Source organism: Rutidosis leptorrhynchoides, chromosome 9 (assembly GCF_046630445.1).
Source record: "Rutidosis leptorrhynchoides isolate AG116_Rl617_1_P2 chromosome 9, CSIRO_AGI_Rlap_v1, whole genome shotgun sequence".
Lineage (NCBI taxonomy): Eukaryota > Viridiplantae > Streptophyta > Magnoliopsida > Asterales > Asteraceae > Rutidosis > Rutidosis leptorrhynchoides.
The window spans coordinates 101,073,951-101,146,039 of NC_092341.1; positions in this window are offsets into that span (position 1 = coordinate 101,073,951).

Genomic DNA, 72,089 nt, shown 5'->3' on the forward strand with positions numbered 1-72,089 from the left:
TTATAAAATATAACACAATATAATAATTTAAAACTTATAAACAATTATATATAAATTATCCAAATAATTTATCTCAAGTGATAACATTTTAGAAAACCGATTTTTCTAAAATCCAAGTGTCGCGTATTTACTTAATGATTTAATCGTTAAGCTTGAATACGTTTAGGGTGTCGGTAAGATTGTTATTGGGTATGACCCGACTTGGATCATAACATATTAGCCACATTAAATTAATATGCCTCTCGGGCATACGAAAAACCTTCAAAGTGGGGGATAGACAGATTACGGGTCCGGAGATTATACAAGAAACTACCGAGAAGATCATCCAAATTCAACAACGGTTGAAAACCGCCCAAAGTCGACAAAAGAGCTACGCTGACATTAAAAGAAAAGATATAGAATTTGAAATTGGAGAGATGGTCATGCTTAAAGTTGCACCTTGGAAAGGCGTTGTTCGATTTGGTAAACGAGGGAAATTAAATCCAAGGTATATTGGACCATTCAAGATTATTGATCGTGTCGGACCAGTAGCTTACCGACTTGAGTTACCTCAACAACTCGTGGCTGTACATAACACTTTCCACGTCTCGAATTTGAAGAAATGTTTTGCTAAAGAAGATCTCACTATTCCGTTAGATGAAATCCAAATCAACGAAAAACTTCAATTCATCGAAGAACCCGTCGAAATAATGGATCGTGAGGTTAAAAGACTTAAGCAAAACAAGATACCAATTGTTAAGGTTTGATGGAATGCTCGTAGAGGACCCGAGTTCACCTGGGAGCGTGAAGATCAGATGAAGAAGAAATACCCGCATCTATTTCCAGAAGATTCGTCAACACCTTCAACAGCTTAAAATTTCGGGACGAAATTTATTTAACGGGTAGGTACTGTAGTGACCCAAACTTTTCCATGTTTATATATATTAATTGAGATTGATATTTACATGATTAAATGTTTCCAACATGTTAAGCAATCAAACTTGTTAAGACTTGATTAATTGAAATATGTTTCATATAGACAATTGACCACCCAAGTTGACCGGTGATTCACGAACGTTAAAACTTGTAAAAACTATATGATGACATATATATGGATATATATATATATATATATATATATATATATATATATATATAGTTAAAATGATACTATGATAAGTAAACATATCATTAAGTATATTAACAATGAACTACATATGTAAAAACAAGACTACTAACTTAATGATTTTTAAACGAGACATATATGTAACGATTATCGTTGTAAAGACATTTAATGTATATATATCATATTAAGAGATATTCATACATGATAATATCATGATAATATAATAATTTAAAATCTCATTTGATATTATAAACATTGGGTTAACAACATTTAACAAGATCGTTAACCTAAAGGTTTCAAAACAACACTTACATGTAACGACTAACGATGACTTAACGACTCAGTTAAAATGTATATACATGTAGTGTTTTAATATGTATTTATACACTTTTGAAAGACTTCAATACACTTATCAAAATACTTCTACTTAACAAAAATGCTTACAATTACATCCTCGTTCAGTTTCATCAACAATTCTACTCGTATGCACCCGTATTCGTACTCGTACAATACACAGCTTTTAGATGTATGTACTATTGGTATATTGTGACGACCCGGAAATTTCTGACCAAATTTAAACTTTAATCTTTATATTATTCCGACACGATAAGCAAAGTTTGTTAAGTTAAATCTATAGAATTTTAAACTGTGTTCATACATTCATTATAACCTCGACCAAATTCCGACGATTCACGAACCGTTATATATAAATAGATATGTATATGTATATATATATATTATAACTTGAGAATATTAATAAAGTATTAAACGTATAATACTTTACACGAACGTATTTGTTTCAATATGATTTTTGACGAAATTAAAAAAATATATATTAAATGATTGAATTATCAGAAACATTGAATTATGATTTAAAGTCTCTGTTGAGAGGTCCACTATGATTTGAGAAAAGCTATTCCTCTTAACGATATTCAGAATAATTTGTAAAGCTATTTACGAAAGTTAGACAAAAGTTAGTGGAGAATTGGTTTCCATAATATTCTATTAATCTATTTTCAAACGTACAAAGACGTTTTCAGTTTAAAAAGAACTTTATTATTAAAACGTATATAACTTTTATAAATATCTAAAATCACTTTTGACAACTCATCACTTAACCAGTATAATAAATATAACGATATTTATATTTTATTTCATTAAATATATATAACGATTTAAATTAATATTATATATATTTATACGCGTATTATATATACATAGTTTCTATACTTTTACTTTACCTTTACTTTACTTTTACTTTACTTTAACTTTAATAATTTACTTTAATAATTCATACTTTAATAATTCACTTTAATAATTCATACTTTAACAATTCACTTTAATAATTCATACTTTAATAATTCACTTTAATAATTCATACTTTAATAATTCACTTTAATAATTCACTTTAATAATTCACTTTAATAATTTATACTTTAATAATTCACTTTAATAATTCATACTTTAATAATTCACTTTAATAATTCATACTTTAATAATTTACTTTAATAATTCATACTTTAATAATTCACTTTAATAATTCAAAAATATATTATAAATAGAATTCAATAGGTTTCATTATTTCATAAAAACTTGAAAATATATTTCTCTAAACTCTCTCAATCGATTTATATATATATATATATATATATATATATATATATATATATATATATATATATATATTTGCTCTGTATTATTTCAAGATATTATTAGTATACATAAAATATTACGACGGAGTGCTGTCCGAGTGATTTCAAAATAGTTTTTTTGAATGAGTCGAAGCTAAGGAAATTATGGGTTATAGCTATGGAGGTGATGGGTATGGTTCATGGGTATGCTCGTGAGGTCAATCTAGTGTTTATCATCTCCGTTGCGTCTACGTACTTTCCTGCAATATTGAATCTCAATATTGATACGTTCGTGAATCCGAGGCCAACCTTACACTTGTTAAATGACGTTATATGTATTTTTACTACGAAATACAGTATGGTGAGTTTCATTTGCTCCCTTTTATATATATTTTTGGGACTGAGAATACATGCGCTGTTTTTATAAATGTTTTACGAAATAGGCACAAGTACTAAAACTAATTCTACGTGGGTTTAAACCAGAAATATACCCTTAGCTTGGTAACATTAAACTACTTGTCTATGTACGGTAGGCGCGAATCCTAAAGATATATCTATTGGGCCTGACAAACCCCATCCTGACTATGGGATGCTTTAGTACTTCGAGGTTATTTTAAACACACCTGATCTGGTGTACTTCAGAGGGTAAACCATGAACGTTAAGGCTTGTTACCGGGTGCCTACAACTTATAGAATACTTTTATACACTTGCGAGTGTACATATATTTATAAACGGAAATCTTGTGGTCTATTAATATATTGAAATAATTGTTATGATAAACCTATGAACTCACCAACCTTTTGGTTGACACTTTAAAGCATGTTTATTCTCAGGTATTAAAGAAATCTTCCGCTGTGCATTAGCTCATTTTAAGGATAATACTTGGAGTCATTCATGGCATATTTTGAAAGACTTTGCATTCGAGTCATTGAGTTCATCAAGATTATTATTAAGCCAATTATAGTTGGATGTATTATGAAATGGTGTGCATGCCGTCAACTTTCGTTGTAAAGAAAGTTTGTCTTTTAAAAACGAATGCAATGTTTGTAAAATGTATCATATAGAGATCAAATACCTCGCGATGTAATCAACTATTGTGAATCATTTATAATGTATATGAACGGGTCCTTTCAGTTGGTATCAGAGCGGTGGTCTTAGCGAACCAGGCCTGCATTAGTGTGTCTAACTGATAGTCGTTAGGATGCATTAGTGAGTCTGGACTTCGACCGTGTCTGCATGTCAAAAGTTTTGCTCATCATTTTTGTCGGAAATTACCTGCTTATCATTCTTAGTCTAGACACATATTATTGCATTGATTGCATGAATAGTGTATAGACAAAATTCATATCTTAGCGTATCTGCTAATTCATATCTTAGCGTATCTGTTACTGTAAACTTTGTCTGACATATTCCGTAAATTCCTCCGTAATCTACGAAACCTTTTGCTCTATATAATTAGAATACCACCCGATAGCCGAAAAATCATTTCATATCGAAAAATTCTTTATTCAATCGTACGAAATGGAATTCGTCATTAGTTCAAGTCCCTCTGATTCCGAAATGGAATCCCACTCAAGTTCCGAAAGCAGTGTGACCGGAATGGATCAACAAATTAGTCATCATCTATTCTGGATGAATTGGGGATGGGTTCGTAGCCTCCTTAATCATTGGAGACAAGAAGAAGGTGATCCCTTCCATCCACCACATTGCCCTCTTAGCAAAGAACCTGAAGCACTTACCGGCGAACCTATCCGAAACACCATTTTCTCTCTTATTTCTAGAGTATCTCGTCACGATTACATACTACACTAAATTCTAGATTTTATTTATCCGCTCGTCCGAACCGACAATCACCCCGGTGTAATAGAAGAAGTCAACGAGCTTCGCGCTCGGGTAGTGGCTTTGGAGAATATGGTGCAAAGGTTACAAACACCAGCAGCAGCACCAACAGCATAAACAGTACCACCATCAGCAACACCAACAGTACCATCACCACCACCAACAACAACATCCACATCCCACACCACAACATCACAATCTGTATCTCAAACATCAACGTCATACGCCCTGTAAATATCCAGGAATATCAACAACAACAAACGATGAAGTATTAATTCATAAACTTCATTGAAGAGATATCTCTGAGGCAGTTATGTAATCTCCAAAATCTTAGAGATTATTTAATTCTGACAGTAAATCGGATGAGTGAACGGAGATGTAGAGTAGAAACTTTGATCGAAAATGGTGTACGATTTACAAGCTAGAATTGTTTTACCAACAGCATCAACATGACCGTAGCATCATCAACACAGTCAGTGCCGTCAGTATCGTCAGAATCAACAGCACCTGTAACATCACAAACTCTGTCAGTTCAAGAATCATTGTGGATATCATTACGAATCAACAACAAATATATTGTATCAATGAGTTATGAAGTATTAACTCATTTCCAATCGAAAGATTTATATGTATATTTTATATGTATAAATTTTTAAACCATAATAAATCTTCCCGTACTAAGCTATTATGTGTGAATCTTAACTACTCAGTTAATTCATATTACAAATATGCAATGATGTACGTCCTTCGTCCGCAACTTAACCATCGTTAATTACAATCTCTGTCTCAATTCAATAAAATTCCAATTCATAATAAACCAAGTGTATTATTCGAATATATGTTTGATTTTACACTTTCATCATCGATGTACTCGAAACTTTTCAAATAACATCATTCGTACCTTGCGAAGTTCACAAGAATTTCACGAAAACCAACAAATAACAAAGTAATGATTCATAATTTTAATATTATTGAAGAAATACTTATGCAATTTATAAAGTTTTAGGGATTACTCAATTCTAGTTCCAACCATAAAACAAATGAGTTTAATTTAATATTAACTCATTAAATTTATATTACATCTAAAGAAAATATACACATATATTTTCATAAAGACTGTAATAAACTTCTTTTGTACAAAATATTAATTGTGAAAAAAAAATTTAACGGGTAGGTAATACCCGAGAGATATATAAATTCACCATTAATATATTACATTTTTTGAAACTGATTCAGCAATCATCAACTATACTCCCTACTTTCACAACAATATCCATTCTTTCATATAAATCAAAACAATCATACTCATTCAAATTCAATTACATATTTTGATTTTGAAATCGCATAATTCAATTCAAAACATAACCAGTATCATCACTCTTAGATTCCTATATCTTTCAAAGCTATACTTTGACTTCAAAACTGTGTTAGAACATCATATGTATTAACGATTACAATATGTGCTCAAACCCTTCGAAATTCCTGAAGACACTTCAACTAAGGAACAATCGAGATGATGATCCAACCACATGTTACCCACAGTTATACACCTGAAAAACTCTCAAAACCCAAGTCATAGTTCGATACATATCCGTGTTAGACCCTTTGGCATTTACTAGCTAAAATAACTTTTCAATTCCATTTCAAAATAGACAGTTTTGTCACAGCTCCAGCAAGTCAACTTCGACTTCTCAATCAAAACAGTCTTATTATAACCTCGATAGATACGTTTCCCTTTCGCCAAAGTTACCGGGGAATCGTTTATATTCACCACATTAGCAATAAACTTACCAACAACTTCACTGATCTTTGACTTTCCAAAAAAAAATTCATTATAATTATCGAAACCCTATCATATATTCATTCGTACCTTATAACAAGAATTGCCATACCAATTATTGAGAATCAGCAATCAGTATTTTAAAACCTCGCAGCATGTGTACATCAACAATTACATATACACACAACGTCTACCTACAAGACTTACATTCTTTGAATGAGAAATTTCTGAAAAACACCCTAAACTGCGAACCAGTTCTCGAAATTTTGAAAAATGCTGATGAAGCAACAAAAACTGTAAACGACCTTAACAGTAAAAAGTTGGATGATAAAGGATAGTATATTGACAAAGCTCAGAAAAAGAGAAGCTTTAGAACTAGAAAACGGATTGAGTAAAGTACGAAGGAGGCTGTGGACAAATCACAAAGGCTGAACCTGCCTTCAAAGAATCCAAATGATTCAGTACTTGCTGAAGTCATTAACGAATATCTTGCTCCTAACTCTAAACCCCTGCGGACAATATCCTTCATCATCCTCTGATATTAGACATTCTAAGATATCATCGTATCTTTCATTATAAATATCATCCATACTTCTGAAGATATTTTTATAATTATTCTTATCTGAAATCATTTACCTCTTCGCGCTATCTTTATTATATCATAAAAGAAACTATTTTAGTTTCTAAATTCTGAAACGTTCGAGTTTAAAATAGGAATATTCTTGAAGAAGTGTTGGGAGCTGAATCATGAGTTAGTATAATATAATGACACTTGATCAACGTGATTATATTACAGTAATTCATGCTGAGTTTCTAAATAGAACATGATGATTCACAGATCATAACGTCATCATGTGCTATGTTACACGACTCTTGTATTCTCTTTGATCTCTAAATATCAAGAAAATATTTCTTGATGATTCGGCATTTTCCGAGGTATTCTGGTAATTTGACAAGTCTAGATCGTGCCATTACAATTTCCTTCCTAGAACATTAACAATGTTCATTCCGAAATTTATATCTGCGAATTCTGGACCATTACAAGCGGTGTTTAATCGCAAGAAGAAGAAACGAAAGTCCAAAGCTCCGAACTAGAAATGGGAGTATAAATCATATCAAATAGAAGAGAGCATTAACTGTGGATAACAATGATTATAGAAGAAGCAAGGACTTTGAAATATAAGGGAAGATATAAAACCCAACAACAACCCAGAAATCACAAACCGTATATATCAATGCATATAGCAATATAAAGACACGGGAGAACTAAAAACACTATAAAACCAAGAGTATAGTAGAAGTAAATAGATTCTTTCAGAGGCAGATAAAAAAGAAGAGCTACAAATATGAAAGTGAGGAGTATATCAAGAATCAGCTCTGGATGAAGCATATTGACAAATACTTTAAAATATGAGTTGAGAAGGTGTGAGTTGTAAGAAAACAAAGGAGGTGGATTTATAGTGAAATATCCGACAGAGAAATCAAAATGGATTATCGCATTAATTCGAAGGGGATCATCATTTTCTTAATCGCCGAATAATCAAATCCAATATAGATTACAAAGATTTTCTTTTCGGAGATCAATCATGATGACGTCAAAAGATACGACGAATCACTATTATCTTATTTCATTCATTTACGATAACTTCACTCACACGCTTCTAGTAATTTTATTATTTTATCCATGCTTCTTGAACATGATAAAACTCTATAATCGTTATAATAACATTCTCATTGTTAGTCATGACGACCTCTATCAAATTTCGGGGACGAAATTTCTTTAACGGGTAGGTACTGTGACGACCCGGAAATTTCCGACCAAATTTAAACTTTAATCTTTATATTATTCCGACACAATAAGCAAAGTTTGTTAAGTTAAATCTATAGAATTTTAAACTGTGTTCATACATTCATTATAACCTCGACCAAATTCCGACGATTCACGAACCGTTATATATAAATAGATATGTATATGTATATATATATTATAACTTGAGAATATTAATAAAGTATTAAACGTATAATACTTTACACGAACGTATTTGTTTCAATATGATTTTTAACGAAATTAAAAAAATATATATTAAATGATTGAATTATCAGAAACATTGAATTATGATTACAAGTCTCTGTTGAGAGGTCCACTATGATTTGAGAAAAGCTATTCCTCTTAATGATATTCAGAATAATTTGTAAAGCTATTTACGAAAGTTAGACAAAAGTTAGTGGAGAATTGGTTTCCATAATATTCTATTAATCTATTTTCAAACGTACAAAGACGTTTTCAGTTTAAAAAGAACTTTATTATTAAAACGTATATAACTTTTATAAATATCTAAAATCACTTTTGACAACTCATCACTTAACCAGTATAATAAATATAACGATATTTATATTTTATTTCATTAAATATATATAACGATTTAAATTAATATTATATATATTTATATGCGTATTATATATACATAGTTTTTATACTTTTACTATACTTTAACTTAACTTTACTTTACTTTTACTTTACTTTAACTTTAATAATTCACTTTAATAATTCACTTTAATAATTCATACTTTAATAATTCACTTTAATAATTCATACTTTAATAATTCACTTTAATAATTCATACTTTAATAATTCACTTTAATAATTCATACTTTAATAATTCACTTTAATAATTCACTTTAATAATTCATACTTTAATAATTTACTTTAATAATTTATACTTTAATAATTCACTTTAATAATTCATACTTTAATAATTCATTTTAATAATTCATACTTTAATAATTCACTTTAATAATTTATACTTTAATAATTCACTTTAATAATTCAAAAATCTATTATAAATAGAATTCAATAGGTTTCATTATTTCATAAAAACTTGAAAATATATTTCTCTAAACTTTCTCAATCGATTTATATATATATATATATATATATATATATATATATATATATATATATATATTATTTCAAGATATTATTAGTATACATAAAATATTACGACGGAGTGCTGTCCGAGTGATTTCAAAATAGTTTTTTTGAATGAGTCGAAGCTAAGGAAATTATGGGTTATAGCTATGGAGGTGATGGGTATGGTTCATGGGTATGCTCGTGAGGTCAATCTAGTGTTTATCATCTCCGTTGCGTCTACGTACTTTCCTGCAATATTGTATCTCAATATTGATACGTTCGTGAATCCGAGGCCAACCTTACACTTGTTAAATGACGTTATATGTATTTTTACTACGAAATACAGTATGGTGAGTTTCATTTGCTCCCTTTTATATATATTTTTGGGACTGAGAATACATGCGCTGTTTTTATAAATGTTTTACGAAATAGGCACAAGTACTAAAACTAATTCTACGTGGGTTTAAACCAGAAATATACCCTTAGCTTGGTAACATTAAACTACTTGTCTATGTACGGTAGGCGCGAATCCTAAAGATATATCTATTGGGCCTGACAAACCCCATCCTGACTATGGGATGCTTTAGTACTTCGAGGTTATTTTAAACACACCTGATCTGGTGTACTTCAGAGGGTAAACCATGAACGTTAAGGCTTGTTACCGGGTGCCTACAACTTATAGAATACTTTTATACACTTGCGAGTGTACATATATTTATAAAAGGAAATCTTGTGGTCTATTAATATATTGAAATAATTGTTATGATAAACCTATGAACTCACCAACCTTTTGGTTGACACTTTAAAGCATGTTTATTCTCAGGTATTAAAGAAATCTTCTTCTGTGCATTAGCTCATTTTAAGGATAATACTTGGAGTCATTCATGGCATATTTTGAAAGACGTTGCATTCGAGTCATTGAGTTCATCAAGATTATTATTAAGCCAATTATAGTTGAATGTATTATGAAATGGTGTGCATGCCGTCAACTTTCGTTGTAAAGAAAGTTTGTCTTTTAAAAACGAATGCAATGTGTAGTGACCCGAACTTTTCCATGTTTATATATATTAATTGAGATTGATGTTTACATGATTAAATGTTTCCAACATGTTAAGCAATCAAACTTGTTAAGACTTGATTAATTGAAATAGGTTTCATATAGACAATTGACCACCCAAGTTGACCGGTGATTCACGAACGTTAAAACTTGTAAAAAAACTATATGATGACATATATATGGTTATATATATAGTTAACATGATATTATGATAAGTAAACATATCATTAATTATATTAATAATGAACTACATATGTAAAAACAAGACTACTAACTTAATGATTTTGAAACGAGACATATATGTAACGTTTATCGTTGTAATGACATTTAATGTATATATATCATATTAAGAGATATTCGTACATCATAATATCATGATAATATAATAATTTAAAATCTCTTTTGTTATTATAAACATTGGGTTAACAACATTTAATAAGATCGTTAACCTAAAGGTTTCAAAACAACACTTACATGTAACGACTAACGATGACTTAACGACTCAGTTAAAATGTATATACATGTAGTGTTTTAATATGTATTTATACACTTTTGAAAGACTTCAATACACTTATCAAAATACTTCTACTTAACAAAAATGCTTACAATTACATTCTCGTTCAGTTTCATCAACAATTCTACTCGTATGCACCCGTATTCGTACTCGTACAATACACAACTTTTAGATGTATGTACTATTAGTATATACACTCCAATGATCAGCTCTTAGCAGCCCATGTGAGTCACCTAACACATGTGGGAACCATCATTTGGAAACTAGCATGAAATATCTCATAAGATTACAAAAATATGAGTAATCATTCATGACTTATTTACATGAAAACAAAATTACATATCCTTTATATCTAATCCATACACCAACGACCAAAAACACCTACAAACACTTTCATTCTTCAATTTTCTTCATCTAATTGAACTCTCTCAAGTTCTATCTTCAAGTTCTAAGTGTTCTTCATAAATTCCAAAAGTTCTAGTTTCATAAAATCAAGAATACTTTCAAGTTTGCTAGCTCACTTCCAATCTTGTAAGGTGATCATCCAACCTCAAGAAATCTTTGTTTCTTACAGTAGGTTATCATTCTAATACAAGGTAATAATCATATTCAAACTTTGGTTCAATTTCTATAACTATAACAATCTTATTTCAAGTGATGATCTTACTTGAACTTGTTTTCGTGTCATGATTTTGCTTCAAGAACTTTGAGCCATCCAAGGATCCATTGAAGCTAGATCCATTTTTCTCTTTTCCAGTAGGTTCATCCAAGGAACTTAAGGTAGTAATGATGTTCATAACATCATTCGATTCATACATATAAAGCTATCTTATTCGAAGGTTTAAACTTGTAATCACTAGAACATAGTTTAGTTAATTCTAAACTTGTTCGCAAACAAAAGTTAATCCTTCTAACTTGACTTTTAAAATCAACTAAACACATGTTCTATATCTATATGATATACTAACTTAATGATTTAAAACCTGGAAACACGAAAAACACCGTAAAACCGGATTTACGCTGTCGTAGTAACACCGCGGGCTGTTTTGGGTTAGTTAATTAAAAACTATGATAAAATTTGATTTAAAAGTTGTTATTCTGAGAAAATGATTTTTATTATGAACATGAAACTATATCCAAAAATTATGGTTAAACTCAAAGTGGAAGTATGTTTTCTAAAATGGTCATCTAGACGTCGTTCTTTCGACTGAAATGACTACCTTTACAAAAACGACTTGTAACTTATTTTTCCGACTAGAAACCTATACTTTTTTTGTTTAGATTCATAAAATAGAGTTCAATATGAAACCATAGCAATTTGATTCACTCAAAACGGATTTAAAATGAAGAAGTTATGGGTAAAACAAGATTGGATAATTTTTCTCATTTTAGCTACGTGAAAATTAGTAACAAATCTATTCCAACCATAACTTAATCAACTTGTATTATATATTATGTAATCTTGAGATACCATAGACACGTATACAATGTTTCGACCTATCATGTTGACACATCTATATATATTTCGGAACAACCATAGACACTCTATATGTGAATGTTGGAGTTAGCTATACAGGGTTGAGGTTGATTCCAAAATATATATAGTTTGAGTTGTGATCAATACTGAGATACGTATACACTGGGTCGTGGATTGATTCAAGATAATATTTATCGATTTATTTCTGTACATCTAACTGTGGACAACTAGTTGTAGGTTACTAACGAGGACAGCTGACTTAATAAACTTAAAACATCAAAATATATTAAAAGTGTTGTAAATATATTTTGAACATACTTTGATATATATGTATATATTGTTATAGGTTCGTGAATCAACTAGTGGTCAAGTCTTACTTCCCGACGAAGTAAAAATCTGTGAAAGTGAGTTATAGTCCCATTTTTAAAATCTAATATTTTTGGGATGAGAATACATGCAGGTTTTATAAATGATTTACAAAATAGACACAAGTACGTGAAACTACATTCTATGGTTGAATTATCGAAATCGAATATGCCCCTTTTTATTAAGTCTGGTAATCTAAGAATTAGGGAACAGACACCCTAATTGACGCGAATCCTAAAGATAGATCTATTGGGCCTAACAAACCCCATCCAAAGTACCGGATGCTTTAGTACTTCGAAATTTATATCATATCCGAAGGGTGTCCCGGAATGATGGGGATATTCTTATATATGCATCTTGTTATTGTCGGTTACCAGGTGTTCACCATATGAATGATTTTTATCTCTATGTATGGGATGTGTATTGAAATATGAAATCTTGTGGTCTATTGTTACGATTTGATATATATAGGTTAAACCTATAACTCACCAACATTTTTGTTGACGTTTTAAGCATGTTTATTCTCAGGTGATTATTAAGAGCTTCCGCTGTCGCATACTTAAATAAGGACAAGATTTGGAGTCCATGCTTGTATGATATTGTGTAAAAACTGCATTCAAGAAACTTATTTTGTTGTAACATATTTGTATTGTAAACCATTATGTAATGGTCGTGTGTAAACAGGATATTTTAGATTATCATTATTTGATAATCTACGTAAAGCTTTTTAAACCTTTATTGATGAAATAAAGGTTATGGTTTGTTTAAAAATGAATGCAGTCTTTGAAAAACGTCTCATATAGAGGTCAAAACCTCGCAACGAAATCAATTAATATGGAACGTTTTTAATCAATAAGAACGGGACATTTCAGTTGGTATCAGAGCGTTGGTCTTAGAGAACCAGAAAATTTGCATTAGTGTGTCTTATCGAGTTTGTTAGGATGCATTAGTGAGTCTGGACTTCGACCGTGTTTTCTTTAAAAATGATTGCTTAACATTTTTGTTGGAAACTATATATTTTTAACATATGAATATTATGTGATATATTAATCTCTTAACGTGTTTGATATTATGTGATAGATGTCTATCTCTAGAACAAGTCCCATTGACTCACCTAATAATAATGAAGAGTCAAATGTAAATTGGAATGATTTGTGGACTGATTCACAAGTTCCCGAAGAGGAACCGGAAGAAGAGTCGGAACCGGAAGAAGAATCGGAACCGGAAGAAGAATCGGAACCGGATGAAGAAATAGAACCGGTGGGAGAAATAATAAAACGGTTAAGTAAAAGAAAATCCTCAACCAACCGACCAAAGTTAATTATGGTCAATGGTGTTTCCGCCAAGGAAGCAAAATATTGGGAGGATTACCAATTCTCCGATGAATCGGATTCCGACGAGAATTCCGATGATGTTATAGAAATTACCCCAACTGAATTTAAAAAGGCAAAAGAAAATAATAAGGGAAAGGGCATAAAAATAGAGAAATCTAATTCCAACCCCGATGAACTTTATATGTATCGTCAACCCCCGAAGTCCTTAAGTTGTAACAATGACCCGGGAACCTCTAAACCACCAGGTTTTTCTAAACCAATGTGGACAACGACGGCTCGTATTAGGGGAACATCATATATCCCTAGAAACTTGGCAAAACGAACCAAAACCGAAGAAGAAGAAACGAGCGAGTCAGAATAAGATAGTTGTATTCGTGTGATGTAATATATAGAATATAGTGTTCTTATGCTTTATGATATATGTAAAAATTGCTTGTATTAATAAGTATTTTTTTTATGAATCTAACTCTTGTCTATTTTACAGTTTAAAAACACAAAATGGATAGACAACCCAATATTTTAAGAGACCTACCCGGAGACATGATTGATGAAATCTTGTCTAGAGTCGGCCAGAATTCTTCGGCACAACTATTTAAGGCGAGATCAGTTTGTAAGACATTCGAAGAACGTTCCAAGAATGTCTTGGTTTATAAGAGACTTTCGTTTGAAAGATGGGGGATATCACATTGGGAAACCCATAAGTTACGATGTGTTTACTTTGACGCATATATTGCGGGGAACCCAAATGCTATTTTACGCAACGGGTTAAGAAATTATTTTGACTCAATATATCCGAATATTGGACTTCGTGATTTAGAAAAAGCGGCTAACATGCAACATAAAGAAGCATGTTATGCTTACGGATTAGTAATGTTCGCTTCTCACCAAAGTGAGAACAAGAACATCGGGCTACAACTATTAAACAAAACGTTTCCACAAGTGACGGAGTCGGTAATTGGGGTAAGAAATGAGGTTTTTAGATTATTACGGGACTGTTGGACATTACGTAACCCTTGTCCCTTTGATGACGTTACAACACGCTGTCTTATCAACGGCCATAACGGTTATGTTGCACAAGACCAAGGATGGGAAGTAGTCCTAGTAAAACCAGAATGCATGACTTGTTTCTGGACGTATGAATTACGTGTCTTTATTGCCTTTGCTGAACGACTTGTGTACTAGCTAGAATTGTCTTCACAACTATCTTGTATCAAAGTTATTGTGTGCTATATTTCATGCTTTATGTAAAATAAGCGGTATTGTAAGTTTGTAAAATATTGTATAAAAGTTTGAACGCGAAATATTATTATAATCAGTTTTTCATATAGAATTGTAGTAGTTGAATTGTATATTAGCTACTAAGTATGAACTTAACGGGTAGGTACTACCCGAATTTAAACTTATAAAACGCTAATATGAAGAAAAAGCTTTTATAAATGAGTTCATATTATGCTACGAAATACTATTAACTACTCTTAATATTCTGTATGATTAACTTGTTCCATTTAACTATTTTGAAGGAAATGGCACCGACTACTCGACACACCGTGAATATGAATGAAGAGGAATTCCGTACTTTTCTAGCTTCAAACATAGTCGCAGTACAGGCTGCGCTACATACCAACAATAACCTTGGATCTAGCAGTACAGGAAATCGTGTAGGATGCACCTACAAAGAATTCACTGCCTGCAAACCTTTGGAATTTGATGGAACCGAAGGACCGATCGGATTGAAACGGTGGACCGAGAAGGTTGAATCGGTGTTTGCCATAAGTAAGTGTACTGAAGAGGACAAAGTGAAGTACGCTACGCATACCTTCACAGGTTCTGCGTTAACATGGTGGAATACCTATCTAGAGCAAGTGGGACAAGATGATGCGTACGCACTACCGTGGTCAGCATTCAAGCACTTGATGAACGAGAAGTACCGTCCCAGAACCGAGGTCAATAAGCTCAAGACAGAACTTAGAGGGTTACGAACCCAAGGATTTGATATTACCACGTACGAAAGACGATTCACAGAATTGTGCCTATTGTGTCCGGGAGCATTCGAAGATGAGGAAGAGAAGATCGACGCGTTTGTGAAAGGATTACCGGAAAGAATCCAAGAAGATATAAGTTCACACGAGCCCGCCTCCATACAACAGGCATGTAGAATGGCTCACAAACTAGTGAACCAGATTGAAGAAAGAATTAAAGAACAGACTGCTGAAGAGGCCAATGTGAAGCAAGTCAAAAGAAAGTGGGAGGAAAACGGTGATAAGAATCACCAATACAACAACAACAGCAATTACAACAATAATCGCAACAATTATCCCAACAATCGCAACATCAATCGCAACTACAACAAACGGCCCAACAACAACAACAACAACAGCAACTACAACAATCATCCCAACAACAATAATAACCGCAACAACAACAACAATCAGAAGCAACTATGCCAAAGGTGTGAAAAGAATCACTCGGGGTTCTGCACCAAATTTTGCAACAAGTGTAAAAGAAATGGTCATAGCGCGGCGAAGTGTGAGGTCTACGGACCAGGGGTTAATAGAACGAAAGGAACAAATGGTGTCGGAACGAGTAATGGCGGAGCAAGTAGTGTCGGAGCAAGTTATGCCAATGTAGTTTGTTATAAATGTGGAAAACCAGGCCACATTATTAGAAATTGCCCGAACCAGGAGAACACGAATGGACAAGGCCGTGGAAGAGTTTTCAATATTAATGCGGTAGAGGCACAGGAAGACCCGGAGCTTGTTACGGGTACGTTTCTTATTGACAATAAATCTGCTTACGTTTTATTTGATTCGGGTGCGGATAGAAGCTATATGAGTAGAGATTTTTGTGCTAAATTAAGTTGTCCATTGACGCCTTTGGATAGTAAATTTTTACTCGAATTAGCAAATGGTAAATTAATTTCAGCAGATAATATATGTCGGAATCGAGAAATTAAACTGGTTAGCGAAACATTTAAGATTGATTTGATACCAGTAGAGTTAGGGAGTTTTGATGTGATAATCGGTATGGACTGGTTGAAAGAAGTGAAAGCGGAGATCGTTTGTTACAAAAATGCAATTCGCATTATACGAGAAAAAGGAAAACCCTTAATGGTGTACGGAGAAAAGGGCAACACGAAGCTACATCTTATTAGTAATTTGAAGGCACAAAAACTAATAAGAAAAGGTTGCAATGCTGTTCTAGCACACGTCGAGAAAGTACAAACTGAAGAAAAGAGCATCAATGATGTTCCCATTGCAAAAGAATTTCCCGATGTATTTCCGAAAGAATTACCGGGATTACCCCCACATCGATCCGTTGAATTTCAAATAGATCTTGTACCAGGAGCTGCACCAATAGCTCGTGCTCCTTACAGACTCGCACCCAGCGAGATGAAAGAACTGCAAAGCCAATTACAAGAACTTTTAGAGCGTGGTTTCATTCGACCAAGCACATCACCGTGGGGAGCTCCTGTTTTGTTTGTCAAGAAGAAAGATGGTACATTCAGGTTGTGTATCGACTACCGAGAGTTGAACAAACTTACCATCAAGAACCGTTACCCACTACCGAGAATCGATGACTTATTTGATCAACTACAAGGCTCGTCTGTTTATTCAAAGATTGACTTACGTTCCGGGTATCATCAAATGCGGGTGAAAGAAGATGATATTCCAAAGACTGCTTTCAGAACACGTTACGGTCATTACGAGTTTATGGTCATGCCGTTTGGTTTAACTAATGCACCAGCTGTGTTCATGGACCTTATGAACCGAGTGTGTGGACCATACCTTGACAAGTTTGTCATTGTTTTCATTGATGACATACTTATTTACTCAAAGAATGACCAAGAACACGGTGAACATTTGAGAAAGGTGTTAGAAGTATTGAGGAAGGAAGAATTGTACGCTAAGTTTTCAAAGTGTGCATTTTGGTTGGAAGAAGTTCAATTCCTCGGTCACATAGTGAACAAAGAAGGTATTAAGGTGGATCCGGCAAAGATAGAAACTGTTGAAAAGTGGGAAACCCCGAAAACTCCGAAACACATACGCCAGTTTTTAGGACTAGCTGGTTACTACAGAAGGTTCATCCAAGACTTTTCCAGAATAGCAAAACCCTTGACTGCATTAACGCATAAAGGGAAGAAATTTGAATGGAATGATGAACAAGAGAAAGCGTTTCAGTTATTGAAGAAAAAGCTAACTACGGCACCTATATTGTCATTGCCTGAAGGGAATGATGATTTTGTGATTTATTGTGACGCATCAAAGCAAGGTCTCGGTTGTGTATTAATGCAACGAACGAAGGTGATTGCTTATGCGTCTAGACAATTGAAGATTCACGAACAAAATTATACGACGCATGATTTGGAATTAGGCGCGGTTGTTTTTGCATTAAAGACTTGGAGGCACTACTTATATGGGGTCAAAAGTATTATATATACCGACCACAAAAGTCTTCAACACATATTTAATCAGAAACAACTGAATATGAGGCAGCGTAGGTGGATTGAATTATTGAATGATTACGATTTTGAGATTCGTTACCACCCGGGGAAGGCAAATGTGGTAGCCGATGCCTTGAGCAGGAAGGATAGAGAACCCATTCGAGTAAAATCTATGAATATAATGATTCATAATAACATTACTACTCAAATAAAGGAGGCGCAACAAGGAGTTTTAAAAGAGGGAAATTTAAAGGATGAAATACCTAAAGGATCGGAGAAGCATCTTAATATTCGGGAAGACGGAACCCGGTATAGGGCTGAAAGGATTTGGGTACCAAAATTTGGAGATATGAGAGAAATGGTACTTAGAGAAGCTCATAAAACCAGATACTCAATACATCCTGGAACGGGGAAGATGTACAAGGATCTCAAGAAACATTTTTGGTGGCCGGGTATGAAAGCCGATGTTGCTAAATACGTAGGAGAATGTTTGACGTGTTCTAAGGTCAAAGCTGAGCATCAGAAACCATCAGGTCTACTTCAACAACCCGAAATCCCGGAATGGAAATGGGAAAACATTACCATGGATTTCATCACTAAATTGCCAAGGACTGCAAGTGGTTTTGATACTATTTGGGTAATAGTTGATCGTCTCACCAAATCAGCACACTTCCTACCAATAAGAGAAGATGACAAGATGGAGAAGTTAGCACGACTATATTTGAAGGAAGTCGTCTCCAGACATGGAATACCAATCTCTATTATCTCTGATAGGGATGGCAGATTTATTTCAAGATTCTGGCAGACATTACAGCAAGCATTAGGAACTCGTCTAGACATGAGTACTGCCTATCATCCACAAACTGATGGGCAGAGCGAAAGGACGATACAAACGCTTGAAGACATGCTACGAGCATGTGTTATTGATTTCGGAAACAGTTGGGATCGACATCTACCGTTAGCAGAATTTTCCTACAACAACAGCTACCATTCAAGCATTGAGATGGCGCCGTTTGAAGCACTTTATGGTAGAAAGTGCAGGTCTCCGATTTGTTGGAGTGAGGTGGGGGATAGACAGATTTCGGGTCCGGAGATTATACAAGAAACTACCGAGAAGATCATCCAAATTCAACAACGGTTGAAAACCGCCCAAAGTCGACAAAAGAGCTATGCTGACATTAAAAGAAAAGATATAGAATTTGAAATTGGAGAGATGGTCATGCTTAAAGTTTCACCTTGGAAAGGCGTTGTTCGATTTGGTAAACGAGGGAAATTAAATCCAAGGTATATTGGACCATTCAAGATTATTGATCGTGTCGGACCAGTAGCTTACCGACTTGAGTTACCTCAACAACTCGCGGCTGTACATAACACTTTCCACGTCTCGAATTTGAAGAAATGTTTTGCTAAAGAAGATCTCACTATTCCGTTAGATGAAATCCAAATCAACGAAAAACTCCAATTCATCGAAGAACCCGTCGAAATAATGGATCGTGAGGTTAAAAGACTTAAGCAAAACAAGATACCAATTGTTAAGGTTCGATGGAATGCTCGTAGAGGACCCGAGTTCACCTGGGAGCGTGAAGATCAGATAAAGAAGAAATACCCGCATCTATTTCCAGAAGATTCGTCAACACCTTCAACAGCTTAAAATTTCGGGACGAAATTTATTTAACGGGTAGGTACTGTAGTGACCCGAACTTTTCCATGTTTATATATATTAATTGAGATTGATGTTTACATGATTAAATGTTTCCAACATGTTAAGCAATCAAACTTGTTAAGACTTGATTAATTGAAATAGGTTTCATATAGACAATTGACCACCCAAGTTGACCGGTGATTCACGAACGTTAAAACTTGTAAAAAAACTATATGATGACATATATATGGTTATATATATAGTTAACATGATATTATGATAAGTAAACATATCATTAATTATATTAACAATGAACTACATATGTAAAAACAAGACTACTAACTTAATGATTTTGAAACGAGACATATATGTAACGTTTATCGTTGTAACGACATTTAATGTATATATATCATATTAAGAGATATTCGTACATCATAATATCATGATAATATAATAATTTAAAATCTCTTTTGTTATTATAAACATTGGGTTAACAACATTTAACAAGATCGTTAACCTAAAGGTTTCAAAACAACACTTACATGTAACGACTAACGATGACTTAACGACTCAGTTAAAATGTATATACATGTAGTGTTTTAATATGTATTTATACACTTTTGAAAGACTTCAATACACTTATCAAAATACTTCTACTTAACAAAAATGCTTACAATTACATTCTCGTTCAGTTTCATCAACAATTCTACTCGTATGCACCCGTATTCGTACTCGTACAATACACAACTTTTAGATGTATGTACTATTGGTATATACACTCCAATGATCAGCTCTTAGCAGCCCATGTGAGTCACCTAACACATGTGGGAACCATCATTTGGAAACTAGCATGAAATATCTCATAAGATTACAAAAATATGAGTAATCATTCATGACTTATTTACATGAAAACAAAATTACATATCCTTTATATCTAATCCATACACCAACGACCAAAAACACCTACAAACACTTTCATTCTTCAATTTTCTTCATCTAATTGAACTCTCTCAAGTTCTATCTTCAAGTTCTAAGTGTTCTTCATAAATTCCAAAAGTTCTAGTTTCATAAAATCAAGAATACTTTCAAGTTTGCTAGCTCACTTCCAATCTTGTAAGGTGATCATCCAACCTCAAGAAATCTTTGTTTCTTACAGTAGGTTATCATTCTAATACAAGGTAATAATCATATTCAAACTTTGGTTCAATTTCTATAACTATAACAATCTTATTTCAAGTGATGATCTTACTTGAACTTGTTTTCGTGTCATGATTTTGCTTCAAGAACTTTGAGCCATCCAAGGATCCATTGAAGCTAGATCCATTTTTCTCTTTTCCAGTAGGTTCATCCAAGGAACTTAAGGTAGTAATGATGTTCATAACATCATTCGATTCATACATATAAAGCTATCTTATTCGAAGGTTTAAACTTGTAATCACTAGAACATAGTTTAGTTAATTCTAAACTTGTTCGCAAACAAAAGTTAATCCTTCTAACTTGACTTTTAAAATCAACTAAACACATGTTCTATATCTATATGATATGCTAACTTAATGATTTAAAACCTGGAAACACGAAAAACACCGTAAAACCGGATTTACGCCGTCGTAGTAACACCGCGGGCTGTTTTGGGTTAGTTAATTAAAAACTATGATAAAATTTGATTTAAAAGTTGTTATTCTGAGAAAATGATTTTTATTATGAACATGAAACTATATCCAAAAATTATGGTTAAACTCAAAGTGGAAGTATGTTTTCTAAAATGGTCATCTAGACGTCGTTCTTTCGACTGAAATGACTACCTTTACAAAAACGACTTGTAACTTATTTTTCCGACTAGAAACCTATACTTTTTTTGTTTATATTCATAAAATAGAGTTCAATATGAAACCATAGCAATTTGATTCACTCAAAACGGATTTAAAATGAAGAAGTTATGGGTAAAACAAGATTGGATAATTTTTCTCATTTTAGCTACGTGAAAATTGGTAACAAATCTATTCCAACCATAACTTAATCAACTTGTATTATATATTATGTAATCTTGAGATACCATAGACACGTATACAATGTTTCGACCTATCATGTTGACACATCTATATATATTTCGGAACAACCATAGACACTCTATATGTGAATGTTGGAGTTAGCTATACAGGGTTGAGGTTGATTCCAAAATATATATAGTTTGAGTTGTGATCAATACTGAGATACGTATACACTGGGTCGTGGATTGATTCAAGATAATATTTATCGATTTATTTCTGTACATCTAACTGTGGACAACTAGTTGTAGGTTACTAACGAGGACAGCTGACTTAATAAACTTAAAACATCAAAATATATTAAAAGTGTTGTAAATATATTTTGAACATACTTTGATATATATGTATATATTGTTATAGGTTCGTGAATCAACCAGTGGTCAAGTCTTACTTCCCGACGAAGTAAAAATCTGTGAAAGTGAGTTATAGTCCCATTTTTAAAATCTAATATTTTTGGGATGAGAATACATGCAGGTTTTATAAATGATTTACAAAATAGACACAAGTACGTGAAACTACATTCTATGGTTGAATTATCGAAATCGAATATGCCCCTTTTTATTAAGTCTGGTAATCTAAGAATTAGGGAACAGACACCCTAATTGACGCGAATCCTAAAGATAGATCTATTGGGCCTAACAAACCCCATCCAAAGTACCGGATGCTTTAGTACTTCGAAATTTATATCATATCCGAAGGGTGTCCCGGAATGATGGGGATATTCTTATATATGCATCTTGTTATTGTCGGTTACCAGGTGTTCACCATATGAATGATTTTTATCTCTATGTATGGGATGTGTATTGAAATATGAAATCTTGTGGTCTATTGTTACGATTTGATATATATAGGTTAAACCTATAACTCACCAACATTTTTGTTGACGTTTTAAGCATGTTTATTCTCAGGTGATTATTAAGAGCTTCCGCTGTCGCATACTTAAATAAGGACAAGATTTGGAGTCCATGCTTGTATGATATTGTGTAAAAACTGCATTCAAGAAACTTATTTTGTTGTAACATATTTGTATTGTAAACCATTATGTAATGGTCGTGTGTAAACAGGATATTTTAGATTATCATTATTTGATAATCTACGAAAAGCTTTTTAAACCTTTATTGATGAAATAAAGGTTATGGTTTGTTTAAAAATGAATGCAGTCTTTGAAAAACGTCTCATATAGAGGTCAAAACCTCGCAACGAAATCAATTAATATGGAACGTTTTTAATCAATAAGAACGGGACATTTCACAATGTTTGTAAAATGTATCATATAGAGGTTAAATACCTCGCGATGTAATCAACTATTGTGAATCGTTTATAATGTATATGAACGGGTCCTTTCATATATACACTCCAATGATCAGCTCTTAGCAGCCCATGTGAGTCACCTAACACATGTGGGAACCATCATTTGGCAACTAGCATGAAATATCTCATAAAATTACAAAAATATGAGTAATCATTCATGACTTATTTACATGAAAACAAAATTACATATCCTTTATATCTAATCCATACACCAACGACTAAAAACACCTACAAACACTTTCATTCTTCAATTTTCTTCATCTAATTGATCTCTATCAAGTTCTATCTTCAAGTTCTAAGTGTTCTTCATATATTCTACAAGTTCTAGTTACATAAAATCAAGAATACTTTCAAGTTTGCTAGCTCACTTCCAATCTTGTAAGGTGATCATCCAACCTCAAGAAATCTTTATTTCTTACAGTAGGTTATCATTCTAATACAAGGTAATAATCATATTCAAACTTTGGTTCAATTTCTATAACTATAACAATCTTATTTCAAGTGATGATCTTACTTGAACTTGTTTTCGTGTCATGATTCTGCTTCAAGAACTTCGAGCCATCCAAGAATCCGTTGAAGCTAGATCTATTTTTCTCTTTTCCAGTAGGTTTATCCAAGGAACTTAAGGTAGTAATGATGTTCATAACATCATTCGATTCATACATATAAAGCTATCTTATTCGAAGGTTTAAACTTGTAATCACTAGAACATAGTTTAGTTAATTCTAAACTTGTTCGCAAACAAAAGTTAATCCTTCTAACTTGACTTTTAAAATCAACTAAACACATGTTCTATATCTATATGATATGCTAACTTAATGATTTAAAACCTGGAAACACGAAAAACACCGTAAAACCGGATTTACGCCGTCGTAGTAACACCGCGGGCTGTTTTGGGTTAGTTAATTAAAAACTATGATAAACTTTGATTTAAAAGTTGTTATTCTGAGAAAATGATTTTTATTATGAACATGAAACTATATCCAAAAATTATGGTTAAACTCAAAGTGGAAGTATGTTTTCTAAAATAGTCATCTAGACGTCGTTCTTTCGACTGAAATGACTACCTTTACAAAAATGACTTGTAACTTATTTTTCCGACTATAAACCTATACTTTTTCTATTTAGATTCATAAAATAGAGTTCAATACGAAACCATAGCAATTTGATTCACTCAAAACGGATTTAAAATGAAGAAGTTATGGGTAAAACAAGATTGGATAATTTTTCTCATTTTAGCTACGTGAAAATTGGTAACAAATCTATTCCAACCATAACTTAATCAACTTGTATTGTATATTATGTAATCTTGAGATACCATAGACACGTATACAATGTTTCGACCTATCATGTCGACACATCTATATATATTTCGGAACAACCATAGACACTCTATATGTGAATGTTGGAGTTAGCTATACAGGGTTGAGGTTGATTCCAAAATATATATAGTTTGAGTTGTGATCAATACTAAGATACGTATACACTGGTTCGTGGATTGATTCAAGATAATATTTATCGATTTATTTCTCTACATCTAACTGTGGACAACTAGTTGTAGGTTACTAACGAGGACAGCTGACTTAATAAACTTAAAACATCAAAATATATTAAAAGTGTTGTAAATATATTTTGAACATACTTTGATATATATGTATATATTGTTATAGGTTCGTGAATCAACCAGTGGCCAAGTCTTACTTCCCGACGAAGTAAAAATCTGTGAAACTGAGTTATAGTCCCACTTTTAAAATCTAATATTTTTGGGATGAGAATACATGCAGGTTTTATAAATGATTTACAAAATAGACACAAGTACGTGAAACTACATTCTATGGTTGAATTATCGAAATCGAATATGCCCCTTTTTATTAAGTCTGGTAATCTAAGAATTAGGGAACAGACACCCTAATTGACGCGAATCCTAAAGATAGATCTATTGGGCCTAACAAACCCCATCCAAAGTACCGGATGCTTTAGTACTTCGAAATTTATATCATATTCGAAGGGTGTCCCGGAATGATGGGGATATTCTTATATATGCATATTGTTAATGTCGGTTACCAGGTGTTCACCATATGAATGATTTTTATCTCTATGTATGGGTTGTGTATTGAAATATGAAATCTTGTGGTCTATTATTATGATTTGATATATATAGGTTAAACCTATAGCTCACCAACATTTTTGTTGACGTTTTAAGCATGTTTATTCTCAGGTGATTATTAAGAGCTTCCGCTGTCGCATACTTAAATAAGGACGAGATTTGGAGTCCATGCTTGTATGATATTGTGTAAAAACTGCATTCAAGAAACTTATTTTGTTGTAACATATTTGTATTGTAAACCATTATGTAATGGTCGTGTGTAAACAGGATATTTTAGATTATCATTATTTGATAATCTACGTAAAGCTTTTTAAACCTTTATTGATGAAATAAAGGTTATGGTTTGTTTTAAAATGAATGCAGTCTTTGAAAAACGTCTCATATAGAGGTCAAAACCTCGCAACGAAATCAATTAATATGGAACGTTTTTAATCAATAAGAACGGGACATTTCAGGAAAGACCATTCGGGTTCCATTTTCGAGAACTACACGAAAACAGACAATCTAACTCTAACAGAAATACATAAAATCCTTAAAAGACTTGATTCTCCCCACACTTAGTTAGCTGTGGTATCGAAATTATGATTAACTTCGTTGTCGACTTCCATCGGACTATCTATGTAATGTTTAACTCTGTGACCATTAACTTTAAATTCAATTCCATTTGAATTTATTAATTCTATCGTTCCGTATGGGAAAACTCTTTTGACTATGAATGGTCCAGACCATCTCGATTTCAATTTTCCAGGAAATAGCTTGAATCGTGAATTGAAAAGAAGAACTCTGTCTCATTCTTTAAATTCTTTTGAACTTATGATTCTTTTATCATGCCATTTCTTCGTTCTTTCCTTATAGATTAACGAATTTTCATATGCTTCATGTCTTAATTCTTCTAATTCATTTAATTGACTTAATCGTAGACGTCCGGCTTCATGTAAATCAAGATTACATGTCTTCAAAGCCCAAAATGCTTTGTGTTCAATTTCTACTGGAAGATGACATGCTTTTCCGTAGTAGAGTTTAAAAGGTGTGGTTCCAATTGGAGTTTTGTAGGATGTTCTAAAAGCCCAGATTGCATCCTCCAATTTAATGGACCATTCCTTCGGATTTGATCCTACGGTTTGTTCTAGAATACGTTTTAAAGCCCGGTTGGTATTTTCAACTTGTCCACTTGTTTGTGGATGATATGCGGTGGAGATTTTATGAGTTACTCCATATCTTTTGAGAACTTTCTCAAGTTGATTATTACAGAAATGAGTACCCCGATCACTTATTAAAGCTTTCGGTGTTCCAAACCTTTCAAAAAGATGTTTTAAAAAGTTGACTACAACTCGTGCATCGTTAGTTGGGAGAGCTTGTGCTTCCGCCCATTTAGATACATAATCAATGGCTACGAGAATGTAGAGATTATTATGAGATTTTGGAAATGGACCCATAAAGTCAATACCCCAAATGTCAAATACTTCGCATACTTGAATGACATTTTGTGGCATTTCATCACGTTGACTTATTTTTCCGGCCCTTTGACAAGCATCACAGGATTTGCAAAGAAGGTGTGCGTCTTTGTAAATTGTAGGCCAATAGAATCCAGCATCATAAACTTTTCTTGCTGTTAGTTGAGGCTCATAGTGCCCTCCTGTTGGTCCTGTGTGACAATGGTTTAAAATTTTACTAGCTTCATCTCCAAATACACATCGGCGTATTATTCTATCGGGACAACTTTTAAATAAATGTGGATCTTCCCAGAAATAGTGTTTTATATCACTGAAGAATTTCTTTCGTTTTTGGTACGATAATCCTTTTTCAAGGAATCCACATACTAAGTAGTTTGCATAGTCTACAAACCATGGAATTTCATTATAATCTATCTTCAATAGATATTCATCAGGAAAGTTGTCTTGTATGGCCGATTCATTTAGAACTTCTAATTCGGGATTTTCAAGACGAGAAAGATGATCAGCGGCGAGATTTTCTGCTCCTCTTTTATCTCGGATTTCAATATCGAACTCTTGTAAGAGTAAGATCCAACGGATTAATCTTGGTTTGGCATCTTATTTCGAAAATAGGTATCTAAGAGCAGAATGGTCGGTATAGACCACCGTTTTTGCTAGAACGAGATATGAACGAAATTTGTCAAAAGCAAAGACAATAGCAAGGAGTTCTTTTTCAGTAGTTATATAGTTCGTTTGTGCTCCTTGTAACGTCTTACTAGCATAATATATAGGTTGAAATCATTTTTCAATCCTTTGTCCTAAAACGGCTCCCATTGCAAAATCACTTGCATCGCACATTAGTTCAAACGGTAGATTCCAATTTGGTGTTATCATGATCGGCGCATTAGTGAGTTTCTCTTTAAGAATATTAAAAGATTTGATGCATTCATCTGAAAAGATGAATGGAGCATCCTTTTCTAGGAGTTTATTCATAGGAGTGACAATTTTAGAAAAATCTTTTATGAAACGTCGGTAAAAACCGGCATGCCCTAGAAAACTCCTAACTCCTCTAACATTGGTGGGATGTGGAAGTTTAGCAATTACATCTACTTTAGCTCTATCCACTTCAATTCCTTCTTTTGAAATTTTATGTCCAAGAACGATGCCTTCTTTAACCATGAAATGGCATTTCTCCCAATTAAGTACTAGATTTGATTGTTCGCATCTAATAAGCATTCGTTCAAGATTAACTAGACATGATTCAAATGTATCACCGAAGATTGAAAAGTCATCCATGAAAACTTCCATGCATTCTTCTATCATATCATGAAAAATCCCCATCATGCACCTTTGAAAGGTTGCAGGGGCGTTACAAAGTCCAAATGACATGCGTTTGTAAGCAAAAGTACCATAAGGGCACGTGAACGTGGTTTTCTCTTGATCTTCGGGTGCTATTGGAATTTGAAAATATCCGGAAAATCCATCAAGAAAACAATAGTAACTGTTTCAGGCTAATCTTTCCAACATTTGATCAATAAAAGGTAAGGGAAAGTGATCTTTTCTGGTGGCGTCATTTAATTTTCTATAATCAATACATACACGCCATCCTGTTACAGTCCTAGTAGGAATAAGCTCATTTTTTTCATTTATAATGACAGTCATGCCACCCTTCTTAGGCACGCATTGAACAGGCCTTACCCATGGACTATCAGAGATTGGATAAATTAAACCTGCATCTAGCAGTTTAATAATTTCTTTTTTAACTACATCTTGCATATTCGGATTTAGTCTTCGTTGGCATTGCACATACATTTTATGACCTTCTTCCATAAGGATTTTATGTGTGCAATACGAAGGACTTATTCCTTTAATATCATGAATCTTCCATGCAATGGCTGGTTTATGAGCTTTCAACACAGAAATGAGTTGTGATTTTTCATTTTCAGTAAGAGAAGACGATATTATTATAGGTAATTCAGATTCACCATGTAAATAAGCGTATTCCAAATGGTTTGGAAATGGCTTTAATTCTAATGTCGGTGGTTCTTCTATCGATGATTTATATCGATATCTGTCTTCTTCTTTTAGCATTTGAATTTCTTCTGTTGTTGGTTCATATCCATTAGCTATTAGTGTAGCTAACATTTCAGCTTCATCAATTGGTTCATTACCTTCTCCTAAAGAACATTCTCCTGTTCCTTGTAATTCTGGAAATTCTTCTAACAATTCTGCATGTGAATCTATAGTTTGAATATAATAACATGTATCATCTGCAGATTGCGGTTGTTGCATTGCTCTATCAACTGAAAAGGTAACACTCTCGTCCTCTATACTTAGGGTCAATTTCTTACCGAACACGTCTATCATTGCTTTAGCCGTGTTTAAGAATGGTCTTCCTAATATGAGAGGAACTTGAGAATCTTCTTCCATATCCAGAACAACAAAATCTACTGGAAATACTAAAGTACCAACTTTAACTAGCATGTTCTCCATTATCCCTCTAGGATATTTTATTAATCGATCGGCTAGTTGTATACTTATTCTGGTTGGTTTCAATTCTCCAAGGTCTAGTTTAGTGTATAGTGAATACGGCATTAAATTTATACTAGCACCTAAGTCTGCCAATGCTTCTATTGAACTAAGACTACCCAGAAAACATGGAATTGTGAAACTTCCTGGATCAGATAGTTTTTCTGGTATCTTATTCAATAGCACTGCTGAACAATTAGCATTCATAGTAACGGCCGAGAGTTCTTCCATTTTCTTTCTATTTGAGATTAGATCTTTCAAGAATTTAGCATATCTAGGCATTCCTGAAATCACATCAATGAAAGGAAGATTTACATTTATCTGTTTAAACATATCCAAGAATTTGGATTGCTCGGCTTCAAGTTTCTCTTTCTTCATTTTACTCGGGTAAGGAAGTGGTGGTTGGTATAGTTTAACATAAGGTTTATCCTTAGCTGTGTTATCTTCATTAACCTTTTCAACTATCGGTTCTTTTTCCTTATCTTGATCAGGTTGTGGTTCTTGTGGAGTAGGAATAGCTTCATCAGAAGTTACAGGTATTTCAGGTGGTTTAAGTGTTGTACCACTTCTTGTGGTAATGGCTTTAGCTGTTTCATTCCGGGGGTTAGCATTTGTATCACTAGGTAAACTTCCCGGTTTTCTTTCACCTATTAACCTTGCTAGGTTACTTACTTCTTGTTCCAAGTTTTGAATAGAAGCTTGTTGATTTCTAAATGCTTGAGCATTTTGTTCATTAGTTTGTTTTTGAGATGTAAAAAAATGCGTTTGAGTTTCAACTAGCTTCGTCATCATATCTTCTAAATTCTGATTTTTATCATCGGTTTGTGGTGGTTTGTTTTGAAAATTAGGTCTTTGCAGATTGTAAGTATTATTGGATACTTGTTGATTGCTAGGACCTTGTTGGTTGTTGTATGGAATATTTCGATTATAATTCTGGTTTTGATTGTAGATCGGTCTTGGCGGTTGATAATTATTCTGATAATTATTTCCAGGCCTTTGGTTTAGATATGAAACATTCTCTCTTTGTTCCATTGTTAATTCAATACTGAGACAATCTTTTGTCAAATGTGATCCTCCACACTGCTCACAACTAATTCGTATTGAGTGGATATCTTTAGTCATCTTTTCCATTCGTCTCTCGACAGCATCTATCTTTGCGGAAATGGAATCTAAGTCATGGCTAGAATCGGCTCTAGCTGCTTTAGATGATATAACGATATCTTTTTCTTGGTGCCACTCATGTGAGTGGGAAGCAGTGTTATCAATAATTTTGTAAGCATCAGTTTCGGTTTTCTTCATAATAGAACCACCAGCTGCTATATCGATGTCTTTCCTTGTAGTGATGTCGCATCCTTGGTAGAATATTTGTACTATTTGACAGGTGTCTAAACCATGTTGCGGACATCCTCTTAATAACTTTCCAAATCTTGTCCACGCCTCATATAGAGTTTCATTCGGCTTCTGTGTGAACGTAACAATTTCTCCTTGAAGTCTTACGGCTTTTGATGCCGGAAAGAATTGTTTAAGAAATTTTTCAACTAAAAAGTCCCATGTATCAATCGCCCCTTCAGGTAACGATTCCAACCAATATTTGGCTTCTCCCTTTAAAGTCCAGGGAAATAACATGAGATATATCTGTTCATCCTCCACTTCTCGGATTTTAAATAGTGTGCAGATCCTATTAAAGGTACGAAGATGTTCATTTGGATCTTCCTTCGGCGCACCACTAAATTGGCATTGATTAGTCACCATGTGTAGAATTTGTCCTTTGATTTCATAATCTAGCGCATTAATGTCAGGATGAGTAATTGCGTGACCTTGGCCAGTGCGTTTAGCTCTCATTCGGTCTTCCATACTTAAAGGTTCCAGATTCTCCATAATTGAATTTGTTGAATCGAAATCACTAGAGGATTCTGATTTAATGGTTCGTTCCTCAACAATCTCTGTTTGAATGATTGGTGGTTCCGGAGGAAAATTTAATGGTACAGGATCTATGAATCGTCCCTGAATATTCTCCGGATTCTCAATTGTGAGGTCGGGTTCAAAAAATGGATTATCGAAAATTTGAACTGGAGTACTTGGTTGACTGGATGAGGATTCTAAAGAAAAATCAACGGCGGTAATATTTGCTAGATGTCTTGATCTAGTTACAGGTGGTGAACGTACAAAAGGTGGTGAACGTCTTGCTCGGTGCATTCACTGAATATCCTATTAGTTTTTAAAAGGAAAGAAAAAATTATATAAGTTATCCAATTAATAGACTTTTCTGATTTTGCCCACGTTTCGAATAGCCAAAATATGCAGCAGAGGGGCAGGATTCGTTTGGTCTCAATATAATTGAGGACTGTTTGGCTCCAATAACCCGGTCCACGTACAAATCCAACTATTACTACGAACCAGAAAATTTTGATGTCTATCAATATAACCACTTAAAATAAATTTTCGTAATTTTAAGAAATTTAGATAAGAAGTAGAATAAAAATCTATGTCCTAAAACTAGAATAGCGAGAAATAAGAAAGAAAAAGAGCGCGTCGAAAAAGGTCAAAAAATAAAAGGCGTCGAAAAATAAGAAAGAAAAAGAGTGACTTATAAAACTTAAAAATACTTGACTAACCCAACCTTATTACTATCACTAACTTAAAATTATAATCGCAAATTGAGATTACTAATTGGAATGATAATTGATACATAGGTAAAAGGCGTCTAAAATATTAAAGCTTACAAGTAAAACTGTATCCCAAATGGCAATATCTTAAAAAGGAACTAAAACTTAAAAATGCGTCGCAAAATTCTAAAGCACCAAAATCTTAGTCTAAAAAAAAGCACTTAAGGGATTTTACGGCAAAGCCTAAAAATAAAAATAACTATGGCAAAAACTATGTTTAAAAACTAAATACGAGCGAAAAATACAAATATTACACTAAAACAATTAAAAAGGGACAAAATATAAAAATATACTAAAAGTTGTAAAAAGGACAATTTTTATAAAAATATTATTTTTATATTATTTATTTTATAAAACTATTAATTTTATAAACTAATTAAACTAATTATACTAAATAATACAAATAATAAAATAACTAAACTAAATAAAAAAACAACCCTAATTAGGGTTTAAGAAAAATAATAATTATTATTATCCGTAATAAATGCTGGCTGCAGTCAACTGTGGCGTGTCAGACGAGCTCATGCGATCACATGAGTTCTAAGCAACCAGACCATGCGATCGCATGGGCTAGGGTTTCGGGCCTTAGAGTGGGCTGCTACAGTATCGGACTTCGAGTTTTAATATATATATATATATATTTTTGCTGTATAATATATTTATAAAATATATTTATAAATTAAATAAAACTTATATTTTTACAAACTAAAAATAGAAATAAAGAAACTTTATAAAACTTAAATATTTACCAAACTCTTAAAAATATTTATATTTTTGTTTTTCTTTTTATATTTTTGAATATTTAAAACGTATTTCTACAAAAGCGTATTTTTTTATAAAAGTAAACTAAAAAGAAAAATCTTTTTTATATATATTAGCGTTGCGCTTCCGACTTTTAAGCTAGATTGTCCCCGGCAGCGGCGCCAAAAATACTTGATGTTATGCGAGGTGTATATAAAATAGCTTTTATTTTACAAGGAAATACCATTAAATACGATACAATTTTACTCAAGATATTTATTTATTTATTGAATGGATATACTTAAACCTTGCTACAACACTTATAGGCAGTGTACCTAATCGTACAGTAGTGTAGTTTTTAGTAAGTCCGGTTCGTTCCACAGGGAAAATCTTTTAATCAAAGCTTAACGCTATATTAGTTTTATTTTATAAAAATACAAATATATATATAAGTAATATTATTATTATAAAGGGGGGTTTTTACCGTTTAATGACTGGTTTGTCGATTTTAAAACTTTAGTCGCAGTTAAAACAAAATGTAAAATATTAAATAAATAAAAGACTTAATTTAAAGCGTAAAGTAAATAACGATTGCGATAAATAAAAGTGCGATAATTAAAAAGTACTATAATTAAAAGTTCAATTAAATACAATAACAATAAATAAAAGTGCTATAATTAGAAGTGCAATTAAATATAAAATAAAGGAAATTAAATATGAAATAAAAGAATTATGCTTATTTAAACTTCCGTAATCATGATGTTTGATGTGTTGATTTTAGTTTTATGCCCATGGGTTAATTGTCCTTTGTCCTAGATTATTTAATATGTCCATCTGGTTTTTGTCCATAACAGTCCATCAGTCATAAATATAAATTGCGAGTGTCCTCGTCAAATTATCCTTAGTTGGGGATTTAAACTGTAACAAGATTTTAATACTTTGTTTAATAATTACACCAGGATGTCGACTGAATGTAACCCAAGGTTTTAATACTTTGTTATCAATTATGCCAAGTGTCTTTGTACATAATTTCACCACTGTTTTAATAATTCTAGTGGCTATTAATCCATTCCCGTGTCCGGTTAAATGAACGATTATTCGTACATATAAATACCCCGCCCATCGTGTCCGATCGAGTGTATATGGTTATTTATAGGGACGTTCAATTGTAAATCTTTATATTAAAATTAACAAACTATCATTTAGTTAAACAAATATAAAGCCCATTAATAGCCCATAGTCTAATTTCCACAAGTGTCGTTCTTTTGTCCAAACCCCAATTATGGTACAAAGCCCAATTACCCAATTTTAATATTTTTAGCCCAACATCATGATTACTTGGGATTAAATAAGCATAATAATAACTTAGCTACGAGACATTAAATTAAAAAGGTTGAACATAACTTACAATGATTAAAAATAGCGTAGCGTTACACGGACAGAATTTCGACTTACACCCTTACAACATTCGCTAACACACCCTTATTATTATAAATTAAAATTAAAATTATAATATAAATATAAATATTATACGTTGAATGAGGAGAAGAAAAAGATGTGTTTTTGTGGTGCACCAAAGCTCGATTTTTATAGGCATGTGGGCTGGAACTGTGCACCATGCGATCGCATGGATTTATGCCTTCCAGGCCATGCGATCGCATGGCCAGCTGGGGAGACTCAAAAGTCTTTGGTTTTTTATGCCGACGGTTTTTAAATATAATATAATATATATATTAATTTTAAGAATTAATTATATATTATATTATATTCATGTGCATAGTTGACTTGAAATTTTTAGTCCGTTGCGTCGAGCGTTGAGAGTTGACTCTAGTCCCGGTTCCGAATTTTCGAACGTCCTTGCGAATAATTTAATATCTTGTACTTTGCGTTTTGAATCTTGTACTCTTGTAATTTTGAGACGTTTCTTATCAATAATTGGAACCTTATTAATTGTATTTTGTACTTTTGAGCTTTTTGGTCGTTTGCGTCTTCAATTCGTCGAATCTGTCTTTTGTCTTCACCTTTTATTATTTAAACGAATATCACTTGTAAATAGAACAATTGCAACTAAAAGCTTGTCTTTCTTGAGGAATAATGCTATGAAATATATGTTCGTTTTTAGCATTATCAGGTAATTTGACTATTGTTGACTTTTTGGTGACTCATTCTGACAGTCGACATTAAAAAGAAGTTTTCAAATTATATGATCAAGATCACGAAGTCGACATTGAAATTCCTTTTGTTTCAACAACTCAAGGAGTTTCGCTACCCGATGTGGAAGAGTCTGTTAAAGATGTTTCGGTTTTTGCAACGGACAAGTGTGAGGGTGATCAATCAAGTTCAGAGACTTTTTCGTTGCTCAACAATGTCTCTGACGGTCCTTCTTCGAACAAGTATTTCGGTTTCTTTGAGTCCATTATGAAAGATTTTAAGGGAGATTGCGTTAAAGCTAAGATAATTAATTTCAAAATCGTTCTAAACCCAAGAGAGTTAAGGGTAGAAAGGTTCACGGGTCGAGTTAAAGAATTTCAAAACGGACGGCATGTGAGTGTCGTTGATGGTTTCTTCTTTCACTCTCTGCTTTGAATTAGTGCGGAAGATAGTTTTTGATCAGGTTTTGGTGGTTTTGATTACGGGGCATCTTCTCGTCCTTATCTGTTCGGATGTTGTTCCTTTTTGTTGTGAGTTTAGTTAGTCTAGTTTTTGTTGGAACTTAGTTTGGGATGTAGTTGTTTTCTTTGTTGTCCTTGTTTGGCTCGTTTGTGTTTGTTCGGGCTTAGTTTGTTCATGGTTTGATCATAATTGTTTCATTGAATTGCCTTGGTTATAATTAAATTTTTTGATTTTTCCGGAAAAATTACTTATGATATATGCTATTAAACAATTAATGTGTTTGATCATATGTTGTTGCTTCCACATCTACAAAAATCCAAGTTAGCCGACAGGGAGTGGTTGACAATTTCTTTTATATTCTTCATGTCATCTATGACAAATTTTTACGGAGAAACAATTTTCCTATGAATCTTTTTACATGTATAATCACAGTACAGAAATAAGACACATTTGTTAAATACGTTCGAACTACTTGCATCTGTAAGAAATGTGTAAGGAATTGCACCTGACTAAAGAATTATGAATAATGAAATGTGGAATTTTTTTTCTTCTTTCAAATAGTGTTTTTTACCCATAGTTTATAGTTCTAATGGTTTAAAAAGAATTATAAAACTAGTATAACCAGCCTTGGCAAGACCGGTTTTACCATGTTAGCAAAACTTGGCAATGCTGGTTTTTACCTATGTGGATTTAAAAAAAAAAAAAAAAATTTCTTACAAACTAATTGAAGGAAAAATTACAAACTTGAGATTCTTACACAACTACGTAGTACATTATTTAGCAGTATTGTACCAAACGCGTTTTAAATGTACTGCAATATAACAAGAAAAAAATATTTGGTCATGTACAACAATAATATAACGGTGGACTATTTTAATCCTCATTTTGAGCATATAGATTATGATCATTTGTTGTTCCAAAGATATTCGAATGGAACATTTAATATTCTTATTTTGTTCATGAAGTACTATGATTCCAATTCATCTTACGATCTCGAAGAATTACTACTCGCAATTTTGTAATTTTCTCTTTTACTAGTTTGAGAGATTACAACAAAAAATGTTACATAGCTAAAAACCGACATTGTCAAGTTCAGTGTTTGTTGATATGGTGAAACCGGTTGCCAGTTAAAAAAAATAAAAAAAAATAAAAAGGCAAAAAACACTAGCTATTTGAAAAAAAATCATAAAATATGTTTGATTGGTTGTTGTCATAATAAAGTGGGAGTAATTACATGGTAATCTATTAATAGCCTAGAATAACTTGCATAACAAAGTAAGTTAACTTGTCTAGCACGACTCTTAAATACAATAGAAAAACATATAATAACTAAACATAACAATTTTTTTTTCTTTCTCTCAACTCACGTGAAAGGCATCTTTTTCTTTGACTTGAAAAACGTGCCCTTCTAATCTTTGACCAAATTTTGGCCTGGAAAATTTCTTTTGCTCCGGTCAGTTCATCTCCATTTTTCTTTTATTACTTCTTTGAAATATTCAAGATATATTACAACCACAATCTCTTCTACTACTAGATCTATACATCACCGCCAGTTTGTAGCTGCTTAGCATTGTCTCTCCGACCACCGGCATCTCGCCGGTGGTTCGGATTTTTTTGCTTTTGGTCAAAATAAGGCACGTCTACTTCTCGTCCCTTTTCCGGTGATGGTTTTGCTCTGTTCAGCTTCTCCCGCAACATTTTCAGCTTTCAGGTGACGAATCTGTGTGATTCTTGCACAGATTCTGGAAGCTCGTCGTGTTTTGGGGTGTGCGGTAGGGTTTTTCCATTTGTTAGACTTGGGTGAGACTAGATCTGTCGTTCCTTCGCCTTTGCTGCCCATTTTCTTCTCTTTTGTGGTTGTAGGCGATGAGTTCTACGGAACTCTACAAACCTTTTGGGCGGCTCTCAGGTTTGATGAGGGTTAGGGTTCGATTTGGCTTGGTGTTGGTTATGCGTGTGGCTTGTGTTGAAACCCGGCGGATTACGGTGGTCTGGCCGCTGTCTGCAGTGACTGGGGTGGGTGGCAGCTGTTGGCGGCCTTTGGTGGTTGCTAGCAGATGTTGTCGGTTCTTGGTGGTTGCGGGTGGCGGCAAATAGAGGTTAGCGGGTGTTGCTAATGGTGGTTGGATGACGTTGGCGGTCGCCGACTGCTGCTGGTGGCTGATGGCGGAAGCTAAATGCCGTTGGTCGTCTGCTTGAATCTATGACTGTTTGTATCTGGGGGTTTGTAAATGTCCTTAGAAAACTTGGTGAAGATGACTGGTTCCTATATGGTTTGATTCTGCATTTGTTACTGTTCTGTTGCGGCTTGTTCGGATCTTTCATTCCATTTTTCTCGTCGTCGAGTCTTTTGTGGGCTTGATGTTGTTGCCGGCGTTGTTGACTTTGTTGACTTCGGTAAATAGGCCTCGAGTTAGGTGTTCTTGGGTTGCCCGGTGAGTGGTTTGGATTGGCAGTTTTTGAGGAGTGAAGATGCGGGGTTGAATACGGGGTCGGGTTTATGTGTATGTTGTAGTCTTAGGTTTGATGGTTTTTGTTTGTTTAATATTTCTATTGTAATTCTTTTAGTGCTTGCTCTGTATTCATTATTGTCGTTCGTATAGTTTAGAACGAATAGAGTAAGTGTCATTGAGTTTTGGTTGTTTGTAACCAAGTACTCTCTCAAAAGATCGTTATGATCTGTTAATGTTGCTCCACCGGAACCTCGGTTCTATTATATATATACATATTAATATTTTTGCCAAAAAAAATAAAAATAAAAAAAAATAAAAAATAAAAAAACACTAAACATAACAAATCATATCTAAATAATATTATTTCTTGAAAATTGCATGATTAAGAATAATAAAAAAATGCTTTATTGATTATTCCTATTCATAGGCTAGAATAACTTGCATAAAAAGTAACATAACCTGTCTAACAAGTAACATAAATTGTCTAACAAGTAACCTAAATACAAAAGGAAACTATATAATTACTTTACATAACAAATCATATCTAAATAATATAGTCTGTAGAATATATTGAATTTGCCTATTTATAGGCTAGAATAACTTGCATAACAAGTAACATAACTTGTCTAACAAGTAACCTAAATGCAATAGTAAACTATATAACTACTAAACATAAAAAATCACATTTAAATGATAAAATCTCTAGAATATTCCTTAAATGCCCTTCAGTTTGAACGGGAGAAGTAAGAACGATCAAACTCGATGACATAACTAGGTGAGACCCTTTGTGTAACGACCCTAGATTTTTAAACGTTTTATTATTAATAATTTATTATTAATGCTTGCGTTTTAATAAACGTGTTCTTATACGTGTTACTTGTTACCGTATTTAACTTTTTATGGCCCGACTTGTCTTTGTGACGTGCGTACTTTTTATGAATAATATTTCCGAATATTATTTACATTCATGATTAATTATTATTAGTCATTTTAATTAACTAAGGTTACTAGTTAATTACTTGGGCTTTATTTGATTAATTGCATACTTACTTGGACTTGGGCTTTTATTATTGGAAATGGACTTGGAAGCCCACCCTACCTTCTTAATAGACTAGTAAGCCCATATTTTAAGCTAGTGATTTATTAATGAAAGCATGGATTAATTAACATAAGTAAGGAATCTAGTTACATGTATACTTACACCCTTTTTCCCACACCATTTAACTTTAATACCATTTCAAGCTAACACCATTCTCCCATGTAAGAAAGTAGATTTGGACCCTTCTCCTTTGAGCCTTGTGACCGTCGGCCTTGTGTAGGTGGGAGGGTGGTTTTGTTTTCAAATTTTGTTACTTATTCATTTGTATTACTTCACTTTTTCACACACACTCTTACTTGCAACTTCTTTTCTCTCTTTTCTCTCCTTTCTTGTAAGTAACAAGGCATCATTTTTCTCTTCTTTTTCTTGTTTAAAACCGAAACATAAACATGTATAATCATCATCATTACTTGTTCTTTGTTTGTTAATTACTTACTTGTAGTTGTTTGTTGTTGTTAAAGATCAAGTTTTCTAACTTGTATCTTCATGAAATCTTGTTACTTCCATCTTTATTTGATGAAGTCAAGAACAAGGAATCTAAACTTTCTAGTTTATGGTTCTACACTTAAATGTTTTCAAGATTTAAAGTTTATAAGTTTCATATTCATACCTGTGTTCATGTTTGTAGACTTAAATCCTAAGATTCAAACTTTGATTTGAATCTTCCTAAGTATGAAACAAAACATAAACATAATACTTGTACTTTAGTTTATTTCCTTCTTTTGTAAGTACTTTAAAGTTTGTGATGTTGTTATTTTGGTCAAGTGTTACTAGTTAATCTTGATCTCATTTTTCTTGAACCAAAGTTAACTTTGTAAGTTCAAGAACATGGAAGTATAACTTTCTAGTTATAACTTCATATACTTGTGTTGGATCTAAGTTTCTATAGCTTATGGTCTTCTAATTTTGTTGTAAACAAGAGCTTATGAGCTTACATACACTTTTCAAGATGAAAATCTAAGTTTCATAACTTATGGTTTCATTAAAGTAAAGATCCAAGTATTATAACTTAGGATCTAACTTAAGAACTTTAGATCTAGACTTTTGGGTCTAGGATCTTCAAGATCTAACTAAGAACTATATTCTACAACTTAAGATCTTGTTTATTTAGTTTACTTTCAAGTTTGTAGCTTAATATTACTAGTAGAACTCATGTAGGTGCCGGATCTAAGAACTTGATGTAACTTTGGTTTATCAAACTACATACAACTCTTAAGTGAGTTGTGTAACTTATCTTAGAATTACACTAGTGTTATGATGGTCAAACCTTGGTTAAGATGATGCAAACCCATCAACGAGTTGTACACTTGAAGCTATACGCATCAAGGATGAGAACCATGATGAGCATCAAGCACTAAGAACCCACCGGAACACCTTTAGCTACTGTTTCTGGAACTGATCAAACTACCTGGGATACTATAAAGTTGATTTACAGTTAGTTCGGTTCGATTATATGATTTTCCGTTTAGACCTCGTCTTAATCCGAGTTACGGTTTAGGATCTATGGCCTCCCAAAAGTCACTACACCCTATTAACGTTGTGCTGAAATTTCTGACCTACTCGCACTTAAACCATCACCACGGTCAAACAAAGACGCGTTTGGTTCTGGAAATTGGTCAGTACCTAGGGGACTCATATACGGAGCCATGGCCACTGGTCTCACCCCATTTCAGTTTGTATAGAGGTTGTGGCGACTGAACGAAGTCAGCCCTTGTTTCAAACCTTTGTCTTGACTTAAAACTTACTTTACACTTTTTGTTAAATGATGAATGATGATGATACTTAAGACCTAATTTACATACATTTAAACCTTTGGGAACGATTTACTGACTTAGTAACTTTTGACTTAGGTTGAGGAATTTTCGAACCAACCACTTTGCTTACCTTTCCGCGTATCGACTTTTACTACTTTCCACTGTGAGTTATAGCATCCCTTTTTACTTTAACTATTTTTGGGAACTGAGAATACATGCGCATTTTACGTTTTACATACTAGACACGAGTACTTAAACTTTATATATGTGTGGGTTATACAACGGCATAAACTTTCCCCTTAGCTCGGCAACGTTTAGTCATCGGTCTTTAAACCGGTGAACGCGAATCTTAGATATGGATCCATAAGGTTTGACATCCCCACTCGGGCTAGTAGCGCTAGCATTTAACGGGTGTTTAATACTTCGTAAATATACGCACTCGCCAAGTGTACTTTTAGGGGTGATAAACGTTAAGTTAGTTACCAAGTGCCCACGGTTATACATATATTTTTCATACTGTTTTGAAACGCTGTTAAAGCACTGAAATCTCATGGCCTACCTTACATTACTGTTATACTTAAACTATAGCTCACCAACCTTTGTGTTGACGTTTTTAAGCATGTTTTCTCAGGTGCTTAAGGTTTGCTTGCTTCTGCTGTACTAGTCATGCTTTGTAGACACCCGCTACGCTTATTAGAGATGTCACCGCATGAAACGTTTATTTTACATTCAATCTATATTACTTTTGAAACGATGTATTTGTAACGACCTATGGGTCACGTACTATTATTGCTTGCTATTCGTAGAAGCATACTTTTGGTTGTTAAACATTTGACGTTGGTTAAAACGTCGCCTTTACTCATGAATGCAAACTTATTTCGACACAGCATATAGTGTTTGACCTTGTAATGATCCTGTTGTTGATGAATCGTACACGATGGTTTTGTACGGGGCATCACACTTTGAAAAAAAAAATCCCCAACCGTATACCGTGGTGACAGCAGCAAATTGTTTTGGTTGCGGTGGTGGCAGACTATTTCGGTGGTGCCGACGGCGGAAGACCGTCTTCGGTGGCGACGGCGGCGGCATACCGTGTGCGGTGGCAGCGGCGTTAGACCTTTTTCAATGATGTCGGAAGGTGGTGGCACATAAAAGACTAAAAAATGCACCAACTTAGAAAATTCATATCTCCTTTTAAAAGTCTTTAAGCGCAAATCCTAATGGTAAGATAGGATGTCTATGGGTCCTAAACTACATATTTAAAAATCACAACGATCCAACAGTTAACGAATCTGTAATAAAAAATCTCGCATGGTTCCACATAGAATGTCGGAAAAAATGAAATTTTCTTGATTTTTGTAGATTCTCGGACGGGGACGCGATGAAGAGAAGCGGATTAGATATTTAAGAGAATATACCATTTGTTTGAAAAAAAAAACTAACAGAATAAACAAATTATTCAGAACGAAAATAAAAAGTATAAGCGAAAAACAAACGGGATCGCTCCGAATATCCGATGATTAACCGTAGACCAGAGGATTACTTTGCTAAGCGTTTTTTGTCTGAAGATCAAACACGCTCTGATACGATAAAGAATTATGAATAATGAAATATGCTTGATTGATTATCGTCATCATAAACTAACTACATGATATCCTATTTATAGGCTAGAATAACTTACATAACAATTAACATAACTTGTATAACAAGTAACCTAAATATAACAGGAAGTCATATAATCTCTTTTCTCTTTTATATATTAAATGAGGAGCAAAAACTTAATCCTAGCCATCCATTCTAGAGATTAGCTAACAAATATTTTGGATTAGCTAACGAAGTGATTAATTTACTAAACTACCCCTAAAATTATTCACTTCAATATCGCAAAAAAAAAAAAAAAAAAAAAAAAAAAAAAAAAAAAAGAAAGGCAGTAGTACCTTCATTTTTCTTCGCATACAATTAGGGTTCTAAACCTAAATTCATAATTACATCTTCTTATTCAACTATTGTTCAAGTTTTGTTGAAAAAATCTACACTTCATCAGTTTTATTAGATTTACATCCTGTATGAATTAATTAGGGTTCGATGCGTCTTGCTATTATAAAAATTAGGGTTCGCTGCGGCAATCTTCAAGAGTAGGAAAGAATGATTCATCATGTTATGAAAGCATGTCAATTTGGGTAATTACATCCAACTACCTTAATATTACGATTACGATGACGAAACTTGAAGTTTTATTTTTTAGTTTACTCCGTATTTTTTTTTTTATATATTTTTATGTTTATTTTTCGCTTCATTTAATTATGATGACGATGATGATTAAGATTTTACTATTTTACATATTTTCCTCTTAACCTCATGTTATCGTGGTACTTTCCAGGACAACCATTCATTGGCTGCCAGAGAATTGTTTGGCATAGAGGATTTTACAAAGGGAGCAGAATAATCGGTCAAGGAATGCCAAGCATATAAAAAAGATAGAAGCCTGTGAAAGATGCTTCAATTTCGTGATCTTTCCACAAGTGCCTGAAGACGAACGATGATACTAATGAAGAGTTGGTAATATTTATTCTTCGTTTTCTTACAGCTCATAGATCATAATGATTATGAAATTTTTAGGTTTTCTTGGTTAAATTATTGTATGACTCAACGGGTTAAAATGAGGTTAAAATGGAGGCAATTGTATGACTCAATTGTTTTTACAGGTTAAAATCAGGATGAAATTAGCTCAGTAAGATAATAAAGGCTATGTTCTATGGTTACGATTACTCCAATCTTCATAGCTTGAAATGATGAAGGACCATGAAGTAATGAAATCCAACTTACAACTTATAGAGATGCTTGAAACTGAACTGTTGAGCATGTAATTGCCCAAATCAGCTCTTTAAATTCTGAGTGTCGAGGTTAGAATCAAATTATCAAAACTTACATCTACCTAAAATAGGTAATAAATGACATCGACCTAACTATGCAAATATAAAATTGGGTTAAACGTGTCAAACTAATGACATGAACCAGTTAATTTTATTTACTTTGATGAGATATTTGTGTTATTTTTGTTGACAATGGTCTTCTATGCAGCTGATCAATTGTTAAGTATACTCAGCTGCTGCTGTTCTTAAAGTGCCGAATAAAACCTGACCAGAACAAACAAATATTCTTGAGGTATTTCTTTTAGTTTAGAGGTAGTGTAGGTAATTGGTCAATATGGGTAAATTTTCATTTTTGTATGGATTAAAATGAGCTGGGCTAGGTTGACCTAAGATTCGTATTTAAAATGAATAGTTATAACTTATAGTTATAGTTAAAATTATTGTGTCAATAATAATATCGACGGGATGTGAAATGAGTTAAAAGATCTCATTGACACACACTTTCGCCGACATCTGACTGTTTGATTTAATTTTAATTTTAATTCATATTCATAATATAATTGATAATTCAAATTCAAATTAATTTGAAGAGTTAGAAATTTATCGGAAAAAATCATTTATTTAAATGATTTACGTTTAAGGCCTATAAATATTGACCTGCTATATTCATTATTTGATACCAAAAATGCAACTTTTTCAATCATTTCTACACTACATCCCTAATCGGTTACGCTTGAAGGATTCACAACCTTGAACATGATAAAATAACTAAAGATGATTGGAAGGTACATGTGCAAGTGTTACTGTTCAGAAAAAAAACATACTGAAACAACCCCAAACATGCCTATGAATTGTGTCCGATTCACGTGTTCAAGGGTGTGAATTCCTTATGACCACACATTTTTTAGGATGTTAGTATAAGTAACCGATTAGGGATGTTATTTAGGAATGGGTGAAAAACTTAAATGATTTGGTATGAAATAATGAAACAACCCCAATCAAGCCTACTAGGTATGAACTGTGTTTGATTCTCATCGGCCATGAGGTAAGTAGTATTCCCATCTTATTATTTGTTTCATAAATAAATATAAGACTTTCGTTTAGGGTGGTCATTTGTGTGTTGTATTTTGAACACAAACATTAGGAAAATCAGTATATTTCCTTAGCCAAAAGTCAGTATATGGCATTGATTGTAGTACTCTACTAACAAACCATAATAATTAAATGCTGCTAGATCAAATTAGAAAAGTCATTATTCATGATATTGTTGTTCTAAGATTGTTCTATTGCTCTATTTATTGTTCATGGCGAATCTTGATGAATAAAACTGATGATGCATTTTTTTTTTTGCAGGGCAATAACATCTTCTTTTTTTCTTTTCTTTTTTTCGAAAGGCAGATATTATTACCAAGGAAAAAGGCAGGCTATTAGCCCATCAAACAGAGGGCAATAACATCTTTGCATCCATTGTTAAGAATTTAATCCCATTTTTCGAAGATACCTTCAAAGAGTGAATATCATAACGATATTCTAATTTGCCTTTAAAAATCCCGCGAATTCGCGGGTGTTAAACTAGTTACTAAACATAATATAGTCTCTAGAATACTTCTTAATACTGAAAGCCACAATAAACAATCAATATTAGCCAATCACTATAAATACATATTGCTACGAACTAATAAACTTAAACAACGCAACTTATAAACATTACACCACAAACAATAAACATAGAGTTATTATTAACATAGTAATAGTAATCGAACAACAAGATAAATAAAAAAGTATAGGAACCTGGTATCTTACCTGGATAACATTTCATTATAATTACGAACTAGAAAAAAATTCGACCGCGCATTGCTGCGGTTGTATTCAACGCGCGTTCGAATTTGGATATACGTTGTTTGATACCTAATATATTTAATAGGTTTGGTTGTTTGTTGTACGTGTATGTATATGTATGAAATATAGCTCGAAATATTTAGTGTTTTTTTAACGACGTCCGTTTCGCGCATAGTTGGTCGTGTTGTGTTCATAAAATTATTTCGAGTTGAACGGTGGTCTCGTAAAAATTTAATGCGTAGTGAGCGAGAAGATATGTCCCGTTAAAAATATTAGTGAAGTTTGTTTTAGTTTTTTAATTAAAATATTGAATTTACATTTTGTACCCCTGTTTTGAGGGTTGAGGTGTAAGTTGGGACAATTTTGGGGGGTGATTTTGTTTTTTTCCCTTGTCGTTTTGACTAAATTTTGGCCGGGGTTTGGGGTCAAACGACCAAACTCGGTGTGCATTTTAGTGTATATACAAATTATCATATCATATATAAATGAAATAAAGAAAAAAATGAAAATAACGAGAAGAATTCAAAGGATATTACCATCAACAAAAAAAGTTGCATTGAGACACGTGTTAGACTTGGTTTCATTATGTGATGACCCGGGAATTTCAGATCAAATTTAAACTTTAATCTTTATATGTTTCCGACACGATAAGCAAAATCTGTAATGTTGAGTCTCGAAAGTTTTGAAATCTATATTCATGTAATCAATTACCCTTTGACCATGTCTGACGATTCACGAACATTTATGTGTATATAGATATGTATATATAATATATACTTATTAATTGAAAACGTTAAGGTATTAGATGTATAATACTTTACATAAACGTGTTTGTTACGATATTTGTTCAATATAGTTATTGATGGAATTAAAAGATAATATCATATGATTGAATTATGATTACGAGTCTCTGTTACGAGGCCCACGTTAATTTGAGAAATCGTTTCTTTTTAACGGTATTCGGAATAAATGGTAAAGTGATTTTTAAATGAGAACAAGGAATCACTTATCTAGTGTCAGACAGAAGTTAATGGAGAATTGAATTTCATAATACTTGATTGATCTATTTTCAAAAGTGCGAAAACGTTTTTCGTTATAATAGAACTTGTTATTAAAATGTCTTTGTTTAAATAACTTAAGTTGGAATATTGGTTGTTAGATATATAAATAACTTGCAACGTGTATTTAAAACGTGTTTATGTATATTGTACTATATAAAAATGTATAATTATTAAATACAGAAGATATGTTAAAAATTACCTAATTAATAATAAATTATAATATTAGTATAGTAAAGATAATTACAAATTTGAATATAAGTGCTATATTAAGATCATTAATTTCATTATTAATATTAATACTAATAATAATATTAGTAACAGTAATATTAAATTTAATACACATAATATGTTATATTAATATTAGTATTTCTAACAATATTAATATTACTAATATCATTATTATTATTATTAAAATTCCAAAAATAATTATATGTATTGTTATTTTTCAAGATACAAACTTGTTATAATTATCATTAAGGTTATTATGATTAATAAAAAACATTATTATTTTTATTTATACTATTATTATTTTTATATTTAAAGTACCATTATTATTATATTTATATTTATAATAATTATATAAAAAAAAAATAATAAGTACAAATAGATTCCCAGTTTGTTACATATCACGATCAAGCTTTAAAATTTTTGTTTTATGTTTGCATTTTGTTATCTGTCAACTTCAAAAACAAAGATTTTTACATTATAAATGAACTACTGAAGTTAAGGATTGAATTACAAACCAAAAATCACAAAATAAGCTCGACACCTCTGTTCTTGGTAATTTTTACCATATTTCAAATTCGAACAAATTTCCAAAATGTAATAATACAGTCTTGTTAGGAATCGTCTATCTAAACTATCTGTAAGTTTTCAATCCTCAATTCTTTCTATCGAATTCTAATTTTGGAGTCAAAGTTTTGGTTTTAAAAGTCAACTGAGTGTTCTTGAATCAAATTCGAATTTGTTTTGATGTTTCCAGTTAATTTGATGATCCATAAAGATTATAGGGATGATTTGCAACACAATTCATGTTGTAATCATAATCTATAACAGTCTTAATCTAAAAATCAACTTTTGAGTTCATGGGTTCTTGACAGTGATATACAAAAACTTGAACTCGAAACAAATTTCAAAAACTAAAAATGCAGAGTTATTAGGAATCATTTACTTAAACTTTCTGTAAAATCTCAAGTTCCAATTCTTAATAACGAATTCGAATTTGCGAGTCAAAGTTATTTTGTCAAAAGTCAACTAATTTGTTCATCGAGAAATTAGAGCTTATTTTGATGTTTTAAGTTCAATTGACGATTCCAATAGTTTTTAGGAATGATTTGAAACATATTTCATGTTGTAAAGATTGTCCAAAACGAACTCAAAACTGAAAACATTTTTTTTTTTTTGGAAGCTACGAGCTTCAGCAGTAGGCTCGTTTTCATTTTTTTTGAATTTCCTTAATTACAAGAACACTTTTATTTTTTTGTTTCATGATTGTTTATAAATCCTAAGTTCAAAACCCTTTCGTTTGTTGTTGTTAAATTGCCTCTGTTTGATTTTAATTATGGTGAAGAAGATGATGAACTAGTTGAAACAAGTACTAGATATATATATTTGGGTTGTAGTATAATCAGAAAAACAAGAATGGTAGAATGGTTAAGTGTGTTTGCGGGTGAGCGAGAGGTCTCGGGTTCGAACCCTGTTCGGGACATATTTTTTTTGAAAAGCTTTGGAAGGTATATTTCATTACCAAAATTATTATTATTATTATTATTATTAATGTTATTGTTACTAAAATTATAATTTTTATCATTATTATTATTATTACTAATATATGTATTATTACTATTGTAATGATTAAGATTGTTATTATTATCAAAATAACACAAACTATTATTATTGGTATTAATATTAGTATTAGTATCATTAGGTACTTATTAGTATTATTAGAATCATTATTAACATATGTACTATCATTATTATCATTATCATTCTTATTATTAGTATTATCATCATTAATAAAGTTATTATTAGTAGACTATTATTAGTAAAATCATTAATATCAAAACTATCATTTTTGACAAATAGATATTTGGTACATAAAACCTACTTATTATATATACTACAACTATATTAATAATCTATATAACTATATACAAGACATATTAACATTTCTTATATAAATACCGACATACAACAAATTTGATATTTTTAATATAATACTAAATATATACATGGATATATTAATATAACTAAATGTATAGATTCTAATTATTTTAAATATATATACAATAAATATATATAACATATACTTTAAGATATAATATAAGTATATATTTTTAAATGGAATTTAATATACATTATATAAACTACAAACACATAAATAATATATAATTAATAAAGGAAATTATGTGATTTCCATTATATGTTTTAATAGATATACAATTGATATAGGTTCGTGAATCTGAGGCCAACCCTATACTTGTTCAGTGCTGTTATATGTATTTTTACTACAAAATACAGTATGGTGAGTTTCATTATTCCCTTTTTAAATACTTTTGCAATATATATTTTTGGGACTGAGAATACATGCGCTGTTTTTATAACTGTTTTACGAAATAGACACAAGTAATCGAAATTACGTTCTATGGTTGAATGATCGAAACTGAATATGCCCCTTTTTATATAGTCTGGTAATCTAAGAATTAGGGAACAGACACCCTAATTGACGCGAACTCTAAAGATAGATCTATCGGGCCCAACAAGCCCCATCCAAAGTACCGGATGCTTTAGTGCTTCGAAATTTATATCATGTCCGAAGGAGGATCCCGGAATGATGGGGATATTCTTATATACATATTGTGAATGTCGGTTACCAGGTGTTCAATCCATATGAATGATATTTTTGTCTCTATGCATGGGACGTATGATTATGAGAAATGGAAGTATGAAATCTTGTGGTCTATTAAAATTATGAAATAATTATTTATGTTAAACTAATGAACTCACCAACCTTTTGGTTGACACTTTAAAGCATGTTTATTCTCAGGTATGAAAGAAACCTTCCGCTGTGCATTTGCTCATTTTATAGATATTACTTGGAGTCATTCATGACATATTTCAAAAGACGTTGCATTCGAGTCGTTGAAGTTCATTAAAGATTATTATTAAGTAAATGACGGATTAGGTCATTTATAGTTGGATATTATGAAATGGTATGCATACCTGTCAACTTTCGATGAAATGAAAGATTGTCTTTTAAGAACGAATGCAATGTTTGTAAAATGTATCATTTAGAGGTCAAGTACCTCGCGATGTAATCAACTATTATGAATCGTTTATAATCAATATGGACTTCGTCCGGATGGATTAGGACGGGGCGTTAAAGTTGGTATCAGAGCGGTGGTCTTAGCGAACCAGGTCTTGCATTAGTGTGTCTAACTGATAGTTGTTAAGATGCATTAGTGAGTCTGGACTTCGACCGTGTCTGCATGTTAAAAGTTTTGCTTATCATTTCTAGTCGGAAATCTTCTACTTACTATCCTTAGGAAATTACTTAAGTCTAGACGTGTTTTCCTGCATTTATTGCATAATAGTGTATAGACGAATTCTTATCTTAGCACATCTATTACTGGGAACTTTAACTGACATCTTTTCAAAGATTCTCCGTAATTTATGGGATTTTGGTATTATATATACATATGTAAATTATTTATTAAAGAATACCAAATATAACTCTTATAATCTATTTCATACCAAAAATTCTCTCCCTGATCATACAAGATGGATCCCTCAACCAGTTCGAATTCCTCAGATTTCGACAGCTATGCCGATATGGATTTCCACTCGAGCTCCGAAAGCAGCGTGACTGGAATGGATCAATCAATTTCCCATCATCTATTCTGGATGAATTGGGGATGGGTTCGTAGTCTACTCAATCATTGGAGACAAGAAGAAGGCGATCCCTTCCATCCACCACATTGCCCTCTTGGTGATGAACCTGAAGCACTTACATGTGAACCTGTTTGAGACACCATTTTCTCACTCATTGCTAGAGTATCTCATCACGATTATATACTATCCCATATTATGAATCTTTTTCATCCACTCGTTCCAACCGCCAATCATCCCGGTGTACTAGCAGAAATTAACGAGCTTCGTGCTCGAGTAGTGGCTTTGGAACACCTGGTGCAAGGATTACAAACACCATCAGCAGCACCAGCAGCATAACCAGTACTGCCAGTAACATCAACATCGCAAGCCTCAATATCCTAAGCACCAGCAGCATCACCGGCATCAACGGTATCACCATCATCAACACCAACAGTATCATTACCACCATCAACAATCACATCCGCATCACACGCCTCAACATCACAATCTGTACCTCGGATATCAACATCGCACGCATCATAGATACCAAGGAGTACCAACAATAACAAACGATGAAGTATTGATTCATAACTTCATCGGAGAAACATTCTGCGGTGATTATGTAATCTCTAAAGTCTCAGAGATTATCTATTTCTGCCTTAACCATAAATCAGATAAGTGGACATAGATGATAAAGATAAGAATCGAAACCCTGACAAGAATGGTGCACGATTTATAAGCTAGACTTCTTATATAAACATCATCAGCAGTCACTGGCAGTATCACCAGTGCCAAAAATATCGTCAGTGTAGTGACCCGAACTTTTCCATGTTTATATATATTAATTGAGATTGATATTTACATGATTAAATGTTTCCAACATGTTAAGCAATCAAACTTGTTAAGACTTAATTAATTGAAATATGTTTCATATAGACAATTGACCACCCAAGTTGACCGGTGATTCACGAACGTTAAAACTTGTAAAAACTATATGATGACATATATATGGATATATATATATATAGTTAACATGATACTATGATAAGTAAACATATCATTAAGTATATTAACAATGAACTACATATGTAAAAACAAGACTACTAACTTAATGATTTTTAAACGAGACATATATGTAACGATTATCGTTGTAAAGACATTTAATGTATATATATATCATATTAAGAGATATTCATACATGATAATATCATGATAATATAATAATTTAAAATCTCATTTGATATTATAAACATTGGGTTAACAACATTTAACAAGATCGTTAACCTAAAGGTTTCAAAACAACACTTACATGTAACGACTAACGATGACTTAACGACTCAGTTAAAATGTATATACATGTAGTGTTTTAATATGTATTTATACACTTTTGAAAGACTTCAATACACTTATCAAAATACTTCTACTTAACAAAAATGCTTACAATTACATCCTCGTTCAGTTTCATCAACAATTCTACTCGTATGCACCCGTATTCGTACTCGTACAATACACAGCCTTTAGATGTATGTACTATTGGTATATACACTCCAATGATCAGCTCTTAGCAGCCCATGTGAGTCACCTAACACATGTGGGAACCATCATTTGGCAACTAGCATGAAATATCTCATAAAATTACAAAAATATGAGTAATCATTCATGACTTATTTACATGAAAACAAAATTACATATCCTTTATATCTAATCCATATACCAACGACCGAAAACACCTACAAATACTTTCATTCTTCAATTTTCTTCATCTAATTGATCTCTCTCAAGTTCTATCTTCAAGTTCTAAGTGTTCTTCATAAATTCTACAAGTTCTAGTTACATAAAATCAAGAATACTTTCAAGTTTGCTAGCTCACTTCCAATCTTGCAAGGTGATCATCTAACCTCAAGAAATCTTTGTTTCTTACAGTAGGTTATCATTCTAATACAAGGTAATAATCATATTCAAACTTTGGTTCAATTTCTATAACTATAACAATCTTACTTCAAGTGATGATCTTACTTGAACTTGTTTTCGTGTCATGATTCTGCTTCAAGAACTTCGAGCCATCCAAGGATCCGTTGAAGCTAGATCCATTTTTCTCTTTTCTAGTAGGTTTATCCAAGGAAATTAAGATAGTAATGATGTTCATAACATCATTCGATTCATACATATAAAGCTATCTTATTCGAAGGTTTAAACTTGTAATCACTAGAACATAGTTTAGTTAATTCTAAACTTGTTCGCAAATAAAAGTTAATCATTCTAACTTGACTTTTAAAATCAACTAAACACATTTTCTATATCTATATGATATGCTAACTTAATGATTTAAAACCTGGAAACACGAAAAACACCGTAAAACCGGATTTACGCCGTCGTAGTAACACCGCGGGCTGTTTTGGGTTAGTTAATTAAAAACTATGATAAACTTTGATTTAAAAGTTGTTATTCTGAGAAAATGATTTTTATTATGAACATGAAACTATATCCAAAAATTATGGTTAAACTCAAAGTGGAAGTATGTTTTCTAAAATGGTCATCTAGACGTCGTTCTTTCGACTGAAATGACTACCTTTACAAAAACGACTTGTAACTTATTTTTCCGACTATAAACCTATACTTTTTCTATTTAGATTCATAAAATATAGTTCAATATGAAACCATAGCAATTTGATTCACTCAAAACGGATTTAAAATGAAGAAGTTATGGGTAAAACAAGATTGGATAATTTTTCTCATTTTAGCTACGTGAAAATTGGTAACAAATCTATTCCAACCATAACTTAATCAACTTGTATTGTATATTATGTAATCTTGAGATACCATAGACACGTATACAATGTTTCGACCTATCATGTCGACACATCTATATATATTTCGGAACAACCATAGACACTCTATATGTGAATGTTGGAGTTAGCTATACAGGGTTGAGGTTGATTTCAAAATATGTATAGTTTGAGTTGTGATCAATACTGAGATACGTATACACTGGGTCGTGGATTGATTCAAGATACTATTTATCGATTTATTTCTGTATATCTAACTGTGGACAACTAGTTGTAGGTTACTAACGAGGACAGCTGACTTAATAAACTTAAAACATCAAAATATATTAAAAGTGTTGTAAATATATTTTGAACATACTTTGATATATATGTATATATTGTTATAGGTTCGTGAATCAACCAGTGGCCAAGTCTTACTTCCCGACGAAGTAAAAATCTGTGAAAGTGAGTTATAGTCCCACTTTTAAAATCTAATATTTTTGGGATGAGAATACATGCAGGTTTTATAAATGATTTACAAAATAGACACAAGTACGTGAAACTACATTCTATGGTTGAATTATCGAAATCGAATATGCCCCTTTTTATTAAGTCTGGTAATCTAAAAATTAGGGAACAGACACCCTAATTGACGCGAATCCTAAAGATAGATCTATTGGGCCTAACAAACCCCATCCAAAGTACCGGATGCTTTAGTACTTCGAAATTTATATCATATCCGAAGGGTGTCCCGGAATGATGGGGATATTCTTATATATGCATCTTGTTAATGTCGGTTACCAGGTGTTCACCATATGAATGATTTTTATCTCTATGTATGGGATGTGTATTGAAATATGAAATCTTGTGGTCTATTGTTACGATTTGATATATATAGGTTAAACCTATAACTCACCAACATTTTTGTTGACGTTTTAAGCATGTTTATTCTCAGGTGATTATTAAGAGCTTCCGTTGTCGCATACTTAAATAAGGACGAGATTTGGAGTCCATGCTTGTATGATATTGTGTAAAAACTGCATTCAAGAAACTTATTTTGTTGTAACATATTTGTATTGTAAACCATTATGTAATGGTCGTGTGTAAACAGGATATTTTAGATTATCATTATTTGATAATCTACGTAAAGCCTTTTAAACCTTTATTGATGAAATAAAGGTTATGGTTTGTTTTAAAATGAATGCAGTCTTTGAAAAACGTCTCATATAGAGGTCAAAACCTCGCAACGAAATCAATTAATATGGAACGTTTTTAATCAATAAGAACGGGACATTTCAGTTGGTATCCGAGCGTTGGTCTTAGAGAACCAGAATTTTGCATTAGTGTGTCTTATCTAGTTTGTTAGGATGCATTAGTGAGTCTGGACTTCGACCGTGTTTACTTGAAAAATGATTGCTTAACAAATTTTGTTGGAAACTATATATTTTTAACATGTGAATATTATGTGATATATTAATCTCTTAACGCGTTTGATATTATGTGATAGATGTCTACCTCTAGAACAAGTCCCATTGACTCACCTAATAATAATGAAGAGTCAAATGTAAATTGGAATGATTCGTGGACTGATTCACAAGTTCCCGAAGAGGAACCGGAAGAAGAGTCGGAACCAGAAGAAGAATCGGAACCGGAAGAAGAATCGGAACCGGATGAAGAAATAGAACCGGTGGGGGAAATAATAAAACGGTTAAGTAAAAGAAAATCCTCAACCAACCGACCAAGGTTAATTATGGTCAATGGTGTTTCCGCCAAGGAAGCAAAATATTGGGAGGATTACCAATTCTCCGATGAATCGGATTCCGACGAGAATTCCGATGATGTTATAGAAATTACCCCAACTGAATTTAAAAAGGCAAAAGAAAATAATAAGGGAAAGGGCATAAAAATAGAGAAATCTAATTCCAACCCCGATGAACTTTATATGTATCGTCAACCCCCGAAGTCCTTAAGTTGTAACAATGACCCGGGAACCTCTAAACCACCAGGTTTTTCTAAACCAATGTGGATAACGACGGCTCATATTAGGGGAACATCATATATCCCTAGAAACTTGGGAAAACGAACCAAAACCGAAGAAGAAGAAACAAGCGAGTCGGAATAAGATAGTTGTATTCGTGTGGTGTAATATAAGTAATATAGAGTGCTTATGCTTTATGATATATGTAAAAATTGCTTGTTGTAATAAGTATTTTTTTTTATGAATCTAACTCTTGTCTATTTTACAGTATAAAAACACAAAATGGATAGACAACCCAATATTTTAAGAGACCTACCCGGAGACATGATTGATGAAATCTTGTCTAGAGTCGGTCAGAATTCTTCGGCACAACTATTTAAGGCGAGATCAGTTTGTAAGACATTCGAAGAACGTTCCAAGAATGCCTTGGTTTATAAAAGGCTTTCGTTCGAAAGATGGGGGATATCACATTGGGAAATCCATAAGTTACGATGTGTTTACTTTGACGCATATATTGCGGGGAACCCAAATGCTATTTTACGCAATGGGTTAAGAAATTATTTTGACTCAATATATCTGAATATTGGACTTCGTGATTTAGAAAAAGCGGCTAACATGCAACATAAAGAAGCATGTTATGCTTACGGATTAGTAATGTTCGCTTCTCACCAAAGTGAGAACAAGAACATCGGGCTACAACTATTAAACAAAACGTTCCCACAAGTGACGGAGTCGGTAATTGGGGTAAGAAATGAGGTTTTTAGATTGTTACGAGACTGTTGGACATTACGTAACCCTCATCCCTTTGACGACGTTACAACACGCTGTCTTATCAACGGCCATAACGGTTATGTTCCACAAGACCAAGGATGGGAAGTAATCCTAGTAAAACCAGAATGCATGACTTGTTTCTGGACGTATGAATTACGTGTCTTTATTGCCTTTGCTGAACGACTTGTGTACTAGCTAGAATTATCTTCACAACTATCTTGTATCAAAGTTATTGTGTGCTATATTTCACGCTTTATGTAAAATAAGCGGTATTGTAAGTTTGTAAAATATTGTGTAAAAATTTGAACGCGAAATATTATTATAATCAGTTTTTCATATAGAATTGTAGTAGTTGAATTGTATATTAGCTACTAAGTATGAACTTAACGGGTAGGTACTACCCGAATTTAAACTTATAAAACGCTAATATGAAGAAAAAGCTTTTATAAATAAGTTCATATTATGCTACGAAATACTATTAACTACTCTTAATATTCTGCATGATTAACTTGTTCCATTTGACTATTTTGAAGGAAATGGCACCGACTACTCGACACACCGTGAATATGAATGAAGAGGAATTCCGTACTTTTCTAGCTTCAAACATAGCCGCAGTACAGGCTGCGTTACATACCAACAATAACCTTGGATCTAGCAGTACAGGAAATCGTGTAGGATGCACCTACAAAGAATTCACTGCCTGCAAACCTTTGGAATTTGATGGAACCGAAGGACCGATCGGATTGAAACGGTGGACCGAGAAGGTCGAATCGGTGTTTGCCATAAGTAATTGTACTGAAGAGGACAAAGTGAAGTACGCTACGCATACCTTCACAGGTTCTGCGTTAACATGGTGGAATACCTATCTAGAGCAAGTGGGACAAGACGATGCGTACGCACTACCGTGGTCAGCATTCAAGCACTTGATGAACGAGAAGTACCGTCCCAGAACCGAGGTCAATAAGCTCAAGATAGAACTTAGAGGGTTACGAACCCAGGGATTAGATATTACCACGTACGAAAGACGATTCACAGAATTGTGCCTATTGTGTCCGGGAGCATTCGAAGATGAGGAAGAGAAGATCGACGCGTTTGTGAAAGGATTACCGGAAAGAATCCAAGAAGATATAAGCTCACACGAGCCCGCCTCCATACAACAGGCATGTAGAATGGCTCACAAACTAGTGAACCAGATTGAAGAAAGAATTAAAGAACAGACTGCTGAAGAGGCCAATGTGAAGCAAGTCAAAAGAAAGTGGGAGGAAAACGGTGATAAGAATCACCAATACAACAACAACAGCAATTACAACAATAATCGCAACAATTATCCCAACAATCGCAACATCAATCGCAACTACAACAAACGGCCCAACAACAACAACAACAACAACAACAGCAACTACAACAATCATCCCAACAATAATAATAACCTCAACAACAACAACAATCAGAAGCAGCTATGCCAGAGGTGTGAAAAGTATCACTCGGGGTTCTGCACCAAATTTTGCAACAAGTGTAAAAGAAATGGTCATAGCGCGGCGAAGTGTGAGGTCTACGGACCAGGGGTTAATAGAACGAAAGGAACAAATGGTGTCGGAACGAGTAATGGCGGAGCAAGTAGTGTCGGAGCAAGTTATGCCAATGTAGTTTGTTATAAATGTGGAAAACCGGGCCACATTATTAGAAATTGCCCGAACCAGGAGAATACGAATGGACAAGGCCGCGGAAGAGTTTTCAATATTAATGCGGCAGAGGCACAGGAAGACCCGGAGCTTGTTACGGGTACGTTTCTTATTGACAATAAATCTGCTTACGTTTTATTTGATTCGGGTGCGGATAGAAGCTATATGAGTAGAGATTTTTGTGCTAAATTAAGTTGTCCATTGACGCCTTTGGATAGTAAATTTTTACTCGAATTAGCAAATGGTAAATTAATTTCAGCAGATAATATATGTCGGAATCGAGAAATTAAACTGGTTAGCGAAACATTTAAGATTGATTTGATACCAGTAGAGTTAGGGAGTTTTGATGTGATAATCGGTATGGACTGGTTGAAAGATGTGAAAGCAGAGATCGTTTGTTACAAAAATGCAATTCGCATTATACGAGAAAAAGGAAAACCCTTAATGGTGTACGGAGAAAAGGGCAACACAAAGCTACATCTTATTAGTAATTTAAAGGCACAAAAACTAATAAGAAAAGGTTGCTATGCTGTTCTAGCACACGTCGAGAAAGTACAAACTGAAGAAAAGAGCATCAATGATGTTCCCATTGCAAAAGAATTTCCCGATGTATTTCCGAAAGAATTACCGGGATTACCCCCACATCGATCCGTTGAATTTCAAATAGATCTTGTACCAGGAGCTGCACCAATAGCTCGTGCTCCTTACAGACTCGCACCCAGCGAGATGAAAGAACTGCAAAGCCAATTACAAGAACTTTTAGAGCGTGATTTCATTCGACCAAGCACATCACCGTGGGGAGCTCCTGTTTTGTTTGTCAAGAAGAAAGATGGTACATTCAGGTTGTGTATCGACTACCGAGAGTTGAACAAACTTACCATCAAGAACCGCTACCCACTACCGAGAATCGACGACTTATTTGATCAACTACAAGGCTCGTCTGTTTATTCAAAGATTGACTTACGTTCAGGGTATCATCAAATGCGGGTGAAAGAAGATGATATTCCAAAGACTGCTTTCAGAACACGTTACGGTCATTACGAGTTTATGGTCATGCCGTTTGGTTTAACTAATGCACCAGCTGTGTTCATGGACCTTATGAACCGAGTGTGTGGACCATACCTTGACAAGTTTGTCATTGTTTTCATTGATGACATACTTATTTACTCAAAGAATGACCAAGAACACGGTGAACATTTGAGAAAGGTGTTAGAAGTATTGAGGAAGGAAGAATTGTACGCTAAGTTTTCAAAGTGTGCATTTTGGTTGGAAGAAGTTCAATTCCTCGGTCACATAGTGAACAAAGAAGGTATTAAGGTGGATCCGGCAAAGATAGAAACTGTTGAAAAGTGGGAAACCCCGAAAACTCCGAAACACATACGCCAGTTTTTAGGACTAGCTGGTTACTACAGAAGGTTCATCCAAGACTTTTCCAGAATAGCAAAACCCTTGACTGCATTAACGCATAAAGGGAAGAAATTTGAATGGAATGATGAACAAGAGAAAGCGTTTCAGTTATTGAAGAAAAAGCTAACTACGGCACCTATATTGTCATTACCTGAAGGGAATGATGATTTTGTGATTTATTGTGACGCATCAAAGCAAGGTCTCGGTTGTGTATTAATGCAACGAACGAAGGTGATTGCTTATGCGTCTAGACAATTGAAGATTCACGAACAAAATTATACGACGCATGATTTGGAATTAGGTGCGGTTGTTTTTGCATTAAAGACTGGCACTACTTATATGGGGTCAAAAGTATTATATATACCGACCACAAAAGTCTTCAACACATATTTAATCAGAAACAACTGAATATGAGGCAGCGTAGGTGGATTGAATTATTGAATGATTACGACTTTGAGATTCGTTACCACCCGGGGAAGGCAAATGTGGTAGCCGATGCCTTGAGCAGGAAGGACAGAGAACCCATTCGAGTAAAATCTATGAATATAATGATTCATAATAACATTACTACTCAAATAAAGGAGGCACAACAAGGAGTTTTAAAAGAGGGAAATTTAAAGGATGAAATACCCAAAGGATCGGAGAAGCATCTTAATATTCGGGAAGACGGAACCCGGTATAGGGCTGAAAGGATTTGGGTACCAAAATTTGGAGATATGAGAGAAATGGTACTTAGAGAAGCTCATAAAACCAGATACTCAATACATCCTGGAACGGGAAAGATGTACAAGGATCTCAAGAAACATTTTTGGTGGCCGGGTATGAAAGCCGATGTTGCTAAATACGTAGGAGAATGTTTGACGTGTTCTAAGGTCAAAGCTGAGCATCAGAAACTGTAATGACCCGCACTTTTTCAATCGTTCTATACTTATAAGATTAATATTTATATAAATTAAACCTTACCAACATGATAAGCAATCCAAATTGTTAAGATTTATGTTTTTGAAAAGAGTTTTACACAACGTGTGACCGTCTAGTTTGACCGATGATATCACGAACTATACAATATATGATAATTATACATACATATTTAACATGATCTAAGGATGTTTTAATATCTCATTTTGTATTAATAACAAAAAGTCATAAGTATATTTTGAAACTACTAACTTAAGTTTTCAAAACAATAACCATACGTAACGTTATTTGACATAAATACTGATGATTTATAATGTTTATACATATATCGTATAAGTAATGTATTTAATCATTTTTAAAGGGCTTTTATACATAAAACAATATAAGTATATTTACAAAAGATAGTTATATTTGAATTCTCGTTCCGTTTCCTCAATAATCCTATACGTATATCTAGGGTACTATACACAGCTTCTAGAAGTATTTACTATTGGTATATACCAATAGAAATCTTCAATTATTGGAATAATATGTCATTCATGACATAATAAATTTTAACTTATCTTAGATATTTTCACTAAAAACCAAATTTTCAAGCCTATAAATAAGCACCATTTCTAACTCATTTTTACACATTCATTTTCCAAATTTTACTTCCAATTTTCACACACACTTGCAAGAACTCTCTCAAATTTTATTTTACTACTTCTTTCCAGCAACTTTACATTTTAAACTTGAGGTAAAAACTCTACTTCAACTCTTTTTCAATTCATATATTTATAGCTATATATATATGAGTTTATAAACTAGAACATAGTTTGAATGATTTCAAACTTGTTCGCAAACTAAATAGATCCTTCTAAATTAACTTTTAAAATACTTCAAGACCTGTAATATAACTTAAAAATATGCTAATTTAACAAGGTATAACTTGGTTTTTCAAAGAACACCTTAAAAACTGTTTTTATGACGTCGGAGTGCAACCGGGGGCTGTTTTGGGTTGGATAATTAAAAACCATCTTAAACTTTGAATTGGAGGTTTATTTTCTGGAAAAATGATTTTTACTATGAATATGATAACACATAAAAATTTCATGATTTAACTCAAAGTATAAGTATTTTTAGAAAAATAATCATTTAAGGTTGTTTACATGATGGAAAATGATTAACTTCATAAGTTTCACTAAAGTTTGACCTATGACCTGTGATTTCGAATACAAACTAAGGTATTTACAGTTCATAGTCTTAAAGAGGGACTCGATCCAAGGAAGTGGCAAGTTGAATCAACGAAAACGGAGTTGTAACGAAGAAACTATGACCAAAACGAGATCGGATATCTAAGACTAGTTTGGCTACGAAAATAATTGGAGAAAATTAAATAAATCACATCTTTTTGAAATAACATGATATTTTATATATATGTACTCATAATTTAATTTTATATGGTTCAGGATCACCCGTAAACAATACGAGAAGATTAATCATAAGATCCCATGATTGTACGCAACACGTCATTTGACAACACCGGTACTTTATGTACGCAACACGTCATTTGACAACACCGGTACCATGGGTCAAGATTAATTTCGACCAATACATATACGATGGGGGTTTTTATTTATTTCATTGGGGGTTTATTAAACACCTAAAAATGAACCATTAAAATTGAATTACTAACATCGGACTGCTAACTACGGACTAAGAAATTATTAAAACTATTAAAAGTATAAAAAGTATATATATGTGACGATTGTTTAAAATAGAAATATATTGATAAACTATATATGGATAGGTTCGTGATATCAACCGGAGACCAAGTCAAATTATATATATATCTTCAAGACGAAAGTGAGTATATAGTCCCACTTTTAAACTTTAAATATTTCGGGATGAGAATACATGTATTTTATGTTTTACGTTATGGACACAAGTAACTGAAAAATATATTCTACGTTGAGTTGTACCACTGGCATACTTCCCTGTAGCTTGGTAACTAATATTTACAGCGGTATTGTAAACGCGAATCCTGTTGATAGATCTATCGGGCTTGACAACCCCAACCGGACTGGACGACCAGTATTCAACGGTTGCACAGTACTTCGTTTCGTGACTACACTTGGTACAGTGTAGTAAGATTTCATATTAAAGGGAATATGCGACGTGATTAATTGTTAAGTATGGTTACCAAGTGCTCAACCACTTAGAATATTTTTATTAAACTGTTTATATATGAAATCTTGTGGTCTATATATATATTGCTGCCGGCACTAAACCTATATCTCACCAACTTTATGTTGACGTTTTAAACATGTTTATTCTCAGGTGATAATTAGAAGTTTCCGCTGCATTATGTTGAATTTGAGCAGGATCTTGCGTACGCATATTTGTGTCAAAAATAAAACTGCATACCCGAGGATTTGTGTTGTAAAATATACTAGAAATCGTGTTGTTATCATTATTTGTAAATTTTGTAAGTCGAAGATTATCGCTAAACGATAATCATCTTTCTATCGTCTAAAGCTTGTATCAAAAATAAGATTTGTGGTTTGTAATGTAAAATATATGCAGTTTTCTTTTAAAAATGTCTCATATAGAGGTCAATACCTCGCAATGAAATCATACGTTATCTAACTCGTTCTTAGGGTTAAGGACGGGTTATGACATGTGGTATCAGAGCGGTGGTCTTAGCGAACCAGGTTTGCATTAGTGTGTCTAACTGATAAGTCGTTAGGATACATTAGTAAGTCTGGACTTTGACCGGGTCTGATTTCAAAAACCATTGCTTATCACTGTTGGTTAAAATTTATATGTAAATATTATGTAGTACTAATGAGTTAGTTGTGGTGTGATAGATGTCGGGCTCAAAACTTATTATCACATTCAGCGACTCCGAATCAGAATCTTCAGATGGTGTTCCAGTCATTAACCTATCCGATGACGAAAATAATATCTTTGGGGAAGACTCACAAATTCCGGATGAACCGACTATAGAGAACCCGAAAAGTGAACCCGAGGAGGAAAGTGAACCCGAGGAGGAAAGTGAACCCGAGGAAGAAATACAGGAAATTACAAAAGACGAGTTCGAACTAGGAAAGAAATGAAAGGCTAATGAATTAGAAAATTCAAATCCCGAGTTTAGTAAGGATGATGTGGCACCAACTCCACTAGACACTACCACCCCTATTCCCGCTATTCCTATTCGTTCTATCCCGGCATCCAGTTCTTTAGTCCCACAGCCAAAATATAGGCAGACAGCCAGGATAAGCGTTAAGCGATTCTTTGAACCTAAACGTCCTAGAAAATAGACCAAACGATGCGCTGCCGTATTAAACCATGGGATCATATAATGTTTTGTATAATATTATTAGTGTGGTTTGATTAATGTTCGATGTAAGATAAGCATATGTAAAATAGTGAAGTGTGAAATGCAATAATTTTCCATGGTTAAGTATTATTTAGATTGTAGTAATTGGTTCGGTACTAAGCTATTAAGTATGAACATTAACGGGTAGGTACTACCCTAGATATAATTATAAAACGCTAATAAGAAGAAAAGGCTTTTATAATAATACCTGGTTCATATTATTAATAAGCTATAATGTACTGTAAATATACACTACATCTATAATATTCCATGTGAATAATTATTTTCTTTTCATTCTTATAGAAGAATATGGCGCGATTGAACCGAATGACGGAACAAGAAATCCAGGAACTCATCAATCAGCGAGTGAACGACAGAATGTTATGGGTCGAGGCTGCAAGAGGTGCTGCAGTTAACCCAAATCCTCGTGTGGGGTGCACTTACAAAACTTTTCAAGCTTGCAAGCCCTCATCATTCAGTGGAACAGAAGGACCGATCGGTTTAACCCGGTGGATAGAAAAGATGGAAACTGTGTTCAAAATCAGTGGTTGTGTTGAAAAGGACATGACCAAATACGCATCGTGCACTTTACAAGATAGTGCACTCACGTGGTGGAAAAATTATGTGAAGGCTGTAGGAGGAGATGTAGCTTATGATACTCCTTGGGAAGAATTCAAAACAATGTTAATCAATGAATATTGTCCAAGGAACGAGGTTAGGAAGTTGGAAGATGAGTTACGAAGTCTGAAGGTTATTGGTACTGAAATCACCAACTACAATCAGCGATTCATGGAATTAGTTTTGCTATGTCCTGAATTGGTTCCAACCGAAGAACGGAAGATTGAAATGTACAAAGATGGTTTGCCCAAAAAGGTCAAGGCAAATGTTACAGCATCGAAACCTAAGACAATTCATGAAGCTATAACCATGGCAAACGAGCTAATGGATCAGGTCATTTTGGATAAGAAAGCATTCAATACTGATGTGAAGGTATCAGGTAACAAGAGAAAGTGGAATGGAAGCTATGATCGAGGTAATCAACAACAAACTTTTAAGAAACAAGAAACCCCGAAAGGTGCGGGTAGTGGTTCAGGTTTTGGTTACAAAGGACAAAGTCCTTTATGCAACCGATGTCACAAACATCACTTTGGTTACTGTAGTGTGGTATGCAACAAATGTAATCGACAGGGTCATCTTGCTGAAGATTGTAGGGCTCTCGTTACGAATACAAATGGTGCCAAGACTCCTGCCACCAACGCAAATAGAACTGCTTTGGCTACCATTACTTGTTTTGGGTGTGGAAAACAAGGCCACTATAAGAGCCAGTGCCCGAATCCAGAGAAGAATATCGGACCTGCACGTGGAAGAGCATTTGTTATTAATGCTAAAGAGGCATGTGAAGACCCGGAGCTTGTTACGGGTACGTTTACCATTAATAACTTATCCGCATCTATTATATTTGATACTGGTGCTGATAGAAGTTACGTGTGTAGAGACTTTCACGCTAAATTGAATTGTTCATCATTACCTCTCGATGCTAAGTACATGATTGAGTTAGCTAATGGTAAACTAATTAAAGCCGATAAAATTTGCCGTGATTGTAAAATAAATTTAGCCGGAGAAACGTTTAAAATTGACTTGATACCCGTAGAATTAGGAAGTTTTGATGTAATAGTCGGCATGGACTGGATGTCCAAAATAGGAGCTGAAGTTGTGTGCGCCAAGAAGGCAATTCGCATTCCTCGTAAGGATAAAACGCCAGTAATGATTTATGGAGAGAAGGGTAACTCAAAGCTAAAACTCATTAGTTATTTGAAAGCTCAAAAGTGCTTGAAGAAAGGGTGCTATGCTATCTTAGCACATGTTAATAAAGTCGAAACAAAGGAAAAAGTGAAGAGCATCAATGACGTGCCTGTGGCAAGAGATTTTCCTGAAGTCTTTCCGGAAAAGTTGCCGGGATTACCTCCATTTAGATCTGTAGAATTTCAAATAGATTTAGTACCAGGAGCTGCACCAGTGGCTCGTGCTCCATATAGACTTGCACCGTCCGAGTTAAAAGAACTTCAGAGTCAGTTAAAAGAATTACTGGATCATGGATTCATACGACCAAGTACTTCACCGTGGGGAGCTCCGATTCTATTTGTTAAAAAGAAAGATGGATCTTTTAGGATGTGTATAGATTATCGTGAATTAAATAAGTTAACTATCAAGAATCGGTATCCACTACCGAGAATTGACGACTTATTTGATCAACTCCAAGGATCATGTGTGTACTCAAAAATTGACTTAAGGACGGGCTATCATCAATTACGTGTCAAAGAAGAAGATATACCGAAAACTGCTTTTCGGACACGTTATGGTCATTACGAATTTTTGGTTATGCCGTTTGGATTGACGAATGCGCCAGCTGTATTCATGGACCTCATGAATCGAGTTTGTAGTCCGTATTTAGATAAGTTTGTTATCGTTTTCATTGATGATATTCTTATCTATTCCAAGAGTGAGCAAGAGCATGAAGAGCATTTAAGGTTGATATTAGAGTTGTTGAGAAAAGAACAACTATATGCTAAATTTTCTAAGTGTGCTTTTTGGTTGAAAGAAGTTCAATTTCTTGGCCACGTTGTTAGTAGCAAAGGAATTCAGGTTGATCCAGCAAAAACTGAAGCCATTGAAAAATGGGAGACTCCTAAGACACCAACGCAGATACGTCAATTTTTGGGTTTAGCCGGTTATTATATAAGGTTTATTCAAGATTTTTCCCGAATAGCTAAGCCGTTGACAGCGTTAACGCAAAAAGGGAAGAAATATGAATGGACTTCTGAGCAGGAGAGTGCATTTCAATTACTAAAGAAGAAGTTAACTACGGCGCCTATTTTATCGTTACCAGAAGGGAACGATGATTTTGAAATATATTGTGACGCTTCGCGACAAGGTTTTGGTTGCGTTCTTATGCAACGAAAGAAAGTTATTGCATACGCATCCCGACAATTGAAGATTCACGAGCGGAATTATACGACGCATGATCTAGAACTGGGAGCAGTCGTGTTTGCATTGAAGATATGGAGACACTACTTGTATGGGGTTAAATGCACTGTGTTTACTGATCATAAAAGCCTTCAACATATTTTTGATCAGAAACAGCTGAACATGAGACAACGTAGGTGGGTCGAGTTAATAAACGACTATGATTGTGAAATTCGTTATCATCCCGGGAAGGCGAACGTGGTGGCCGATGCTTTAAGTAGAAAGGAACGAGAACCAATTCGAGTACGAGCGATGAACATAAAAATTCGCATGAATCTCAACTCACAAATCAAAGAAGTTCAACGAGAAGCACTTACTAAAGAAAATATAGGAAATGAAATAATGAAGAAGTATGAGAAGCAACTCGTTATACGGGAAGACGGAATTCGATATTTTGCAAACCGTATTTGGGTATCGAAGTTGGGTGGATTAAGGAAGTTGATATTGAATGAGGCACATAAGACAAGATACTCGATACATCCTGGAGTTGGAAAGATGTACCAAGATCTTAAGACACATTATTGGTGGCCTAATTTAAAGACAGACGTTGCAACATATGTTGGGTAATGTTTAACTTGTTCCAAAGTCAAAGCTGAACACCAGAAGCCGTCAGGGTTACTTCAACAACCAGAAATCCCAGAATGGAAATGGGATGGTATTACCATGGATTTCATCACGAAGTTACCAAAGACTGCCTGGGGATACGACACCATTTGGGTGATTGTTGATCGTCTCACCAAGTCTGCACACTTCTTGCCTATAAAGGAAACAGATAGAATGGAGAAACTATTACGATTGTATATAAAGGAAGTTGTTTCAAGGCATGGAATACCTATTTCCATTATATCCGATCGTGATAGTAGATTTACATCAAAGTTCTGGCAATCACTACAGGAGGCCCTAGGAACTCGTTTGGATATGAGTACCGCGTATCATCCGCAAACCGACGGGCAGAGTGAAAGAACGATTCAGACTCTTGAAGACATGCTCAGGGCATGTGTGATCGATTTTGGAAACGGATGGGATAAATATCTACCATTAGCAGAATTCTCGTATAATAATAGTTATCATGCGAGCATTAAAGCTGCGCCATTCGAAGCATTGTACGGAAGGAAGTGTAGATCTCCTATTTGTTGGAATGAAGTAGGAGATCGACAATTAACTGGTCCCGAGATCATACACGAAACGACTGAGAAGATAGTACAAATCAAGGAGAGATTGAAAACAGCCCGTAGTCGCCAAAAGAGCTACGCCGATGTTCGAAGGAAACCATTAGAGTTTCAGATCGGTGACATGGTTATGTTAAAGGTGTCACCTTGGAAAGGTGTAATACGTTTTGGAAAAAGGGGTAAACTAAACCCAAGGTATGTAGGCCCGTTCAAGATCATCGAACGCATTGGACCGGTAGCTTATCGACTCGAGTTACCGCAACAACTCGTCGGAGTACATAATACCTTTCACGTCTCAAACCTTAAGAAGTGTCTTGCAAAGGAAGACCTCACCATTCCTCTTGAAGAAATCCATGTCGACGAGAAACTACAATTCATCGAAGAACCAATCGAAATCATGGATCGTGAAGTTAAACGGCTCAAGCAGAGCAACATACCGATCGTTAAGGTTCGTTGGAATGCTCGAAGGGGTCCCGAGTTTACTTGGGAACGAGAGGATCAAATGAAACAAAAATATCCACACTTGTTTTCCGATGACGCAAAATAGGTACAATTTTAAAATTTCGGGACGAAATTTATTTAACGGGTAGGTACTGTAATGACCCGCACTTTTTCAATCGTTCTATACTTATAAGATTAATATTTATATAAATTAAACCTTACCAACATGATAAGCAATCCAAATTGTTAAGATTTATGTTTTTGAAAAGAGTTTTACACAACGTGTGACCGTCTAGTTTGACCGATGATATCACGAACTATACAATATATGATAATTATACATACATATTTAACATGATCTAAGGATGTTTTAATATCTCATTTTGTATTAATAACAAAAAGTCATAAGTATATTTTGAAACTACTAACTTAAGTTTTCAAAACAATAACCATACGTAACGTTATTTGACATAAATACTGATGATTTATAATGTTTATACATATATCGTATAAGTAATGTATTTAATCATTTTTAAAGGGCTTTTATACATAAAACAATATAAGTATATTTACAAAAGATAGTTATATTTGAATTCTCGTTCCGTTTCCTCAATAATCCTATACGTATATCTAGGGTACTATACACAGCTTCTAGAAGTATTTACTATTGGTATATACCAATAGAAATCTTCAATTATTGGAATAATATGTCATTCATGACATAATAAATTTTAACTTATCTTAGATATTTTCACTAAAAACCAAATTTTCAAGCCTATAAATAAGCACCATTTCTAACTCATTTTTACACATTCATTTTCCAAATTTTACTTCCAATTTTCACACACACTTGCAAGAACTCTCTCAACTTTTATTTTACTACTTCTTTCCAGCAACTTTACATTTTAAACTTGAGGTAAAAACTCTACTTCAACTCTTTTTCAATTCATATATTTATAGCTATATATATATGAGTTTATAAACTAGAACATAGTTTGAATGATTTCAAACTTGTTCGCAAACTAAATAGATCCTTCTAAATTAACTTTTAAAATACTTCAAGACCTGTAATATAACTTAAAAATATGCTAATTTAACAAGGTATAACTTGGTTTTTCAAAGAACACCTTAAAAACTGTTTTTATGACGTCGGAGTGCAACCGGGGGCTGTTTTGGGTTGGATAATTAAAAACCATCTTAAACTTTGAATTGGAGGTTTATTTTCTGGAAAAATGATTTTTACTAAGAATATGATAACACATAAAAATTTCATGATTTAACTCAAAGTATAAGTATTTTTAGAAAAATAATCATTTAAGGTTGTTTACATGATGGAAAATGATTAACTTCATAAGTTTCACTAAAGTTTGACCTATGACCTGTGATTTCGAATACAAACTAAGGTATTTACAGTTCATAGTCTTAAAGAGGGACTCGATCCAAGGAAGTGGCAAGTTGAATCAACGAAAACGGAGTTGTAACGAAGAAACTATGACCAAAACGAGATCGGATATCTAAGACTAGTTTGGCTACGAAAATAATTGGAGAAAATTAAATAAATCACATCTTTTTGAAATAACATGATATTTTATATATATGTACTCATAATTTAATTTTATATGGTTCAGGATCACCCGTAAACAATACGAGAAGATTAATCATAAGATCCCATGATTGTACGCAACACGTCATTTGACAACACCGGTACTTTATGTACGCAACACGTCATTTGACAACACCGGTACCATGGGTCAAGATTAATTTCGACCAATACATATACGATGGGGGTTTTTATTTATTTCATTGGGGGTTTATTAAACACCTAAAAATGAACCATTAAAATTGAATTACTAACATCGGACTGCTAACTACGGACTAAGAAATTATTAAAACTATTAAAAGTATAAAAAGTATATATATGTGACGATTGTTTAAAATAGAAATATATTGATAAACTATATATGGATAGGTTCGTGATATCAACCGGAGACCAAGTCAAATTATATATATATCTTCAAGACGAAAGTGAGTATATAGTCTCACTTTTAAACTTTAAATATTTCGGGATGAGAATACATGTATTTTATGTTTTACGTTATGGACACAAGTAACTGAAAAATATATTCTACGTTGAGTTGTACCACTGGCATACTTCCCTGTAGCTTGGTAACTAATATTTACAGCGGTATTGTAAACGCGAATCCTGTTGATAGATCTATCGGGCTTGACAACCCCAACCGGACTGGACGACCAGTATTCAACGGTTGCACAGTACTTCGTTTCGTGACTACACTTGGTACAGTGTAGTAAGATTTCATATTAAAGGGAATATGCGACGTGATTAATTGTTAAGTATGGTTACCAAGTGCTCAACCACTTAGAATATTTTTATTAAACTGTTTATATATGAAATCTTGTGGTCTATATATATATTGCTGCCGGCACTAAACCTATATCTCACCAACTTTATGTTGACGTTTTAAACATGTTTATTCTCAGGTGATAATTAGAAGTTTCCGCTGCATTATGTTGAATTTGAGCAGGATCTTGCGTACGCATATTTGTGTCAAAAATAAAACTGCATACCCGAGGATTTGTGTTGTAAAATATACTAGAAATCGTGTTGTTATCATTATTTGTAAAGTTTGTAAGTCGAAGATTATCGCTAAACGATAATCATCTTTCTATCGTCTAAAGCTTGTATCAAAAATAAGATTTGTGGTTTGTAATGTAAAATATATGCAGTTTTCTTTTAAAAATGTCTCATATAGAGGTCAATACCTCGCAATGAAATCATACGTTATCTAACTCGTTCTTAGGGTTAAGGACGGGTTATGACAGAAACCATCAGGTCTACTTCAACAACCCGAAATCCCGAAATGGAAATGGGAAAACATTACCATGGATTTCATCACTAAATTGCCAAAGACTGCAAGTGGTTTTGATACTATTTGGGTAATAGTTGATCGTCTCACCAAATCAGCACACTTCCTGTCAATAAGAGAAGATGACAAGATGGAGAAGTTAGCACGACTGTATTTGAAGGAAGTCGTCTCCAGACATGGAATACAAATCTCTATTATCTCTGATAGGGATGGCAGATTTATTTCAAGATTCTGGCAGACATTACAGCAAGCATTAGGAACTCGTCTAGACATGAGTACTGCCTATCATCCACAAACTGATGGGCAGAGCGAAAGGACGATACAAACGCTTGAAGACATGCTACGAGCATGTGTTATTGATTTCGGAAACAGTTGGGATCGACATCTACCGTTAGCAGAATTTTCCTACAACAACAGCTACCATTCAAGCATTGAGATGGCGCCGTTTGAAGCACTTTATGGTAGAAAGTGCAGGTCTCCGATTTGTTGGAGTGAAGTGGGGGATAGACAGATTACAGGTCCGGAGATTATACAAGAAACTACCGAGAAGATCATCCAAATTCGACAACGGTTGAAAACCGCCCAAAGTCGACAAAAGAGCTACGCTGACATTAAAAGAAAAGATATAGAATTTGAAATTGGAGAGATGGTCATGCTTAAAGTTGCACCTTGGAAAGGCGTTGTTCGATTTGGTAAACGAGCGAAATTAAATCCAAGGTATATTGGACCATTCAAGATTATTGATCGTGTCGGACCAGTAGCTTACCGACTTGAGTTACCTCAACAACTCGCGGCTGTACATAACACTTTCCACGTCTCGAATTTGAAGAAATGTTTTGCTAAAGAAGATCTCACTATTCCGTTAGATGAAATCCAAATCAACGAAAAACTTCAATTCATCGAAGAACCCGTCGAAATAATGGATCGTGAGGTTAAAAGACTTAAGCAAAACAAGATACCAATTGTTAAGGTTCGATGGAATGCTCGTAGATGACCCGAATTCACCTGGAAGCGTGAAGGTCAGATGAAGAAGAAATACCCGCATCTATTTCCAGAAGATTCGTCAACACCTTCAACAGCTTAAAATTTCGGGACGAAATTTATTTAACAGGTAGGTACTGTAGTGACCCGAACTTTTCCATGTTTATATATATTAATTGAGATTGATATTTACATGATTAAATGTTTCCAAC